The sequence below is a fragment of the Salmo salar genome, chromosome ssa09, assembly GCF_905237065.1.
Source record: "Salmo salar chromosome ssa09, Ssal_v3.1, whole genome shotgun sequence".
In the NCBI taxonomy this organism is placed as follows: domain Eukaryota; kingdom Metazoa; phylum Chordata; class Actinopteri; order Salmoniformes; family Salmonidae; genus Salmo; species Salmo salar.
The window spans coordinates 96545761-96617849 of record NC_059450.1 but is presented as its reverse complement, the minus strand read 5'-3'; positions in this window follow the sequence as shown (position 1 = coordinate 96617849).

Here is a 72089-nt window from a genome sequence, read left to right as displayed (position 1 = left end):
GGTAGAAAGTGGCTTTAGCAGCAGAGACAGAAGAGGAAAATGTAGAGAGGAGGGAGTGAAAGGATGCCAGGTCCGCAGGGGAGGCGAGTTTTCCTCCATTTCCGCTCGGCTGCCCGGAGCCCTGTTCTGTGAGCTCGCAGTGAGTCGTCGAGCCACGGAGCAGGAGGGGAGGACCGAGCCGGCCTGGAGGATAGGGGACAGAGGAAATCAAAGGATGCAGAGAGGGAGGAGAGGAGGGTTGAGGAGGCAGAATCGGGAGATAGGTTGGAGAAGGTTTGAGCAGAGGGAAGAGATGATAGGATGGAAGAGGAGAGAGTAGCGGGAGAGAGAGAGCGAAGGTTGGGACGGCGCAATACCATCCGAGTAGGGGAGAGTGAGAAGTGTTGGATGAGAGCGAGAGGGAAAAGGATACAAGGTAGTGGTCGGAGACTTGGAGGGGAGTTGCAATGAGATTAGTGGAAGAACAGCATCTAGTAAAGATGAGGTCAAGCGTATTGCCTGCCTTGTGAGTAGGGGGGAAGGTGAGAGGGTGAGGTCGAAAGAGGAGAGGAGTGGAAAGAAGGAGGCAGAGAGGAATGAGTCGAAGGTAGACGTGGGGAGGTTAAAGTCACCCAGAACTGTGAGAGGTGAGCCATCCTCAGGAAAGGAACTTATCAAGGCGTCAAGCTCATTGATGAACTCTCCAAGGGAACCTGGAGGGCGATAAATGATAAGGATGTTAAGCTTGAAAGGGCTGGTAACTGTGACAGCATGGAATTCAAATGAGGAGATAGACAGATGGGTCAGGGGAGAAAGAGAGAATGTCCACTTGGGAGAGATGAGGATTCCAGTGCCACCACCCCGCTGGCTCGATGCTCTAGGGGTATGCGAGAACACGTAGTCAGACGAGGAGAGAGCAGTAGGAGTAGCAGTGTTATCTGTGGTGATCCATGTTTCCGTCAGCGCCAGGAAGTCTAGGGACTGGAGGGTAGCATAGGCTGAGATGAACTCAGCCTTGTTGGCCGCAGACCGGCAGTTCCAGAGGCTGCCGGAGACCTGGAACTCCACGTGGGTCGTGCGCGCTGGGACCACCAGGTTAGAGCGGCAGCGGCCACGCGGTGTGGAGCGTTTGTATGGCCTGTGCAGAGGAGAGAGAACAGGGATAGGCGGACACATAGTAGACAAGCTACAGAAGAGGCTACGCCAATGCAAATGAGATTGGAGTGACAAGTGGACTACACGTCTCGAATGTTCAGGAAGTTAAGCTTACGTTGCAAAAATGTTATTGACTAAAATGATACAGTACTGCTGGCTGGTGGAGTAGGCTAGCTAGCAGTGGCTGCGTTGTTGACTTTGAACGTGTAGCTGGCTAGGTAACCTCGGTAGTTTCAGTACTACACCTTGTCATGATACAAAGCAACTTTGTAGCTAGCTAGCTAACATAACACTAATCAAGACGTTCCTTGTAGTGTATTTAGTTTCAACAATGCTGCTCGTCGGTAATAGTTGGCTACGTTAGGAAAAATGGCGTCGCGGGGGACGGAAATAGTTGGCTAGCTAACCTCGATGGCTGGCTAGCTAACAATTATCAATTAACAATTATCAAGCTATGACAAAGACAACTAGGTAGCTCGCTAGGTAACACTGCACTAGTCAAATCGTTCCGTTGTGAAGTATTAGTAACTACAGCGCTGCTAGTCGGTAACGGATGGCTATCTGGCAGTGGGTTAATGATGACTAGGTGTGTTGAGTAAGTCTGGCGCCGCGTCGCGGCTGGCTAGCACACCTCGATAATACTCAAACTCAAGCTACACAATTATCTTAGATACAGAGACAGCACAGACAACTATGTAGCTGGCTAACTAACACTAACACCACACTAATCAAGTCGTTGCGTTGTAATGTAATAGTTTCTGCGGTACTGTTAGTCGGTAGAAGTTGGCTAGCTAACAGTGATGACTAGCTAGCTAGCAGCTAGCAGTGTTGACTACGTTAGGAGGACGAAGATAGCTAGCCTCGATAATTACTCAGTTACTCTAAACTACACAATTATCTTTGATACAAAGACGGCTATGTAGCTAGCTAAGAAGAATTGCTCAGATCAAACAAATCAAGCCGTTGTAATGTAGCGAAGTGGAATATTACCTGTGGAGCGAAGCGTGGTGCGACTGCTCGCTCCAAACCGGAGCGAGCAAACCAATGTCCTCACTACACTAATGTCCTCACCACAATAATGTCCTCACTATACTAATGTCTATACAACACTAATGTCCTCACTACACCAATGTCCTCACTACACCAATGTCTATACAACACCAATGTCCTCACCACACTGCACTAATGTCCTCACTACACTAATGTCTTCACAACACAAATGTCCTCACCACACCAATGTCCTCACCACACCAATGTCCTCACCGCACCAATGTCCTCACAACACAAATGTCCTCACAACACAAATGTCCTCACAACACAAATGTCCTCACAACACAAATGTCCTCACCACACCAATGTCCTCACCACACCAATGTCCTCACCACACTAATGTCCTCACCACACTAATGTCCTCACCACACTAATGTCCTCACCACACCAATGTCCTCACCACACCAATGTCCTCACCACACCAATGTCCTCACTACTCCAATGTTCTCACTAAACAAATGTCCTCACAACACAAATGTCCTCACAACACAAATGTCCTCACAACACAAATGTCCTCACCACACTAATATCCTCACTACAACCCTAATATCCTCACTACAACAATGTCCTCACTACAACAATGTCCTCACTACACCAATGTCTATACAACACCAATGTCCTCACTACACTAATGTCCTCACTACACTAATGTCTTCACTACACCAATGTCTATACAACACTAATGTCCTACTACACTAATGTCCTCACAACACTAATGTCCTCACAACACTAATGTCCTCACAACACCAATGTCCTCACAACACCAATGTCCTCACAACACCAATGTCCTCACAACACCAATGTCCTCACTACACCAATGTCCTCACAACACCAATGTCCTTTACAACACCAATGTCCTCACTACACCAATGTCCTCACTACACCAATGTCTTCACTACACCAATGTCTATACAACACTAACGTCCTCACCACACTAATGTCCTCACCACACCAATGTCCTCACCACACCAATGTCCTCACCACACCAATGTCCTCACCACACCAACGTCCTCACCACACTAACGTCCTCACCACACTAATGTCCTCACCACACTAATGTCCTCACTACTCCAATGTCCTCACTACTCCAATGTCCTCACTACACAAATGTCCTCACTACACAAATGTCCTCACAACACTAATGTCCTCACAACACTAATGTCCTCACTACACTAATGTCCTCACTACACTAATGTCCTCACTACACTAATGTCCTCACTACACTAATGTCGTCAACACTAATGTCCTCACTACACTAATGTCCTCACTACACTAATGTCTATACAACACTAATTTCCTCACCACACCAATGTCCTCACCACACCAATGTCCTCACCACACCAATGTCCTCACCACACCAATGTCCTCACCACAACAATGTCCTCACTACTCCAATGTCCTCACTACACAAATGTCCTCACCACACTAATGTCCTCACCACACTAATGTCATCACTACACTAATGTCCTCACTACACTAATGTCCTCACAACACCAATGTCCTCACTACACCAATGTCCTCACTACACCAATGTCCTCACTACACCAATGTCCTCACTACACCAATGTCCTCACTACACCAATGTCCTCACAACACGAATTTCTATACAACACAAATGTACTCACAACACTAATGTCCTTACAACACTAATGTCCTCACAACACCAATGACCTCACAACACCAATGTCTATACAACACTAATGTCCTCACCACACCAATGTCCTCACCACACCAATGTCCTTACCACACCAATGTCCTCACAACACCAATGTCCTCACAACACTAATGTCCTCACTACACCAATGTCTATAAAACACTAATGTCCTCACCACACCAATGTCCTCACCACACCAATGTCCTCACCACACCAATGTCCTCACCACACCAATGTCCTCACCACAACAATGTCCTCACAACACAAATGTCCTCACAACACAAATGTCCTCACAACACCAATGTCCTCACAACACCAATGTCCTCAGAACACCAACGTCCTCACCACCCTAACGTCCTCACAACACCAATGTCCTTACTACTCCAATGTCCTCACAACACTAATTTCTATACAACACAAATGTCCTCACTACACCAATGTCCTCACTACACTAATGTCTTCTCTACACTAATGTCTATACAACACCAATGTCTATACAACACCAATGTCTATACAACACTAATGTCCTCACAACACCAATGTCCTCACAACGCCAATGTCCTCACAACGCCAATGTCCTCACTACACCAATGTCCTCACTACACCAATGTCCTCACTACACCAATGTCCTCACTACACCAATGTCCTCACTACACTATTGTCTATACAACACCAATGTCCTCACTACACTAATGTCCTCACCACAATAATGTCCTCACTATACTAATGTCTATACAACACTAATGTCCTCACTACACCAATGTCCTCACTACACCAATGTCCTCCCAACACCAATGTCCTCCCAACACAAATGTCCTCACAACACAAATGTCCTCACAACACAAATGTCCTCACAACACAAATGTCCTCACAACACCAATGTCCTCACCACACCAATGTCCTCACCCCACCAATGTCCTCACCACACTAATGTCCTCACCACACTAATGTCCTCACCACACTAATGTCCTCACCACACCAATGTCCTCACTACACCAATGTCCTCACCACACCAATGTCCTCACTACTCCAATGTTCTCACTAAACAAATGTCCTCACAACACAAATGTCCTCACAACAGTAATGTCCTCACAACACAAATGTCCTCACCACACTAATATCCTCACTACAACCCTAATATCCTCACTACAACAATGTCCTCACTACAACAATGTCCTCACTACAACAATGTCCTCACTACACCAATGTCTATACAACACCAATGTCCTCACTACACTAATGTCCTCACTACACTAATGTCTTCACTACACCAATGTCTATACAACACTAATGTCCTACTACACTAATGTCCTCACAACACTAATGTCCTCACAACACTAATGTCCTCACCACACCAATGTCCTCACTACACCAATGTCCTCACCACACCAATGTCCTCACTACTCCAATGTTCTCACTAAACAAATGTCCTCACAACACAAATGTCCTCACAACAGTAATGTCCTCACAACACAAATGTCCTCACCACACTAATATCCTCACTACAACCCTAATATCCTCACTACAACAATGTCCTCACTACAACAATGTCCTCACTACAACAATGTCCTCACTACACCAATGTCTATACAACACCAATGTCCTCACTACACTAATGTCCTCACTACACTAATGTCTTCACTACACCAATGTCTATACAACACTAATGTCCTACTAAACTAATGTCCTCACAACACTAATGTCCTCACAACACTAATGTCCTCACAACACCAATGTCCTCACAACACTAATGTCGTCACAACACTAATGTCCTCACAACACCAATGTCCTCACAACACCAATGTCCTCACAACACCAATGTCCTCACAACACCAACGTCCTCACTACACCAATGTCTATACAACACCAATGTCCTCACCACACCAATGTCCTCACCACACCAATGTCCTCACAACACCAATGTCCTCACCACACCAATGTCCTCACAACACCAATGTCCTCACAACACCAATGTCCTCACAACACCAATGTCCTCACAACACCAATGTCCTCACAACACCAATGACCTCACAACACCAATGACCTCACCACACTAACGTCCTCACTACACCAATGTCCTCACTACTCCAATGTCCTCACGACTCCAATGTCCTCACAACACTAATGTCCTTACTACACCAATGTCCTCACTAAACCAATGTCCTCACAACACAAATGTCCTCACCACACTAATATCCTCACTACAACCCTAATATCCTCACTACAACAATGTCCTCACTACAACAATGTCCTCACTACAACAATGTCCTCACTACACCAATGTCTATACAACACCAATGTCCTCACTACACTAATGTCCTCACTACACTAATGTCTTCACTACACCAATGTCTATACAACACTAATGTCCTACTACACTAATGTCCTCACAACACTAATGTCCTCACAACACTAATGTCCTCACAACACCAATGTCCTCACAACACTAATGTCGTCACAACACTAATGTCCTCACAACACCAATGTCCTCACTACACCAATGTCTATACAACACCAATGTCCTCACCACACCAATGTCCTCACCACACCAATGTCCTCACAACACCAATGTCCTCACAACACCAATGTCCTCACAACACCAATGTCCTCACCACACCAATGTCCTCACAACACCAATGTCCTCACAACACCAACGTCCTCACTACACCAACGTCTATACAACACCAATGTCCTCACCACACCAATGTCCTCACCACACCAATGTCCTCACAACACCAATGTCCTCACCACACCAATGTCCTCACAACACCAATGTCCTCACAACACCAATGTCCTCACAACACCAATGTCCTCACAACACCAATGACCTCACAACACCAATGACCTCACCACACTAACGTCCTCACTACACCAATGTCCTCACTACTCCAATGTCCTCACGACTCCAATGTCCTCACAACACTAATGTCCTTACTACACCAATGTCCTCACTAAACCAATGTCCTCACAACACTAATTTCTACACAACACCAATGTCTATACAACACCAATGTCTACACAACACTAATGTCCTCACAACACCAATGTCCTCACAACGCCAATGTCCTCACAACGCCAATGTCCTCACTACACCAATGTCCTCACTACACCAATGTCCTCACTACACCAATGTCCTCACTAAACCAATGTCCTCACTACACCACTGTCCTCACTACACTATTGTCCTCACAACACTAATGTCCTCACAACACTAATGTCCTCACAACACTAATGTCTATACAACACTGTCTATACAACACTAATGTCCTCACCACACTAATGTCCTCACCACACCAATGTCCTCACCACACCAATGTCCTCACCACACCAATGTGCTCACCACACCAATGTCCTCACCACACCAATGTCCTCACTGCACCAATGACCTCACAGCACCAATGTCCTCACAGCACTAATGTCCTCACTACACCAATGTCTTCACTACACCAATGTCTATACAACACTAATGTCCTCACTACACTAATGTCCTCACTACACTAATGTCCTCACTACACTAATGTCCTCACTACACTAATGTCCTCACAACACTAATGTCCTTGCAACACTAATGTCCTCACAACACCAATGTCCTCATCACTCCAATGTCCTCACCACACCAATGTCCTCACCACTCCAATGTCCTCACTACTCCAATGTCCTCACAACACAAATGTCCTCAACACACTAATGTCCTCACACACTAACGTCCTCACCACACTAATGTCCTCACCACACTAATGTCCTCACTACACTAATATCCTCACTACACTAATGTCCTCACTACACTAATGTCCTCACTACACTAATGTCCTCACTACACTAATGTCCTCACTGCACTAATGTCTATACAACACCAATGTCTATACAACTATGTCCTCACAACACCAATGCCCTCACAACACCAATGTCCTCACAACGCCAATGTCCTCACAACACCAATGTCCTCACTACACCAATGTCCTCACTACACCAATGTCCTCACTACACCAATGTCCTCACTACACCAATGTCCTCACTACACTATTGTCTATAAAACACTATTGTCTATACAACACTAATGTCCTTACAACACTAATGTCCTTAGAACACTGTCTATACAACGCCAATGTCCTCACAACGCCAATGTCCTCACAACGCCAATGTCCTCACTACACCAATGTCCTCACTACACCAATGTCCTCACTACACCAATGTCCTCACTACACCAATGTCCTCACTACACTATTGTCTATACAACACCAATGTCCTCACTACAATAATGTCCTCACCACAATAATGTCCTCACTATACTAATGTCTATACAACACTAATGTCCTCACTACACCAATGTCCTCACTACACCAATGTCTATACAACACCAATGTCCTCACCACACTGCACTAATGTCCTCACTACACTAATGTCTTCACAACACAAATGTCCTCACCACACCAATGTCCTCACCACACCAATGTCCTCACCACACCAATGTCCTCACCACACCAATGTCCTCACAACACCAATGTCCTCACAACACAAATGTCCTCACAACACAAATGTCCTCACAACACAAATGTCCTCACCACACCAATGTCCTCACCACACCAATGTCCTCACCACACCAATGTCCTCACCACACCAATGTCCTCACCACACTAATGTCCTCACCACACTAATGTCCTCACCACACCAATGTCCTCACCACACCAATGTCCTCACTACTCCAATGTTCTCACTAAACAAATGTCCTCACAACACAAATGTCCTCAAAACACAAATGTCCTCACCACACTAATATCCTCACTACAACCCTAATATCCTCACTACAACAATGTCCTCACTACAACAATGTCCTCACTACAACAATGTCCTCACTACACCAATGTCTATACAATAACAATGTCCTCACTACACTAATGTCCTCACTACACTAATGTCTTCACTACACCAATGTCTATACAACACTAATGTCCTACTACACTAATGTCCTCACAACACTAATGTCCTCACAACACTAATGTCCTTGCAACACTAATGTCCTCACAACACCAATGTCCTCATCACTCCAATGTCCTCACCACACCAATGTCCTCACCACTCCAATGTCCTCACTACTCCAATGTCCTCACAACACTAATGTCCTCAACACACTAATGTCCTCACACACTAACGTCCTCACCACACTAATGTCCTCACCACACTAATGTCCTCACTACACTAATATCCTCACTACACTAATGTCCTCACTACACTAATGTCCTCACTACACTAATGTCCTCACTACACTAATGTCCTCACTGCACTAATGTCTATACAACACCAATGTCTATACAACTATGTCCTCACAACACCAATGCCCTCACAACACAAATGTCCTCACCACACCAATGTCCTCACCACACCAATGTCCTCACCACACTAATGTCCTCACCACACTAATGTCCTCACCACACTAATGTCCTCACCACACCAATGTCCTCACCACACCAATGTCCTCACCACACCAATGTCCTCACTACTCCAATGTTCTCACTAAACAAATGTCCTCACAACACAAATGTCCTCACAACACAAATGTCCTCACAACACAAATGTCCTCACCACACTAATATCCTCACTACAACCCTAATATCCTCACTACAACAATGTCCTCACTACAACAATGTCCTCACTACAACAATGTCCTCACTACACCAATGTCTATACAACACCAATGTCCTCACTACACTAATGTCCTCACTACACTAATGTCTTCACTACACCAATGTCTATACAACACTAATGTCCTACTACACTAATGTCCTCACAACACTAATGTCCTCACAACACTAATGTCCTCACAACACCAATGTCCTCACAACACCAATGTCCTCACAACACCAATGTCCTCACTACACCAATGTCCTCACAACACCAATGTCCTCACAACACCAATGTCCTCACTACACCAATGTCTTCACTACACCAATGTCTATACAACACTAACGTCCTCACCACACCAATGTCCTCACCACACCAATGTCCTCACCACACCAATGTCCTCACCACACCAATGTCCTCACCACAACAACGTCCTCACCACACTAACGTCCTCACCACACTAATGTCCTCACCACACTAATGTCCTCACTACTCCAATGTCCTCACTACTCCAATGTCCTCACTACACAAATGTCCTCACTACACAAATATCCTCACAACACTAATGTCCTCACAACACTAATGTCCTCACTACACTAATGTCCTCACTACACTAATGTCCTCACTACACTAATGTCCTCACTACACTAATGTCCTCAACACTAATGTCCTCACTACACTAATGTCCTCACTACACTAATGTCTATACAACACTAATTTCCTCACCACACCAATGTCCTCACCACACCAATGTCCTCACCACACCAATGTCCTCACCACAACAATGTCCTCACTACTCCAATGTCCTCACTACACAAATGTCCTCACCACACTAATGTCCTCACCACACTAATGTCATCACTACACTAATGTCCTCACTACACTAATGTCCTCACAACACCAATGTCCTCACTACACCAATGTCCTCACTACACCAATGTCCTCACTACACCAATGTCCTCACTACACCAATGTCCTCACTACACCAATGTCCTCACAACACGAATTTCTATACAACACAAATGTACTCACAACACTAATGTCCTTACAACACTAATGTCCTCACAACACCAATGACCTCACAACACCAATGTCTATACAACACTAATGTCCTCACCACACCAATGTCCTCACCACACCAATGTCCTTACCACACCAATGTCCTCACAACACCAATGTCCTCACAACACTAACGTCCTCACTACACCAATGTCTATAAAACACTAATGTCCTCACCACACCAATGTCCTCACCACACCAATGTCCTCACCACACCAATGTCCTCACCACACCAATGTCCTCACCACAACAATGTCCTCACAACACAAATGTCCTCACAACACAAATGTCCTCACAACACCAATGTCCTCACAACACCAATGTCCTCGGAACACCAACGTCCTCACCACCCTAACGTCCCTCACAACACCAATGTCTCTTACTACTCCAATGTCCTCACAACACTAATTTCTATACAACACAAATGTCCTCACTACACCAATGTCCTCACTACACTAATGTCTTCTCTACACTAATGTCTATACAACACCAATGTCTATACAACACCAATGTCTATACAACACTAATGTCCTCACAACACCAATGTCCTCACAACGCCAATGTCCTCACAACGCCAATGTCCTCACTACACCAATGTCCTCACTACACCAATGTCCTCACTACACCAATGTCCTCACTACACCAATGTCCTCACTACACCAATGTCCTCACTACACCAATGTCCTCACTACACTATTGTCTATACAACACCAATGTCCTCACTACACTAATGTCCTCACCACAATAATGTCCTCACTATACTAATGTCTATACAACACTAATGTCCTCACTACACCAATGTCCTCACTACACCAATGTCCTCCCAACACCAATGTCCTCCCAACACAAATGTCCTCACAACACAAATGTCCTCACAACACAAATGTCCTCACAAAACAAATGTCCTCACAACACCAATGTCCTCACCACACCAATGTCCTCACCCCACCAATGTCCTCACCACACTAATGTCCTCACCACACTAATGTCCTCACCACACTAATGTCCTCACCACACCAATGTCCTCACTACACCAATGTCCTCACCACACCAATGTCCTCACTACTCCAATGTTCTCACTAAACAAATGTCCTCACAACACAAATGTCCTCACAACAGTAATGTCCTCACAACACAAATGTCCTCACCACACTAATATCCTCACTACAACCCTAATATCCTCACTACAACAATGTCCTCACTACAACAATGTCCTCACTACAACAATGTCCTCACTACACCAATGTCTATACAACACCAATGTCCTCACTACACTAATGTCCTCACTACACTAATGTCTTCACTACACCAATGTCTATACAACACTAATGTCCTACTACACTAATGTCCTCACAACACTAATGTCCTCACAACACTAATGTCCTCACAACACCAATGTCCTCACAACACTAATGTCGTCACAACACTAATGTCCTCACAACACCAATGTCCTCACTACACCAATGTCCTCACTACACCAATGTCTATACAACACCAATGTCCTCACCACACCAATGTCCTCACCACACCAATGTCCTCACAACACCAATGTCCTCACAACACCAATGTCCTCACAACACCAATGTCCTCACAACACCAACGTCCTCACTACACCAATGTCTATACAACACCAATGTCCTCACCACACCAATGTCCTCACCACACCAATGTCCTCACAACACCAATGTCCTCACCACACCAATGTCCTCACAACACCAATGTCCTCACAACACCAATGTCCTCACAACACCAATGTCCTCACAACACCAATGTCCTCACAACACCAATGACCTCACAACACCAATGACCTCACCACACTACCGTCCTCACTACACCAATGTCCTCACTACTCCAATGTCCTCACGACTCCAATGTCCTCACAACACTAATGTCCTTACTACACCAATGTCCTCACTAAACCAATGTCCTCACAACACTAATTTCTACACAACACCAATGTCTATACAACACCAATGTCCTCACCACACCAATGTCCTCACTACTCCAATGTTCTCACTAAACAAATGTCCTCACAACACAAATGTCCTCACAACACAAATGTCCTCACAACACAAATGTCCTCACAACACAAATGTCCTCACCACACTAATATCCTCACTACAACCCTAATATCCTCACTACAACAATGTCCTCACTACAACAATGTCCTCACTACAACAATGTCCTCACTACACCAATGTCTATACAACACCAATGTCCTCACCACACCAATGTCCTCACCACACCAATGTCCTCACCACAACAATGTCCTCACTACTCCAATGTCCTCACTACACAAATGTCCTCACCACACTAATGTCCTCACCACACTAATGTCATCACTACACTAATGTCCTCACTACACTAATGTCCTCACAACACCAATGTCCTCACTACACCAATGTCCTCACTACACCAATGTCCTCACTACACCAATGTCCTCACTACACCAATGTCCACTACACCAATGCCTCACAACACGAATTTCTATACAACACAAATGTACTCACAACACTAATGTCCTTACAACACTAATGTCCTCACAACACCAATGACCTCACAACACCAATGTCTATACAACACTAATGTCCTCACCACACCAATGTCCTCACCACACCAATGTCCTTACCACACCAATGTCCTCACAACACCAATGTCCTCACAACACTAACGTCCCTCACTACACCAATGTCTATAAAACACTAATGTCCTCACCACACCAATGTCCTCACCACACCAATGTCCTCACCACACCAATGTCCTCACCACACCAATGTCCTCACCACAACAATGTCCTCCACAACACAAATGTCCTCACAACACAAATGTCTCTACAACACAAATGTCCTCACAACACCAATGTCCTCACAACACCAATGTCCTCAGAACACCAACGTCCTCACCACCCTAACGTCCTCACAACACCAATGTCCTTACTACTCCAATGTCCTCACAACACTAATTTCTATACAACACAAATGTCCTCACTACACCAATGTCCTCACTACACTAATGTCTTCTCTACACTAATGTCTATACAACACCAATGTCTATACAACACCAATGTCTATACAACACTAATGTCCTCACAACACCAATGTCCTCACAACGCCAATGTCCTCACAACGCCAATGTCCTCACTACACCAATGTCCTCACTACACCAATGTCCTCACTACACCAATGTCCTCACTACACTATTGTCTATACAACACCAATGTCCTCACTACACTAATGTCCTCACCACAATAATGTCCTCACTATACTAATGTCTATACAACACTAATGTCCTCACTACACCAATGTCCTCACTACACCAATGTCCTCCCAACACCAATGTCCTCCCAACACAAATGTCCTCACAACACAAATGTCCTCACAACACAAATGTCCTCACAACACAAATGTCCTCACAACACCAATGTCTCTACCACACCAATGTCCTCACCCCACCAATGTCCTCACCACACTAATGTCCTCACCACACTAATGTCCTCACCACACTAATGTCCTCACCACACCAATGTCCTCCACTACACCAATGTCCTCACCACACCAATGTCCTCACTACTCCAATGTTCTCACTAAACAAATGTCCTCACAACACAAATGTCCTCACAACAGTAATGTCCTCACAACACAAATGTCCTCACCACACTAATATCCTCACTACAACCCTAATATCCTCACTACAACAATGTCCTCACTACAACAATGTCCCACTACAACAATGTCCTCACTACACCAATGTCTATACAACACCAATGTCCTCACTACACTAATGTCCTCACTACACTAATGTCTTCACTACACCAATGTCTATACAACACTAATGTCCTACTACACTAATGTCCTCACAACACTAATGTCCTCACAACACTAATGTCCTCACAACACCAATGTCCTCACAACACTAATGTCGCCACAACACTAATGTCCTCACAACACCAATGTCCTCACTACACCAATGTCCTCACTACACCAATGTCTATACAACACCAATGTCCTCACCACACCAATGTCCTCACCACACCAATGTCCTCACAACACCAATGTCCTCACAACACCAATGTCCTCACAACACCAATGTCCTCACAACACCAACGTCCCTCACTACACCAATGTCTATACAACACCAATGTCCTCACCACACCAATGTCCTCACCACACCAATGTCCTCACAACACCAATGTCCTCACCACACCAATGTCCTCACAACACCAATGTCCTCACAACACCAATGTCTCCACAACACCAATGTCCCCACAACACCAATGTCCTCACAACACCAATGACCTCACAACACCAATGACCTCACCACACTAACGTCCTCACCACACCAATGTCCTCACTACTCCAATGTCCTCACGACTCCAATGTCCTCACAACACTAATGTCCTTACTACACCAATGTCCTCACTAAACCAATGTCCTCACAACACTAATTTCTACACAACACCAATGTCTATACAACACCAATGTCCTCACCACACCAATGTCCTCACTACTCCAATGTTCTCACTAAACAAATGTCCTCACAACACAAATGTCCTCACAACACAAATGTCTCACAACACAAATGTCTCACAACACAAATGTCCTCACCACACTAATATCCTCACTACAACCCTAATATCCCCACTACAACAATGTCCCACTACAACAATGTCCTCACTACAACAATGTCCTCTACTACACCAATGTCTATACAACACCAATGTCCTCACTACACTAATGTCCTCACTACACTAATGTCTTCACTACACCAATGTCTATACAACACTAATGTCCTACTACACTAATGTCCTCACAACACTAATGTCCTCACAACACTAATGTCCTCACAACACCAATGTCTCACAACACTAATGTCGCCACAACACTAATGTCCTCACAACACCAATGTCCCCTACTACACCAATGTCTCATACAACACCAATGTCCTCACCACACCAATGTCACTCACCACACCAATGTCCTCACAACACCAATGTCCCACAACACCAATGTCCCTCACAACACCAATGTCCTCTACCACACCAATGTCCCACAACACCAATGTCACAACACCAACGCCCTTCACTCCACTACACCAACGTCATACAACACCAATGTCCTCACCACACCAATGTCCCACCACACCAATGTCTCTCACAACACCAATGTTCACCACACCAATGTCCACAACACCAATGTCCCACAACACCAATGTCCTCACATCACCAATGTCTCACAACACCAATGTCCTCACAACACCACGACTCACAACACCAATGACCCACCACACTAACGTCCCCACTACACCAATGCCCCCACTACCCAATGTCCTCACGACCCAATGTCCTCACAACACTAATGTCACTACACCAATGCCACTAAACCAATGTCACAAACTACTCAACCAACCACTATGCCAAACTATTCACAACGCAAGTAACGCAATGTCCCTTACTACACCAATGTCTACTACACCAATGTCTTACTACACCAATGTCCACTAAACCAATGTCCCTACTACACACTGTCACTACATTGTCCACAACACTAATGTCCCACAAAACTATGTCTCACAACACTAATCTACATAACTAACAATGTCTCCCCCTAATTCCCACACCAATCCACCCCCTCCTACACCAATACCACACCACCAATGTCCTCACAGCACTAATGTCCCACTACACTAACCCAATGTCCATACACCTAATGTCTCTACACACCAATGTCCTCACTACACTAATGTCCCACTACACTAATGTCCCACCTAATGTCCTACTAACTAATGTCCACACACCAATGTCCTTTCTACAATTCCCACACTAATGTTCACCACCCAATGTCACCCAATGTCTCACCACTAATGTCTAACACAACGTCCCACCAAATGTCCCCCACCACACCAATGTCCTCACCACACTAACGTCTCACTCACCACCAACGCCCCTACCACACTAATGTCCCCACCACACTAACGCCCCACTACACTAATGTCCATGTCTACACTAATGTCACCACACATGTCCAGTCCAACACCTGTCTCACCACCATGCCCCACACGCAATGTCCACAACGCCAATGTCCTCACTACACCAATGTCTCACAACACCAATGTCCTCACTACACCAATGTCCTCACCACACCAATGTCCCTCACTACACCAATGTCTCACACCCATTGCTACCACACTAATGTTTCCACAACACTAATGTCTCTCCAACACCAACGCCCCCCACACCAACGTTCAACACACCAATGTCCCCTACCACACCAATGTCCTCACCACACCAATGTCCCCACCACCCAATGCCCACAACACCAATGTCACAACACCAATGTCTCACAACCCATGTCACAAGTCACCAATTCTCACAACACCAATGACCCCACAACACCAATGACCCACCACACTAACGTCCCTCACTACACCAATGTCCTCACTACTCCAATGTCCTCACGACTCCAATGTCCTCACAACACTAATGTCCTCACTACACCAATGTCCCCACTAAACCAATGTCCCTCACAACACTAATTTCTACACAACACCAATGTCTCATACAACACCAATGTCCACCACACTAATGTCTCCACAACACTAATGTTCTCACAACGCAATGTCCTCACAACGCCAATGTCTCACTACACCAATGTCTCTCACTACACAATGTCTCTTACTACACCAATGTCTCTACTAAACTAATGTCTACTACACCACTGTCTCACTACACTAATGTCCCCTACAACACTAATGTCCACAACACTAATGTCCTTACAACACTAATGTCTATAACACTGTTAACCACACTAATTCCCACCAACGCATGTCACCACAATGTACCACACCAATGTCCCACGCACCAATGACCTCACAGCACCAATGTCCTCACAGCACTAATGTCCTCACTACACCAATGTCTTCACTACACCAATGTCTATACAACACTAATGTCCTCACTACACTAATGTCCTCACTACACTAATGTCCCTCACTACACCATGTTCACACACTAATGTCCTCACAACACTAATGTCCTTGCAACACTAATGTCTCCACAACACCAATGTCTCTTTACTACCCAATGTCTCTACCACACCAATGTCTCTACCACTCCAATGTCTCTACTACCCAATGTCTCACAACACAAATGTCTCAACACACTAATGTCTCGCACACACTAACGCCCCCACCACACTAATGTCCTTACCACACTAATGTCCCCACCACACTAATATCCTCACTACACTAATGTCCTCACTACACTAATGTCCTCACCACACTAATGTCCTCACTACACTAATGTCCTCACTGCACTAATGTCTATACAACACCAATGTCTTATACAACTATGTCCTCACAACACCAATGCCTCACAACACCAATGTCCCCACAACGCCAATGTCCTCACAACACCAATGTCCTCACTACACCAATGTCCTCACTACACCAATGTCCCCACTACACCAATGTCCCACTACACCAATGTCCCCACTACACTATTGTCTATACAACACTATTGTCTATACAACACCAATGTCCTCACAACACCAATGTCCTAAAACCACAACGCCAATGTCCCACAACGCCAATGTCCCACAACGCCAATGTCCACAACACCAATGTCTCTACTACACCAATGTCTCTCACTACACCAATGTCCACAACACTAATGTCTCTCACTACACGAATGACTCACACAACACCAATGTCCACACACTAATTCCACAATGTCCTCACATATAATGTCTAACAACACTAATGTCCCACTACACCAATGTCCTCACCACACCAATGTCTCCACAACACCAATGTTCACCACACTGCACTAATGTCCCCACTACACAAATGTCTACAACACCAATGTCCCCACACCAATGTCTCACCACACCAATGTCCTCACCACACCAATGTCCTCACCACACCAATGTCCCCACAACACCAATGTCTCACAACACCAATGACCCCCCAACACCAATGTTCACAACACAAATGTCCTCACCACACCAATGTCCTCACCACTCCAATGTCCCACCACCCAATGTCTCCCCCAATGTCCCACCACACCAATGTCCACCACACCAATGTCCCACCACACCAATTCCTCACCACACCAATGTCCCCCACTACTCCAATGTTCTCACTAAACAAATGTCCCACAACCAAATGTCTCACACAAATGTCCACAACACAAATGTCCTCACCACATAATATCTCTACTACAACCCTAATATCTCACTTACAACAATGTCTCTCACTACAACAATGTCCTTACTACAACAATGTCCTCACTACACCAATGTCTATACAATACCAATGTTCACTACACCAATGTCCACTACACTAATGTCTTCACTACCCAATGTTCTACAACACTAATGTCTCTACTACACCAATGTCCCCCAACACTAATGTCTCTCACAACACTAATGTCTCTTGCAACACTAATGTCCTCACAACACCAATGTCCTCAACACCTAATGTCCTACCACACCAATGTCCTCACCACACCAATGTCCTCACTACACCAATGTCCCACAACACGCACTGTCTCAACACACTAATGTTCTCCCACACTAACGTCCCTACCCAAACGTCCACAAATGTTCACTACTTCCTCACTACATAATGTCCACTACACTAATGTCCTTCTACACTAATGTTCACACACAATGTCTCACTGCTAATTATACAACCCAATGTTTAACAACTATGTCCTCACAACACCAATGCCCTCACAACACAAATGTCTCACCACACCAATGTCTCACCAACCAATGTCTCACCACACTAATGTCCCCACCACACTAATGTCCTTACCACCAATTCCTACCACACCAATGTCCCACCACACCAATGTCTCACCACACCAATGTCTACTCTCAATGTCACAAACAAATGTCCTCACAACACAAATGTCTCTCACAACACAAATGTCTCACAACACAAATGTCCCACCAATAATATCTCACTACAACCCTAATATCCCACTACAACAATGTCCTCACTACAACAATGTCCCCACTACAACAATGTCCACTACACCAATGTCTATACAACACCAATGTCCTCACTACACTAATGTCCTCACTACACTAATGTCTTCACTACACCAATGTCTAACAACACTAATGTCACTACACTAATGTCTCTACAACACTAATGTCACAACACTAACGTCACTACCCATGTCCACAACACTAATGTCCACAACACCAATGTCCCTTACTACACCAATGTCCCCACAACACCAATGTCCACACACCAATGTCCTCACTACACCAATGTTTCACTTACACCAATGTCATACAACACTAACGTCCCTCACCACACCAATGTCTTTACCACACCAATGTCTCACCACACCAATGTCCCCACCACACCATGTCCTCACCACAACAACGTCCCTCACCACACTAACTCCTACCATGTTCACTACACTAATGTCCTCACTACGCCAATGTCTACCAATGTCTTACTACACAAATGTCTCCACTAACACAAATATCCCTCACAACACTAATGTCTTCACAACACCACTGTTCACTACACTAATGTCTCACTACACTAATGTCTCCACTACACTAATGTCCTCACCACACTAATGTCCTCAACACCAATGTCCTCACTACTAATGTCCCTCCTACACTAATGTTATACAACACTAATTTCTCACCACACCAATGTCACCACACCAATGTCCACCACACCAATGTCTCACCACACTAATGTCCACCACAACAATGTCTCCACTACTTCCAATGTCCCTACTACACAAATGTCTCACCACACTAAGTCCTCACCACCTAATGTTATCACTACACTAATGTCCCTCCTCTAATGTCCTCACTACACCAATGTCCTCACTACACCAATGTCCTCACTACACCAATGTCTCTACTACACCAATGTCTCACTACACCAATGTCACAACACGAATTTCTATACAACACAAATGTACTCACAACACTAATGTCCCTACAACACTAATGTCCTCACAACACCAATGACTCACAACACCAATGTTATACAACCCAATGTCCTCACCACACCAATGTCCTCACCACACCAATGTCCTTACCACACCAATGTCCTCACAACACCAATGTCTCACAACACTAACGCCCCACTACACCAATGTCTATAAAACACTAATTCCTCACCACACCAATGTCTCCTACCACACCAATGTCCTCACCACACCAATGTCCTCACCACACCAATGTCTTACCACAACAATGTTCCACAACACAAATGTCCTCACAACACAAATGTCTCACAACACCAATGTCTCACAACACCAATGTCCCAGAACACCAACGCCCCTCACCACCAACGTCCCCACAACACCAAGTCCTTACTACCCAATGTCCTCACAACACTAATTTCTATACAACACAAATGTCCTCACTACACCAATGTCCCCACCACACTAATGTCTTCTCTACACTAATTTCATACAACACCAATGTCTATACAACACCAATGTCATACAACACTAATGTCCCACAACACTAATGTCCTCACAACGCCAATGTCCACAACGCCAATGTCCCTACTACACCAATGTCACTACACCAATGTCCTCACTACACCAATGTCTCACTACACCAATGTTCACTACCCAATCCACTACACCAATGTCCTCACTACACTATTTCTATACAACACCAATGTCCTCACCACACTAATGTCTCACCACAATAATGTCCCCACTATCTAATTCTATACAACTACTAATGTCCCCACTACACCAATGTCCTCACTACACCAATGTCCTCCCAACACAATGTCCTCCCAACACAAATGTCCTCACAACACAAATGTCCCACAACACAAATGTCCCACAAAACAAATGTTCACAACACCAATGTCCTCACCACACCAATGTCCTACCCCACCAATGTCTCACCACACTAATGTCCTCACCACACTAATGTCCTCACCAACTAATGTCCTCACCACACCAATGTCCTCACTACACCAATGTCCTCACCACACCAATGTCTCACTACTTCCAATGTTCTCACTAAACAAATGTCCACAACACAAATGTCCCACAACAGTAATGTCCTCCAACACAAAGTCCTACCACACTAATATCCTCACTACAACCCTAATATCTCACTACAACAATGTCCCACTACAACAATGTCCTCACTACAACAATGTCTCACTACACCAATGTCTATACAACACCAATGTCACTACACTAATGTCCTCACTACACTAATGTCTTCACTACACCAATGTCTCATACAACACTAATGTCTACTACACTAATGTCCTCACAACACTAATGTCCCCACAACACTAATGTCCTCACAACACTAATGTCTCTCACAACACTAATGTCGCCACAACACTAATGTCCTCACAACACCAATGTCCCCACTACACCAATGTCCTCACTACACCAATGTCTAACAACACCAATGTCCCACCACACCAATGTCCTCACCACACCAATGTCCTCACAACACCAATGTCCCACAACACCAATGTCCCCACAACACCAATGTCCTCACAACACCAACGCCCCCACTACACCAATGTCTATACAACACCAATGTCCTCACCACACCAATGTCCCACCACACCAATGTCCTCACAACACCAATGTCCTCACCACACCAATGTCCTCACAACACCAATGTCCCACAACACCAATGTCCACAACACTAATGTCCCCACAACACCAATGTCCCCACAACACCAATGACCTCACAACACCAATGACTCCACCACACTAACGCCCTCTACTACACCAATGTCTCACTACTCAATGTCCTCACGACTCCAATGTCCTCACAACACTAATGTCCTTACTACACCAATGTCCTCTACCAAACCAATGTCCACAACACTACTTTCACACAACACCAATGTCTATACAACCCAATGTCTTCACCACACCAATGTCCTCACTACTCCAATGTTCTCACTAAACAAATGTCCTCACAACACAAATGTCCTCACAACACAAATGTCTTCACAACACAAATGTCTCACAACACAAATGTCTCTACCACACTAATATCTCTTACTACAACCCTAATATCTCTCACTACAACAATGTCCTCTACTACAACAATGTCTCTTACTACAACAATGTCCCCTACTACACCAATGTCTATACAACACCAATGTCCTCACCACACCAATGTCCTCACCACACCAATGTCCTCACCACAACAATGTCCTCTACCACTCCAATGTCCCTACTACACAAATGTCCTCACCACACTAATGTCTCTCACCACACTAATGTCATCACTACACTAATGTCCTCTACTACACTAATGTCCCCACAACACCAATGTCCTCACTACACCAATGTCCTCACTACACCAATGTCCTCACTACACCAATGTCCCCACTACACCAATGTCCTCACTACACCAATGTCCTCACAACACGAATTTCTATACAACACAAATGTACTCACAACACTAATGTCCTCACAACACTAATGTCCTCACAACACCAATGACCTCACAACACTAATGTCTATACAACACTAATGTCCTCACCACACCAATGTCCTCACCACACCAATGTCCTTACCACACCAATGTCCTCACAACACCAATGTCCTCACAACACTAACGCCCTCACTACACCAATGTCTATAAAACACTAATGTCCTCACCACACCAATGTCCTCACCACACCAATGTCCCTCACCACACCAATGTCCTACCACACCAATGTCCTCACCACAACAATGTCCTCACAACACAAATGTCCTCACAACACAAATGTCCTCACAACACAAATGTCCTCACAACACCAATGTCCTCACAACACCAATGTCAGAACACCAACGCCCCCACCACCCTAACGCCCTCACAACACCAATGTCCTACTACTCCAATGTCCTCACAACACTACTTTCTATACAACACAAATGTCCCCACTACACCAATGTCCTCACTACACTAATGTCTTCTACACTAATGTCCATACAACACCAATGTCTATACAACACCAATGTCTATACAACACTAATGTCCTCACAACACCAATGTCCCTCACACGCAATGTCCTCACAACGCCAATGTCCTACTACACCAATGTCCCACTACACCAATGTCCCTCACTACACCAATGTCCCCACTACACCAATGTCCCCACTACACTATTGTCTATACAACACCAATGTCCTCACTACACTAATGTCCTCACCACAATAATGTCCTCACATACTAATGTCTATACAACACTAATGTCCCCACTACACCAATGTCCCCACTACACCAATGTCCTCCCAACACCAATGTCCTCCCAACACAAATGTCCCACAACACAAATGTCTCTCACAACACAAATGTCCTCACAACACAAATGTCTCTACAACACCAATGTCCTCACCACACCAATGTCCTCACCCCACCAATGTCCTCACCACACTAATGTCCTCACCACACTAATGTCCCCACCACACTAATGTCCCCACCACACCAATGTCCTCACTACACCAATGTCCTCACCACACCAATGTCCCCACTACTCCAATGTTCTCACTAAACAAATGTCTCACAACACAAATGTCCTCACAACAGTAATGTCCTCACAACACAAATGTCTCTACCACACTAATATCCCACTACAACCCTAATATCTCCCACTACAACAATGTCTCTTACTACAACAATGTCCCCACTACAACAATGTCCCCTACTACACCAATGTCTCATACAACACCAATGTCCTCACTACACTAATGTCCCTCACTACACTAATGTCTTCACTACACCAATGTCTATACAACACTAATGTCCTACTACACTAATGTCTCACAACACTAATGTCCTCACAACACTAATGTCCCACAACACCAATGTCCTCACAACACTAATGTCGCCACAACACTAATGTCCCCACAACACCAATGTCCTCACTACACCAATGTCCTCACTACACCAATGTCTATACAACACCAATGTCCCCACCACACCAATGTCCCACCACACCAATGTCCCCACAACACCAATGTCCTCACAACACCAATTCCTCACAACACCAATGTCCCACAACACCAACGTCCCTCACTACACCAATGTCTCATACAACACCAATGTCCCCTACCACACCAATGTCCCCACCACACCAATGTCCCACAACACCAATGTCCTCACCACACCAATGTCCTCACAACACTAATGTCCTCACAACACCAATGTCCTCACAACACCAATGTCCTCACAACACCAATGTCTCCACAACACCAATGACTCACAACACCAAGACCTCTACCACACTAACGTCCCTCACCACACCAATGTCCTCACTACTCCAATGTCCTCACGACTCCAATGTCCTCACAACACTAATGTCCCCACTACACCAATGTCCTCACTAAACCAATGTCCTCACAACACTAATTTCTACACAACACCAATGTCTATACAACACCAATGTCCCTCACCACACCAATGTCCTCACTACTCCAATGTTCTCACTAAACAAATGTCCCACAACACAAATGTCTCACAACACAAATGTCCTCACAACACAATGCTCTACCACACTAATATCTCTCACTACAACCCTAATATCTCTCACTACAACAATGTCCCTCACTACAACAATGTCCTCACTACAACAATGTCCCCTACTACACCAATGTCTATACAACACAATGTCCTCACTACACTAATGTCCCTCACTACACTAATGTCTTCACTACACCAATGTTTCATACAACACTAATGTCCTACTACACTAATGTCCTCACAACACTAATGTCCTCACAACACTAATGTCCTCACAACACTAATGTCCTCACAACACTAATGTCGCCACAACACTAATGTCCTCACAACACTAATGTCCTCACTACACCAATGTCTATACAACACCAATGTCTCTCACCACACCAATGTCCTCACCACACCAATGTCCTCACAACACCAATGTCTCACAACACCAATGTCTCTCACAACACCAATGTCCTCACCACACCAATGTCCTCACAACACTAATGTCCTCACAACACCAACGCCCCTTACTACACTAACGCCTATACAACACCAATGTCTACACAACACTAATGTCTCTACAACACTAATGTCCCACAACGCCAATGTTCACAACGCCAATGTCCCACTACACCAATGTCCACTACACCAATGTCCCTACTACACCAATGTCCTCACTAAACCAATGTCCTCACTACACCACTGTCCTCACTACACTATTGTCCTCACAACACTAATGTCCTCACAACACTAATGTCCTCACAACACTAATGTCTATACAACACTGTCTATAGTACACTAATGTCCTCACCACACTAATGTCCTCACCACACCAATGTCCTCACCACACCAATGTCCTCACTACACCAATGACCTCACAGCACCAATGTCCTCACAGCACTAATGTCCTCACTACACCAATGTCTTCACTACACCAATGTCTATACAACACTAATGTCCTCACTACACTAATGTCCTCACTACACTAATGTCCTCACTACACTAATGTCCTCACTACACTAATGTCCTCACTACACTAATGTCCTCACAACACTAATGTCTTGCAACACTAATGTCCTCACAACACCAATGTCCCATCACTCCAATGTCCTCACCACACCAATGTCTCACCACTCCAATGTCCTCACTACTCCAATGTCCTCACAACACAAATGTCCTCAACACACTAATGTCCTCACACACTAACGTCCTCACCACACTAATGTCCTCACTACACTAATGTCCTCACTGCACTAATGTCTATACAACACCAATGTCTATACAACTATGTCCTCACAACACCAATGCCCTCACAACACCAATGTCCTCACAACGCCAATGTCCCCACAACACCAATTCCCCACTACACCAATGTCCTCACTACACCAATGTCCTCACTACACCAATGTCCCCACTACACTAATGTCCTCACTACACTATTGTCTATACAACACTATTGTCTATACAACACCAATGTCCTCACCACACCAATGTCCTCACCACACCAATGTCCTCACAACACCAATGTCCTCACCACACCAATGTCCTCACAACACCAATGTCCTCACAACACCAATGTCTCACAACACCAATGTCCTCACAACACCAATGTCCTCACAACACCAATGTCTCACAACACCAATGTCCTCACAACACCAATGTCCCCACAACACTAATGACCTCACAACACCAATGACCTCTACCACACTAACGCCCCTTTACTACACTAATGTCCCCACTACTCCAATGTCCTCACGACTCCAATGTCCTCACAACACTAATGTCCTTACTACACCAATGTCCTCACTAAACCAATGTCCTCACAACACTACTTTACACAACACCAATGTCTATACAACACCAATGTCCTCACCACACCAATGTCCTCACTACTCCAATGTTCTCTACTAAACAAATGTCCTCACAACACAAATGTCCTCACAACACAAATGTCTCACAACACAAATGTCTCACAACACAAATGTCCTCACCACACTAATATCCTCACTACAACCCTAATATCCTCACTACAACAATGTCCTCACTACAACAATGTCCTCACTACAACAATGTCCTCACTACACCAATGTCTATACAACACCAATGTCCTCACCACACCAATGTCCTCACCACACCAATGTCCTCACCACAACAATGTCCTCACTACTCCAATGTCCTCACTACACAAATGTCCTCACCAAACTAATGTCCTCACCACACAATGTCATCACTACACTAATGTCCCCACTACACTAATGTCCTCACAACACCAATGTCCTCACTACACCAATGTCCTCACTACACCAATGTCCTCACTACACCAATGTCCTCACTACACCAATGTCCTCACTACACCAATGTCCTCACAACACGAATTTCTATACAACACAAATGTACTCACAACACTAATGTCCTTACAACACTAATGTCCTCACAACACCAATGACCTCACAACACCAATGTCCATACAACACTAATTTCCTCACCACACCAATGTCCTCACCACACCAATGTCCTTACCACACCAATGTCCTCACAACACCAATGTCCTCACAACACTAACGCCCCACTACACCAATGTCTATAAAACACTAATGTCCTCACCACACCAATGTCCTCACCACACTAATGTCCTCACCACACCAATGTCCTCACCACACCAATGTCCTCACCACAACAATGTCCTCACAACACAAATGTCCTCACAACACAAATGTCCTCACAACACCAATGTCCTCACAACCCAATGTCCTCAGAACACCAACGCCCTCACCACCCTAACGTCCTCACAACACTAATGTCCTTACTACTCCAATGTCCTCACAACACTAATTTCTATACAACACAAATGTCCTCACTACACCAATGTCCTCACTACACTAATGTCTTCTCTACACTAATGTCTATACAACACCAATGTCTATACAACACCAATGTCTATACAACACTAATGTCCTCACAACACCAATGTCCTCACTACTCCAATGTCCTCACAACACAAATGTCCTCAACACACTAATGTCCTCACACACTAACGTCCTCACCACACTAATGTCCTCACCACACTAATGTCCTCACTACACTAATATCCTCACTACACTAATGTCCTCACTACACTAATGTCCTCACTACACTAATGTCCTCACTACACTAATGTCCTCACTGCACTAATGTCTATACAACACCAATGTTCAACAACTATGTCCTCACAACACCAATGCCCTCACAACACCAATGTCTCACAACGCCAATGTCCTCACAACACCAATGTCCTCACTACACCAATGTCCTCACTACACCAATGTCCTCACTACACCAATGTCCTCACTACACCAATGTCCTCACTACACTATTGTCTATACAACACTATTGTCTATACAACACCAATGTCCTCACCACACCAATGTCCTCACCACACCAATGTCCTCACAACACCAATGTCCCCACCACACCAATGTCCTCACAACACTAATGTCCTCACAACACCAATGTCTCACAACACCAATGTCCCCACAACACCAATGTCCTCACAACACCAATGTCCTCACAACACCAATGACCTCACAACACCAATGACCTCACCACACTAACGTCCTCACTACACCAATGTCCTCACTACCCAATGTCCTCACGACTCCAATGTCCTCACAACACTAATGTCCTTACTACACCAATGTCCCCACTAAACCAATGTCCTCACAACACTAATTTCTACACAACACCAATGTCTATACAACACCAATGTCCTCACCACACCAATGTCCTCACTACTTCCAATGTTCTCACTAAACAAATGTCCTCACAACACAAATGTCCCCACAACACAAATGTCCTCACAACACAAATGTCCTCACAACACAAATGTCCTCTACCACACTAATATCTCACTACAACCCTAATATCCTCACTACAACAATGTCTCTTACTACAACAATGTCCTCTACTACAACAATGTCCTCTACTACACCAATGTCTATACAACACCAATGTCCTCACCACACCAATGTCACCACCACACCAATGTCTCACCACAACAATGTCCTCACTACTCCAATGTCCTCACTACACAAATGTCCTCACCAAACTAATGTCCTCACCACACTAATGTCATCACTACACTAATGTCCTCACTACACTAATGTCCTCACAACACCAATTCCCCTACTACACCAATGTCTCACTACACCAATGTCCTCACTACACCAATGTCCCCACTACACCAATGTCCCTACTACACCAATGTCCTCACAACACGAATTTCTATACAACACAAATGTACTCACAACACTAATGTCCTTACAACACTAATGTCCTCACAACACCAATGACCCACAACACCAATGTCTATACAACACTAATTTCTCACCACACCAATGTCTCACCACACCAATGTCCCTACCACACCAATGTCCCCACAACACCAATGTCCCCACAACACTAACGCCCTCACTACACCAATGTCTATAAAACACTAATGTCCTCACCACACCAATGTCCCCACCACACCAATGTCCTCACCACACCAATGTCCTCACCACACCAATGTCCTCACCACAACAATGTCCCCACAACACAAATGTCCTCACAACACAAATGTCTCCACAACACTAATGTCCTCACAACACCAATGTCCTCAGAACACCAACGCCTCACCACCCTAACGCCCTCACAACACCAATGTCCTTACTACTCCAATGTCCTCACAACACTAATTTCTATACAACACAAATGTCCTCACTACACCAATGTCCTCACTACACTAATGTCTTCTACACTAATGTCTATACAACACCAATGTCTATACAACACCAATGTCTATACAACACTAATGTCTCACAACACCAATGTCTCACAACGCTAATGTCCTCACAACGCCAATGTCTCTTACTACACCAATGTCCTCTACTACACCAATGTTCTACTACACCAATGTCCTCACTACACTATTGTCCATACAACACCAATGTCCTCACTACACTAATGTCCTCACCACAATAATGTCCTCACTATACTAATGTCCATACAACACTAATGTCCTCACTACACCAATGTCCCCACTACACCAATGTCCTCCCAACACCAATGTCCTCCCCAACACAAATTCCTCACAACACAAATGTCCTCACAACACAAATGTCCTCACAACACAAATGTCTTCACAACACCAATGTCCTCACCACACCAATGTCCCCACCCCTACCAATGTCCTCACCACACTAATGTCTCACCACACTAATGTCCCCACCACACTAATGTCCCCACCACACCAATGTCCCCACTACACCAATGTCCTCACCACACCAATGTCCTCACTACTTCCAATGTTCCCTACTAAACAAATGTCCTCACAACACAAATGTCCTCACAACAGTAATGTCCTCACAACACAAATGTCCTCACCACACTAATATCCTCACTACAACCCTAATATCCTCACTACAACAATGTCCTCACTACAACAATGTCCTCACTACAACAATGTCCACTACACCAATGTCTATACAACACCAATGTCCTCACTACACTAATGTCCTCACTACACTAATGTCTTCACTACACCAATGTCTATACAACACTAATGTCCTACTACACTAATGTCCACACAACACTAATGTCCTCACAACACTAATGTCCTCACAACACCAATGTCCTCACAACACTAATGTCGCCACAACACTAATGTCCTCACAACACCAATGTCCCCACTACACCAATGTCCTCACTACACCAATGTCTATACAACACCAATGTCCCCACCACACCAATGTCCTCACCACACCAATGTCCTCACAACACCAATGTCCTCACAACACCAATGTCCGCACAACACCAATGTCTCACAACACCAATGTCCTCACAACACCAACGTCCCCACTACACCAATGTCTATACAACACCAATGTCCTCACCACACCAATGTCCTCACCACACCAATGTCCTCACAACACCAATGTCCTCACCACACCAATGTCCCCACAACACCAATGTCCTCACAACACCAATGTCCTCACAACACCAATGTCCTCACAACACCAATGTCCTCACAACACCAATGACCTCACAACACCAATGACCTCACCACACTAACGTCCCTCACTACACCAATGTCCCCACTACTCCAATGTCCTCACGACTCCAATGTCCTCACAACACTAATGTCCTTACTACACCAATGTCCTTACTAAACCAATGTCCTCACAACACTAATTTCTACACAACACCAATGTCTATACAACACCAATGTCCTCACCACACCAATGTCCTCTACTACTTCCAATGTTCTCACTAAACAAATGTCCTCACAACACAAATGTCCTCACAACACAAATGTCTCACAACACAAATGTCCTCACAACACAAATGTCCTCACCACACTAATATCCCCACTACAACCCTAATATCTCACTACAACAATGTCCTCACTACAACAATGTCCTCACTACAACAATGTCCCCACTACACCAATGTCCATACAACACCAATGTCCTCACTACACTAATGTCCTCACTACACTAATGTCTTCACTACACCAATGTCTATACAACACTAATGTCCTACTACACTAATGTCTCACAACACTAATGTCCTCACAACACTAATGTCCTCACAACACTAATGTCCTCACAACACTAATGTCGCCACAACACTAATGTCCTCACAACACCAATGTCCCCTACTACACCAATGTCTATACAACACCAATGTCCTCACCACACCAATGTCCTCACCACACCAATGTCCTCACAACACCAATGTCCTCACAACACCAATGTCCCCACAACACCAATGTCTCACCACACCAATGTCCTCACAACACCAATGTCCTCACAACACCAACGCCCTCTACTACACCAACGTTTATACAACACCAATGTCCTCACCACACCAATGTCTTCTACCACACCAATGTCCCCACAACACCAATGTCCTCACCACACCAATGTCCCACAACACCAATGTCCTCACAACACTAATGTCCTCACAACACCAATGTCTCACAACACCAATGTCCTCACAACACCAATGACCTCACAACACCAATGACCTCACCACACTAACGCCCCTCACTACACCAATGTCCTCACTACCCAATGTCCTCACGACTCCAATGTCCTCACAACACTAATGTCCTCACTACACCAATGTCCTCACTAAACCAATGTCTCACAACACTACTTTGCTACACAACACCAATGTTTATACAACACCAATGTTTCACACAACACTAATGTCCTCACAACACCAATGTCCTCACAACGCCAATGTCCTCACAACGCCAATGTCCTCACTACACCAATGTCCTCACTACACCAATGTCCTCACTACACCAATGTCCTCACTACACCAATGTCCTCACTAAACCAATGTCCTCACTACACTATTGTCCTCACAACACTAATGTCCTCACAACACTAATGTCCTCACAACACTAATGTCTATACAACACTGTCTATACTACACTAATGTCCTCACCACACCAATGTCCTCACCACACCAATGTCCTCACCACACCAATGTCCTCACCACACCAATGTCCTCACCACACCAATGTCCTCACCACACCAATGTCCTCACTACACCAATGACCTCACAGCACCAATGTCCTCACAGCACTAATGTCCTCACTACACCAATGTCTTCACTACACCAATGTCTATACAACACTAATGTCCTCACTACACTAATGTCCTCACTACACTAATGTCCTCACTACACTAATGTCCTCACTACACTAATGTCCTCACTACACTAATGTCCTCACAACACTAATGTCCTTGCAACACTAATGTCCTCACAACACCAATGTCCCTATCACCCAATGTCTCACCACACTAATGTCCCCACCACTCCAATGTCCTCACTACTCCAATGTCCCTCACAACACAAATGTCCTCAACACACTAATGTCCTCACACACCAACGCCCTCACCACACTAATGTCCTCACCACACTAATGTCCTCACTACACTAATATCCTCACTACACTAATGTCCCCACTACACTAATGTCCTCACTACACTAATGTCCTCACTACACTAATGTCCTCACTGCACTAATGTCTATACAACACCAATGTCATACAACTATGTCCTCACAACACCAATGCTATCACAACACCAATGTCCCACAACGCCAATGTCCACAACACCAATGTCCCACTACACCAATGTCCTCACTACACCAATGTCCTCACTACACCAATGTCCCACTACACCAATGTCCTCACTACACTATTGTCTATACAACACTATTGTCTATACAACACTAATGTCCTCACAACACTAATGTCTCACAACACTGTCCATACAACGCCAATGTCCTCACAACGCCAATGTCTCACAACGCCAATGTTCACAACGCTAATTCCTCACAACGCCAATGTCTCTACTACACCAATGTCCTCACTACACCAATGTCCTCTACTACACCAATGTCTCTCACTACACCAATGTCTCTACTACACCAATGTCTCTACCACACTATTGTCTATACAACACCAATGTCCTCTACTACAATAATGTCCCCACCACAATAATGTCCTCACTATACTAATGTCTATACAACACTAATGTCCTCACTACACCAATGTCCTCACTACACCAATGTCTATACAACACCAATGTCCTCACCACACTGCACTAATGTCCTCACTACACTAATGTCTTCACAACACAAATGTCCTCACCACACCAATGTCCTCACCACACTAATGTCCCTTACCACACCAATGTCCTCACCACACCAATGTCTCACAACACACATGTCCTCACAACACAAATGTCCTCACAACACAAATGTCCTCACCACACCAATGTCCTCACCACACCAATGTCCCCTACCACACCAATGTCCCTCACCACACCAATGTCCTCACCACACTAATGTCTCTCACCACACTAATGTCCTCACCACACCAATGTCCTCACCACACCAATGTCCCCACCACACCAATGTCCTCTACTACTCCAATGTTCTCACTAAACAAATGTCCTCACAACACAAATGTCCTCACAACACAAATGTCCTCACAACACAAATGTCTCACCACACTAATATCTCACTACAACCCTAATATCCTCACTACAACAATGTCCTCACTACAACAATGTCCTCACTACAACAATGTCCTCACTACACCAATGTCTATACAACACCAATGTCCTCACTACACTAATGTCCTCACTACACTAATGTCTTCACTACACCAATGTCTATACAACACTAATGTCCTCACAACACTAATGTCCTCACAACACTAATGTCCTCACAACACTAATGTCTCTTGCAACACTAATGTCCTCACAACACCAATGTCCCACCACACCAATGTCCTCACCACACCAATGTCTCACCACTCCAATGTCCTCACTACTCCAATGTCCTCACAACACAAATGTCCTCAACACACTAATGTCCTCACACACTAACGTCCTCACCACACTAATGTCCTCACCACACTAATGTCCTCACCACACTAATATCCTCACTACTCTAATGTCCTCACTACACTAATGTCCTCACTACACCAATGTCCTCACTACACTAATGTCCTCACTGCACTAATGTCCATACAACACCAATGTCTATACAACTATGTCCTCACAACACCAATGCCCTCACAACACCAATGTCCTCACAACGCCAATGTCCTCACAACACCAATGTCCTCACTACACCAATGTCCCCACTACACCAATGTCCTCACTACACCAATGTCCTCACTACACCAATGTCCTCACTACACTATTGTCTATACAACACTATTGTCTATACAACACTAATGTCCTCACAACACTAATGTCCTTACAACACTGTCTATACAACGCTAATGTCCTCACAACGCTAATGTCCTACAACGCCAATGTCCTACAACGCCAATGTTCACAACGCCAATGTCCTCACTACACCAATGTCCTCACTACACCAATGTCTTCTACTACACCAATGTCCTCACTACACCAATGTCCCTTACTACACCAATGTCCTCACTACACTATTGTCTATACAACACCAATGTCCTCACTACAATAATGTCCTCACCACAATAATGTCCCCACTATACTAATGTTTATACAACACTAATGTCCTCACTACACCAATGTCCCCACTACACCAATGTCTATACAACACCAATGTCCTCACCACACTCACTAATGTCCCCACTACACTAATGTCTTCACAACACAAATGTCCTCACCACACCAATGTCCTCACCACACCAATGTCCTCACCACACCAATGTCCTCACCACACCAATGTCCTCACCACACCAATGTCCTCACAACACCAATGTCCTCACAACACAAATGTCCTCACAACACAAATGTCCCCACCACACCAATGTCCTCACCACACCAATGTCCCCACCACACCAATGTCCCCACCACACCAATGTCCCCACCACACTAATGTCCTCACCACACTAATGTCCTCACCACACCAATGTCCTCACCACACCAATGTCCCCACCACACCAATGTCCTCACTACTCCAATGTTCTCACTAAACAAATGTCTCACAACACAAATGTCCTCACAACACAAATGTCTCACAACACAAATGTCCCTCACCACACTAATATCTCTCACTACAACCCTAATATCCTCACTACAACAATGTCCTCTACTACAACAATGTCCTCACTACAACAATGTCTCTACTACACCAATGTCTATACAACACCAATGTCCTCTACTACACTAATGTCCTCACTACACTAATGTCTTCACTACACAAATGTCTTTACAACACTAATGTCCTACTACACTAATGTCCTCACAACACTAATGTCCTCACAACACTAATGTCCTCACAACACTAATGTCCTCACAACACTAATGCCGCCACAACACTAATGTCCTCACAACACCAATGTCCTCACTACACCAATGTCCTTACTACACCAATGTCTATACAACACCAATTCCTCACCACACCAATGTCCTCACCACACCAATGTCCTCACAACACCAATGTCCTCACAACACCAATGTCCTCACAACACCAATGTCCTCACAACACCAATGTCCTCACAACACCAATGTCCTCACAACACCAATGTCCTCACAACAACAATGTCCTCACTACAACAATGTCCTCACTACACCAATGTCTATACAACACCAATGTCCTCACTACACTAATGTCCTCACTACACTAATGTCTTCACTACACCAATGTCTATACAACACTAATGTCCTACTACACTAATGTCCTCACAACACTAATGTCCTCACAACACTAATGTCCTCACAACACCAATGTCCTCACAACACTAATGTCGTCACAACACTAATGTCCTCACAACACCAATGTCCTCACTACACCAATGTCCTCACTACACCAATGTCTATACAACACCAATGTCCTCACCACACCAATGTCCTCACCACACCAATGTCCTCACAACACCAATGTCCTCACAACACCAATGTCCTCACAACACCAATGTCCTCACAACACCAAAGTTCTCACTACACCAATGTCTATACAACACCAATGTCCTCACCACACCAATGTCCTCACCACACCAATGTCCTCACAACACCAATGTCCTCACAACACCAATGTCCTCACCACACCAATGTCCTCACAACACCAATGTCCTCACAACACCAATGTCCTCACAACACCAATGTCCTCACAACACCAATGACCTCACCACACTAACGTCCTCACTACACCAATGTCCTCACTACTCCAATGTCCTCACGACTCCAATGTCCTCACAACACTAATGTCCTTACTACACCAATGTCCTCACTAAACCAATGTCCTCACAACAATAATTTCTACACAACACCAATGTCTACACAACACCAATGTCTACACAACGCTAATGTCCTCACAACACCAATGTCCTCACAACGCCAATGTCCTCACTACACCAATGTCCTCACTACACCAATGTCCTCACTACACCAATGTCCTCACTACACCAATGTCCTCACTACACCAATGTCCTCACTACACCAATGTCCTCACTACACCACTGTCCTCACTACACCACTGTCCTCACTACACTATTGTCCTCACAACACTAATGTCCTCACAACACTAATGTCCTCACAACACTAATGTCTATACAACACTGTCTATACTACACTAATGTCCTCACCACACCAATGTCCTCACCACACCAATGTCCTCACCACACCAATGTCCTCACCACACCAATGTCCTCACCACACCAATGTCCTCACCACACCAATGTCCTCACTACACCAATGTCCTCACTACACCAATGTCCTCACAGCACTAATGTCCCCACTACACCAATGTCTTCACTACACCAATGTCTATACAACACTAATGTCCTCACTACACTAATGTCCTCACTACACTAATGTCCTCACTACACTAATGTCCTCACTACACTAATGTCCTCACAACACTAATGTCCTTGCAACACTAATGTCCTCACAACACCAATGTCCTCATCACACCAATGTCCTCACCACACTAATGTCCTCACCACTCCAATGTCCTCACCACTCCAATGTCCTCACAACACAAATGTCCTCACCACACTAATGTCCTCACCACACTAATGTCCTCACTACACTAATATCCTCACTACACTAATGTCCTCACTACACTAATGTCCTCACTGCACTAATGTCTATACAACACCAATGTCTATACAACTATGTCCTCACAACACCAATGCCCTCACAACACCAATGTCCTCACAACGCCAATGTCCTCACAACACCAATGTCCTCACTACACCAATGTCCTCACTACACCAATGTCCTCACTACACCAATGGCCTCACTACACCAATGTCCTCACTACACTATTGTCTATACAACACTATTGTCTATACAACACTAATGTCCTTACAACACTGTCTATACAACACCAATGTCCTCAACGCCAATGTCCTCACAACGCCAATGTCCTCACAACGCCAATGTCCTCACTACACCAATGTCCTCACACACCAATGTCCCCTACTACACCAATGTCCCTTACACACCAATGTCCCCTACTACACTATTGTCCATACAACACCAATGTCCCCCACCACACTAATGTCCCCACCACAATAATGTCCTCACTATACTAATGTCTATACAACACTAATGTCCTCACTACACCAATGTCCTCACTAAACCAATGTCTATACAACACCAATGTCCTCACCACACTGCACTAATGTCCTCACTACACTAATGTCTTCACAACACAAATGTCCTCACCACACCAATGTCTCCACCACACCAATGTCCTCACAACACAAATGTCCTCACAACACAAATGTCCTCACAACACAAATGTCCTCACAACACAAATGTCCTCACAACACCAATGTCCTCACCACACCAATGTACTCACCACACTAATGTCCTCACCACACTAATGTCCTCACCACACTAATGTCCTCACCGCACTAATGTCCTCACCACACCAATGTCCTCACCACACCAATGTCCTCACTACTCCAATGTTCTCACTAAACAAATGTCCTCACAACACAAATGTCCTCACAACACAAATGTCCTCACAACACAAATGTCCTCACTACAACCCTAATATCCTCACTACAACCCTAATATCCTCACTACAACCCTAATATCCTCACTACAACAATGTCCTCACTACAACAATGTCCTCACTACACCAATGTCTATACAACACCAATGTCCTCACTACACTAATGTCCTCACTACACTAATGTCTTCACTACACCAATGTCTATACAACACTAATGTCCTACTACACTAATGTCCTCACAACACTAATGTCCTCACAACACTAATGTCCTCACAACACCAGTGTCCTCACAAAACTAATGTCGTCACAACACTAATGTCCTCACAACACCAATGTCCTCACTACACCAATGTCCCCACTACACCAATGTCTATACAACACCAATGTCCTCACCACACCAATGTCCTCACCACACCAATGTCCTCACAACACCAATGTCCTCACAACACCAATGTCCTCACAACACCAATGTCCTCACAACACCAATGTCCTCACAACACCAATGTCCTAACAACACCAATGTCCTCACAACACCAATGTCCTCACAACACCAACGCCCCTCACTACACCAATGTCTATACAACACCAATGTCCTCACCACACCAATGTCCTCACCACACAAATGTCCTCACAACACCAATGTCCCCACCACACCAATGTCCTCACAACACCAATGTCCTCACAACACCAATGTCCTCACAACACCAATGTCTCACAACACCAATGTCCTCACAACACCAATGTCTCACAACACAAATGTCTCCACAACACAAATGTCTCTCACCACACCAATGTCCCTACCACACCAATGTCCCCTACCACACCAATGTCCCCACAACACCAATGTCCTCACAACACAAATGCCTCACAACACAAATGTCTCTACCACACCAATGTCCCTCACCACACCAATGTCCCTCACCACACCAATGTCCCCACCACACTAATGTCCTCACCACACTAATGTCTCTTACCACACCAATGTCTCTCACCACACCAATGTCTCTACCACACCAATGTCCCCACTACTCCAATGTTCTCACTAAACAAATGTCCTCACAACACAAATGTCCTCACAACACAAATGTCCTCACAACACAAATGTCCTCACCACACTAATATCCTCTACTACAACCCTAATATCTCTACTACAACAATGTCTCCCACTACAACAATGTCCTCACTACAACAATGTCCTCTACTACACCAATGTCTATACAACACCAATGTCCTCACTACACTAATGTCCCTACTACACTAATGTCTTCACTACACCAATGTCTTTACAACACTAATGTCCTACTACACTAATGTCCCACAACACTAATGTCCTCACAACACTAATGTCCTCACAACACCAATGTCCTCACAACACCAATGTCCTCACCACACCAATGTCCCCACAACACCAATGTCCCACAACACCAATGTCCTCACAACACCAATGTCCTCACAACACCAATGACCTCACCACACTAACGTCCTCACTACACCAATGTCCTCACTACTCCAATGTCCTCACGACTCCAATGTCCTCACAACACTAATGTCCTTACTACACCAATGTCCCTCACTAAACCAATGTCCTCACAACAATACTTCACACAACACCAATGTCTACACAACACCAATGTCTACACAACGCTAATGTCTCACAACACCAATGTCCTCACAACGCTAATGTCCTCACAACGCCAATGTCCTCACTACACCAATGTCCTCACTACACCAATGTCCTCACTACACCAATGTCCTCACTACACCAATGTCCTCACTACACCACTGTCCTCACTACACCACTGTCCTCACTACACTATTGTCCTCACAACACTAATGTCCTCACAACACTAATGTCCTCACAACACTAATGTCTATACAACACTGTCTATACTACACTAATGTCCCCACCACACCAATGTCCCCACCACACCAATGTCTCCCACCACACCAATGTCCCCACCACACCAATGTCCCCCACCACACCAATGTCCTCACCACACCAATGTCTTTTACTACACCAATGTCCCTCACTACACCAATGTCCTCACAGCACTAATGTCCTCACTACACCAATGTCTTCACTACACCAATGTCTATACAACACTAATGTCCCCACTACACTAATGTCCCCACTACACTAATGTCCCCACTACACTAATGTCCTCACTACACTAATGTCCCCACTACACTAATGTCCTCACAACACTAATGTCCTTGCAACACTAATGTCCTCACAACACCAATGTCCTCATCACACCAATGTCCTCACCACACTAATGTCCTCACCACTCCAATGTCCTCACCACTCCAATGTCCTCACAACACAAATGTCCTCACCACACTAATGTCCTCACCACACTAATGTCCTCACTACACTAATATCTCACTACACTAATGTCCTCACTACACTAATGTCCTCACTGCACTAATGTTCATACAACACCAATGTCTATACAACTATGTCCTCACAACACCAATGCCCTCACAACACCAATGTCCTCACAACGCCAATGTCCTCACAACACCAATGTCCTCACTACACCAATGTCCTCACTACACCAATGTCCTCACTACACCAATGGCCTCACTACACCAATGTCCTCACTACACTATTGTCTATACAACACTATTGTCTATACAACACTAATGTCCTTACAACACTGTCTATACAACACCAATGTCCTCAACGCCAATGTCCTCACAACGCCAATGTCCTCACAACGCCAATGTCCTCACTACACCAATGTCCTCACTACACCAATGTCCTCACTACACCAATGTCCTCACTACACCAATGTCCTCACTACACTATTGTCTATACAACACCAATGTCCTCACTACACTAATGTCCTCACCACAATAATGTCCTCACTATACTAATGTCTATACAACACTAATGTCCTCACTACACCAATGTCCTCACTACACCAATGTCTATACAACACCAATGTCCTCACCACACTGCACTAATGTCCTCACTACACTAATGTCTTCACAACACAAATGTCCTCACCACACCAATGTCCTCACCACACCAATGTCCTCACAATACAAATGTCCTCACAACACAAATGTCCTCACAACACAAATGTCCTCACAACACAAATGTCCTCACAACACCAATGTCCTCACCACACCAATGTACTCACCACACTAATGTTCACCACACTAATGTCCTCACCACACTAATGTCTCACCACACCAATGTCCTCTACCACACCAATGTCCTCACCACACCAATGTCCTCACTACTCCAATGTTCTCACTAAACAAATGTCCACACAACACAAATGTCCTCACAACACAAATGTCCTCACCACACTAATATCCTCACTACAACCCTAATATCCTCACTACAACAATGTCCTCACTACAACAATGTCCTCACTACAACAATGTCCCCACTACACCAATGTTTATACAACACCAATGTCCTCACTACACTAATGTCCTCACTACACTAATGTTTTCACTACACCAATGTTTATACAACACTAATGTCCTACTACACTAATGTCCTCACAACACTAATGTCCTCACAACACTAATGTCCTCACAACACCAATGTCCTCACAACACCAATGTCTCACAACACCAATGTCTCCACAACACCAATGTCCTCACAACACCAATGTCCCTACTACACCAATGTCCCACAACACCAATGTCCTCACAACACCAATGTCCCCTACTACACCAATGTCTTCACTACACCAATGTCTATACAACACTAACGTCCCTCACCACACCAATGTCCTCACCACACCAATGTCCTCACCACACCAATGTCCTCACCACACCAACGTCCCCTCACCACACTAACGCCCCACCACACTAATGTCCTCTACCACACTAATGTCCCACTACTCCAATGTCCTCACTACTCCAATGTCCCTACTACACAAATGTCCCTACTACACTAATGTCTCACAACACTAATGTCTCTTACTACACTAATGTCCTCACTACACTAATGTCCTCACTACACTAATGTCCTCAACACTAATGTCCTCAACACTAATGTCCTCACTACACTAATGTCCTCACTACACTAATGTCTATACAACACTAATTTCCTCACCACACCAATGTCCTCACCACACCAATGTCCTCACTACACTAATGTCTATACAACACCAATGTCTATACAACTATGTCCTCACAACACCAATGCCCTCACAACACCAATGTCCTCACAACGCCAATGTCCTCACAACACCAATGTCCTCACTACACCAATGTCCTCACTACACCAATGTCCTCACTACACCAATGTCCTCACTACACCAATGTCCTCACTACACTATTGTCTATACAACACTATTGTCTATACAACACTAATGTCCTTACAACACTGTCTATACAACACCAATGTCCTCACAACGCCAATGTCCTCACAACGCCAATGTCCTCACAACGCCAATGTCCTCACTACACCAATGTCCTCACTACACCAATGTCCTCACTACACCAATGTCCTCACTACACTATTGTCTATACAACACCAATGTCCTCACTACACTAATGTCCTCACCACAATAATGTCCCACTATACTAATGTCTATACAACACTAATGTCCTCACTACACCAATGTCCTCACTACACCAATGTCTATACAACACCAATGTCCTCACCACACTGCACTAATGTCCACTACGCTAATGTCCTCACAACACAAATGTCCTCACCACACCAATGTCCTCACCACACCAATGTCTCACCACACCAATGTCCTCACAACACAAATGTCTCACAACACAAATGTCTCACAACACAAATATCCTCACAACACAAATGTCCTCACAACACAAATGTCTCTCACAACACAAATGTCCTCACAACCCAATGTCTCACCACACCAATGTCTCCTACCACACCAATGTCCTCACCACACTAATGTCCTCACCACACTAATGTCCCCACCACACTAATGTCTCTACCACACCAATGTCTCTCACCACACCAATGTCCCTACTACTCCAATGTTCTCTACTAAACAAATGTCCTCACAACACAAATGTCCTCACAACACAAATGTCCTCACAACACAAATGTCCCTCACCACACTAATATCTCACTACAACCCTAATATCTCACTACAACAATGTCCTCTACTACAACAATGTCTCTACTACAACAATGTCTCTCACTACACCAATGTTCATACAACACCAATGTCCTCACTACACTAATGTCCCTACTACACTAATGTCTTCACTACACCAATGTTCATACAACACTAATGTCCTACTACACTAATGTCCTCACAACACTAATGTCCTCACAACACCAATGTCCTCACAACACCAATGTCTCACAACACCAATGTCCTCACAACACCAATGTCCTCACAACACCAATGTCTCTACTACACCAATGTCCTCACAACACCAATGTCCTCACAACACCAATGTCCTCACTACACCAATGTCCCCACTACACCAATGTCTTCACTACACCAATGTCTCATACAACACTAACGCCCCTCACCACACCAATGTCCCACCACACCAATGTCCCACCACACCAATGTCCTCACCACACCAATGTCCTCACCACACCAACGCCCCCACCACACTAACATCCTCACCACACTAATGTCCCACCACACTAATGTCCTCACTACTCCAATGTCCCACTACTCCAATGTCCTCACTACACCAATGTCCTCACTACACAAATGTCCTCACAACACTAATGTCCCACTACACTAATGTCTCACTACAATAATGTCCTCAACACTAATGTCCCCACTACACTAATGTCCTCACTACACTAATGTCTATACAACACTACTTTCTCACCACACCAATGTCTTCACCACACCAATGTCCCCACCACACCAATGTCCTCACCACACCAATGTCCTCACCACAACAATGTCCTCACTACTCCAATGTCCCACTACACAAATGTCCTCACCACACTAATGTCCCCACCACACTAATGTCCTCACTACACTAATGTCCTCACTACACTAATGTCCTCACAACACCAATGTCCTCACTACACCAATGTCCTTACTACACCAATGTCCCCACTACACCAATGTCCTCACAACACGAATTTCTATACAACACAAATGTACTCACAACACTAATGTCCTCACAACACTAATGTCCTCACAACACCAATGACCTCACAACACCAATGTCTCATACAACACTAATGTCCTCACCACACCACTGTCCCCACCACACCAATGTCCTTACCACACCAATGTCCCCACAACACCAATGTCCTCACAACACTAACGCCCTCACTACACCAATGTCTATACAACACTAATGTCTCACCACACCAATGTCTCACAACACCAATGTCCTCACAACACCAATGTCTCTACCACACCAATGTCCTCACAACACCAATGTCCTCACTACACCAATGTCCCACAACACCAATGTCTCACAACACCAATGTCCCTCACTACACCAATGTCCTCACTACACCAATGTCTTCACTACACCAATGTTCATACAACACTAACGCCCTCACCACACCAATGTCCTCACCACACCAATGTCCTCACCACACCAATGTCCTCACCACACCAATGTCCTCACCACACCAACGTCCTCACCACACTAACGCCCCACCACACTAATGTCCTCACCACACTAATGTCCTCACTACTCCAATGTCCTCACTACTCCAATGTCCTCACTACACCAATGTCCTCACTACACAAATGTCCTCACAACACTAATGTCCTCACTACACTAATGTCTCCTACTACAATAATGTCCTCAACACTAATGTCCTCACTACACTAATGTCCTCTACTACACTAATGTCTATACAACACTAATTTCTCACCACACCAATGTCTCTCACCACACCAATGTCCTCACCACACCAATGTCCTCACCACACCAATGTCCCTCACCACAACAATGTCCTCACTACTCCAATGTCCTCTACTACACAAATGTCCTCACCACACTAATGTCCCCACCACACTAATGTCCTCACTACACTAATGTCTTCTACTACACTAATGTCCTCACAACACCAATGTCCTCACTACACCAATGTCCTCACTACACCAATGTCCTCACTACACCAATGTCCTCACTACACCAGTGTCCTCACACCACGAATTTCTATACAACACAAATGTACTCACAACACTAATGTCCTTACAACACTAATGTCCTCACAACACCAATGACCTCACAACACCAATGTCTATACAACACTAATGTCCTCACCACACCAATGTCCTCACCACACCAATGTCCTTACCACACCAATGTCCTCACAACACCAATGTCCTCACAACACTAACGCCCCTCACTACACCAATGTCATACAACACTAATGTCCTCACCACACCAATGTCCCCACCACACCAATGTCCTCACCACACCAATGTCCCTCACCACACCAATGTCCCACCACAACAATGTCCTCACAACACAAATGTCTCACAACACCAATGTCCTCACAACACCAATGTCCTCACAACACCAACGTCCCTCACCACCCTAACGCCCCTCACAACACCAATGTCCTCTACTACACCAATGTCCTCACTACACTAATGTCTTCTACACTAATGTCTCATACAACACCAATGTCTATACAACACCAATGTCTATACAACACGAATGTCCTCACAACGCCAATGTCCTCACAACGCCAATGTCCTCACAACGCCAATGTCCTCACTACACCAATGTCCTCACTACACCAATGTCCTCACTACACCAATGTCCTCACTACACTATTGTCTATACAACACTAATGTCCTCACAACACTAATGTCCTCACAACACTAATGTCTATACAACACTGTCTATACAACACTAATGTCCTCACTACACTAATGTCCTCACTACACCAATGTCTATACAACACAAATGTCCTCACTACACTAATGTCCTCACAACACGAATGTCCTCACCACACCAATGTCCTCACCACACCAATGTCCTCACCACACAAATGTCCTCACCACACAAATGTCCTCACCACACAAATGTCCTCACAAAACAAATGTCCTCACCACACAAATGTCCTCACCACACAAATGTCTCTACCAACCAAATGTCCTCACAACACAAATGTCCTCACAACACAAATGTCTCACAACACAAATGTCCTCACCACACAAATGTCTCTCACCACACAAATGTCTCACCACAGAAATGTCTCGCCACACAAATGTCTCGCCACACAAATGTTTCCCGCCACACAAATGTCCTCACCACACAAATGTCCTCACCACACAAATGTCCTCACCACACAAATGTCCTCACAACACTAATGTCCACAACACTAATGTCCCACAACACTAATGTCTCAAAACACTAATTTCTCACAACACCAATGTCCTCACAACACCAATGTCCTTACTACACCAATGTCCTCAACACTAATGTCCTCAACACTAATGTCTCAACACTAATGTCTCAACACTAATGTCTCAACACTAATGTCCTCACAACTCTAATGTCCTCACTACACTAATGTCCTCACAACACTAATGTCCTCACAACACTTATTTCTATACAACACAAATGTACTCGCAACACTACTGTCCTCACTACACCAATGTCCTCACTACACTAATGTCTTCACTACACTAATGTCTATAAAACACCAATGTCTATACAAGACTAATGTCCTCACAACACCAATGTCCTCACAACACCAATGTCCTCACAACACCAATGTCCTCACAACACCAATGTCCTCACAACACCAATGTCCTCACAACACCAATGTCCCCACTACACCAATGTCCCACTACACCAATGTCCCCACTACACCAATGTCCTCACTACACAAATGTCTAACAACACTAATGTCCTCAAAACACCAATGTCCTCACAACACCAATGTCCTCACTACACCAATGTCCTCACTACACCAATGTCCTCACTACACCAATGTCTATACAACACTAATGTCCTCACAACACCAAGTCCTCACAACACCAATGTCTCTACTACACCAATGTCTCTCACTACACCAATGTCCTCACTACACCAATGTCTATACAACACTAATGTCTCTCACAACACTAATGTCCCGACAACACTAATGTCCCGACAACACTAATGTCCTGACAACACTGTCTATACAACACCAATGTCCTCACTACACTAATGTCCTCACAACACCAATGTCCTCACAACACCAATGTCTATACAACACCAACGTCCTCACCACACCAATGTCTATACAACACCAATGTCCTCACCACACCAATGTCCTCACCACACCAATGTCCTCACAACACCAATGTTCTCACAACGCCAATGTCCTCACTACACCAATGTCCTCACTACACCAATGTCCTCACTACACCAATGTCCTCACTACACCAATGTCCTCACTACACCAATGTCCTCACTACACCAATGTCCTCACTACACAAATGTCCTCACTACACCACTGTCCTCACTACACTATTGTCCTCACAACACTAATGTCCTCACAACACTAATGTCCTCACAACACTAATGTCTATACAACACTGTCTATACTACACTAATGTCCCACCACACTAATGTCCTCACCACACTAATGTCTCACCACACTAATGTCCTCACCACACCAATGTCCTCACCACACCAATGTCCTCACACACCAATGTCCTCACCACACCAATGTCCTCTACCACACCAATGTCCTCACTACACCAATGTCCTCACTACACCAATGTCCTCACAGCACTAATGTCCCCTACTACACCAATGTCTTCACTACACCAATGTCTATACAACACTAATGTCCCACTACACTAATGTCCCTCACTACACTAATGTCCTCACAACACTAATGTCCTTACAACACTAATGTCCTCACAACACCAATGACCTCACAACACCAATGACCTCACAACACCAATGTCTCATACAACACTAACGCCCCTCACTACACCAATGTCTCATACAACACTAACGCCCCCATCACTCCAATGTCCTCACCACACCAATGTCCTCACCACTCCAATGTCCTCACTACTCCAATGTCCTCACAACACAAATGTCCTCACCACACTAATGTCCCCACCACACTAATGTACTCACCACACTAATGTCCTCACTAACTAATGTCCCACTACACTAATGTCCTCACTACACTAAAGTCCTTACTACACTAATGTCCTCACTACACTAATGTCCTCACAACACCACTTTCTATACAACACAAATGTCCTCACAACACAAATGTCTTTACTACACCAATGTCCTCACTACACCAATGTCCTCACAACACTAATTTCTATACAACACAAATGTCTCACAACACAAATGTCCCTTACTACACCAATGTCCTTACTACACTAATGTCTCTTACTACACTAATGTCCTCACTACACTAATGTCTCTACTACACTAATGTCTATAGCAACAATGTCCTCACAACACTAATGTCCACAACGCCAATGTCCGAACGCTAATGTCCACAACGCCAATGTCTCCCACAACGCTAATGTCTCTACTACACCAATGTCCTTACTACACCAATGTCCCTCACTACACTATTGTCTATACAATACTAATGTCCTCACAACACTAATGTCCTTACTACACTAATGTCCTTACAACACTGTTTCATACAACAGCAATGTCCTCACTACACTAATGTCCTCACAACACTAATGTCCTCACTACACTAATGTCCTCACTACACTAATGTCCCCACTACACCAATGTCTATACAACACAAATGTCCTTTTACTACACTACTTTCTCACAACACGAATGTCCTCACTACACGAATGTCTCCTACTACACGAATGTCCTCACCACAACAATGTCCTCACAACACCAATGTCTTCACAACACCAACGTCCCTCACTACACCAATGTCTCTACAACACCAATGTCTTCACAACACCACTTTCTCACAACACCAATGTCCTCACCACATTAACGCCCCCACAACACTAATGTCCTCACCACACTAATGTCCCTCACTACACCAATGTCCCCACCACACAAATGTCCTCACCACACTAATGTCCTCACCACACTAATGTCCTCACCACACCAATGTCTCATTACACCAATGTCCCCTACTACTTCAATGTCCTCACAACACTAATTTCTATACAACACAAATTTACTTCCACAACACTAATGTCCTCACTACACCAATGTCCTCACTACACTAATGTCTTCACTACACTAATGTCTATACAACACTAATGTCCTCACAACACCAATGTCTCACAACGCCAATGTCCTCACAACGCCAATGTCACAACGCTAATGTCTCAGAACGCCAATGTCCTAAACGCCAATGTCTCTTACTACACCAATGTCTCTTACTACACCAATGTCTCTTACTACACTAATGTCCTCACTACACTAACGTCCCTCACAACACTAATGTCCCACTACACTAATGTCTCTTACAACACTTATGTCCTCACAACACCAATGACCTCACAACACAAATGTTCATACAACACTAACGCCCTCACTACACCAACGTCTATACAACACTAACGCCCCTCACCACACTAACGCCCCCTACCACACTAATGTCCCTACAACACTAATGTCCGCACAACACGAATGTCCCAACAACACTAATGTCCTGACAACACTGTCTATACAACACCAATGTCCTCACTACACTAATGTCCTCACCACAATAATGTCCCTCACTATACTAATGTTTATACAACACTAATGTCCTCACTACACCAATGTCCATACAACACCAATGTCCTCACTACACTAATGTCCCTCACTACACTAATGTCCCTCACTACACTAATGTCCTCACTACACTAATGTCCCACTACACTAATGTCCTCACAACACCAATGTCCTCACAACACCAATGTCCTCACAACACCAATGTCCTCACAACACTAACGCCCTCTACTACACTAATGTCCTTACAACACTAATGTCCTCACAACACCAATGACCTCACAACACAAATGTCCATACAACACTAACGCCCTCACTACACCAATGTTCTATACAACACTAACGCCCTCACCACACTAACGCCCCTTTCACTACACCAAGTCTCACTACCCAATGTCCACACCCAATGTCTCACTACTCCAATGTCTCACACACAAATGTCCCACTACACTAATGTCCTACTACACTAATGTCCTCAACACTAATGTCCTCAACACTAATGTCTCAACACTAATGGTTTTACTACACCAATGTCTCCCACTACACCAATGTCTCACAACACTACTTTATATACAACACAAATGTCTCACAACACTAATGTCCACTACACCAAGGTCCTCACTACACTAATGTCCTCACTACACTAATGTCCTCACTACACTAATGTCCTCACTACACTAATGTCCTCACTACACTAATGTCTATACAACACCAATGTCCTCACAACACTAATGTCCTCACAACACTAATGTCTCTCAACGCCAATGTCAACACAACGCTAATGTCTCACAACGCAAATGTCCTTACTACACTATTGTCTATACAACACTAATGTCCTCACAACAATAATGTCTTATACAATACTGTCTATACAACACCAATGTCCTCACCACACTAATGTCCTCACAACACTAATGTCCTCACAACACTAATGTCCTCACTACACTAATGTCCCCACTACACTAATGTCCTCACTACACTAATGTCCTCTACTAGACCAATGTCTATACAACACAAATGTCCTCACTACACTAATGTCTCACAACACAAATGTCCTCACTACACTAATGTCCCCACTACACCAATGTCCTCACTACACCAATGTCCTCACTACACCAATGTCCCACTACACCAATGTCCTCACTACACCAATGTCCTCACTCCACTAATATCCTCACTACACTAATGTCCTCACAACACTAATGTTTATACAACACTAACGCCCTCACTACACTAATGTCTTCACTACACTAATGTCTTCTTACACCAATATTCATACAACACTAATGTCCCCACTACACCAATGTCCCCACAACACTAATTTATATACAACACAAAGGTCCTCACAACACCAATGTCCCACTACACCAATGTCCTCACTACACTAATGTCTTCACTACACTAATGTCTATACAACACCAATGTCTATACAACACCAATGTCTATACAACACCAATGTCCTCACAACACCAATGTCTCACAACACCAATGTCTCACAACGCTAATGTCTCACAACGCCAATGTCCTCACAACGCTAATGTCTCACTACACTATTGTCTCATACAACACTAATGTCCTCACAACACTAATGTCTATACAACACTGTCCATACAACACCAATGTCTCTCACCACACTAATGTCCCTCACCACACTAATGTCCACTACACAAATGTCCTCACTACACCAATGTCTATACAACACAAATGTCCTCTACTACACTAATGTCTCTCACAACACGAATGTCCCTCACTACACTAATGTCCATACAACACCAATGTCCTCACTACACCAATGTCCTCTACTCCACTAATGTCCTCTACCCACTAATGTCTTCACTACACCAATGTCCTCACTACACTATTGTCTATACAACACTAATGTCTCACAACACTAATGTCCTCACAACACTAATGTCCTCACAACACTAATGTCCTCACAACACTAATGTCCATACAACACTGTCTATACAACACTAATATCCTCACTACACCAATGCCTATACAACACAAATGTCTCACTACACTAATGTCCTCACAACACGAATGTCCTCACCACACCAATGTCCTCACCACACCAATGTCCTCACCACACAAATGTCCTCACCACACAAATGTCCTCACCACACAAATGTCCTCACAACACAAATGTCTCACAAAACAAATGTCCACCACACAAATGTCTCCTACCACACAAATGTCTCTACCAACCAAATGTCTCACAACACAAATGTCCTCACAACACAAATGTCTCCACAACACAAATGTCTCTACCACACAAATGTCTCACCACAGAAATGTCCCACCACACAAATGTCTCTACCACACAAATGTCTCTCACCACACAAATGTCTCACCACACAAATGTCCTACCACACAAATGTCTCACAACACTAATGTCTCACAACACTAATGTCTCACAACACTAATGTCCTCACAACACCAATGTCCTCACAACACCAATGTCTCTTACTACACCAATGTCCTCAACACTAATGTCTCAACACTAATGTCTCAACACTAATGTCCTCAACACTAATGTCTCTCACAACTTAATGTCCTCACTACACTAATGTCCTCACAACACTAATGTCCTCACAACACTTATTTCTATACAACACAAATGTACTCACAACACTACTGTCCTCACTACACCAATGTCCTCACTACACTAATGTCCTCACTACACTAATGTCTATAAAACACCAATTCTAATACAACACTAATGTCCTCACAACACCAATGTCCTCCCAACACCAATGTCCACAACACCAATGTCCTCACAACACCAATGTCCTCACAACACCAATGTCTCACAACACCAATGTCCTCACTACACCAATGTCCTCTACTACACCAATGTCCTCACTACACCAATGTCTATACAACACTAATGTCCTCACAACACCAATGTCCCTCACAACACCAATGTCTCACTACACCAATGTCCTCACTACACCAATGTCCCTCACTACACCAATGTCTATACAACACTAATGTCCTCACAACACCAATGTCCTACAACACCAATGTCCCTCACTACACCAATGTCCTCACTACACCAATGTCCTCACTACACCAATGTCTATACAACACTAATGTCCTCACAACACTAATGTCCCGACAACACTAATGTCCCGACAACACTAATGTCCTGACAACACTGTCCATACAACACCAATGTCCTCACTACACTAATGTCCTCACCACAATAATGTCCTCACCACAATACTTTCCTCACTATACTAATGTCTATACAACACCAATGTCTCACAACACCAATGTCTATACAACACCAACGCCCCTCACCACACCAATGTCTATACAACACCAATGTCCTCACCACACTAATGTCCTCACCACACCAATGTCCTCACAACACTAATGTCCTCACAACGCAATGTTCTCACAACGCCAATGTCTCACTACACCAATGTCCTCACTACACAAATGTCTCACTACACAACTTCCTCACTACACTATTGTCCTCACTACACTATTGTCCTACAACACTAATGTCCTCACAACACTAATGTCTCACAACACTAATGTCTATACAACACTGTCTATACTACACTAATGTCCTCACCACACTAATGTCCTCACCACACTAATGTCCTCACCACACCAATGTCCTCACCACACCAATGTCCTCACCACACCAATGTCCCACCACACCAATGTCCCCACCACACCAATGTCCCACTACACCAATGTCCCACTACACCAATGTCCTCACAGCACTAATGTCCCCACTACACCAATGTCTTCACTACACCAATGTTATACAACACTAATGTCCCACTACACTAATGTCCCACTACACTAATGTCCTCACAACACTAATGTCCTTACAACACTAATGTCCTCACAACACCAATGACCTCACAACACCAATGTCCATACAACACTAACGTCCCCACTACACCAATGTCTATACAACACTAATGTCCTCACCACACTAATGTCCCACCACACTAATGTCTCACCACACTAATGTCCCACCACACTAATGTACCACCACACTAATGTCCTCACACACTAATGTCCCACTACACTAATGTCCCCACTACACTAATGTCTATACAACACTGTCTATACTACACTAATGTCCTCACCACACTAATGTCCTCACCACACTAATGTCCTCACCACACTAATGTCCTGACCACACCAATGTCCTCACCACACCAATGTCCTCAGCACACCAATGTCCTCACCACACCAATGTCCTCACCACACCAATGTCCCCACTACTCCAATGTTCTCACTAAACAAATGTCCCCACAACACAAATGTCCTCACAACACAAATTCCCACAACACAAATGTCTCCACTACAACCCTAATATCTTCACTACAACCCTAATATCCTCACTACAACCCTAATATCTCACTACAACAATGTCCTCACTACAACAATGTCCTCACTACACCAATGTCCATACAACACCAATGTCCTCACCACACTAATGTCCTCACTACACTAATGTCTTCACTACACAATGTCTATACAACACTAATGTCCTACTACACTAATGTCCTCACAACACTAACGTCCTCACAATACTAATGTCTCACAACACCAGTGTCCTCACAAAACTAATGTCGCCACAACACTAATGTCTCACAACACCAATGTCTCACTACACCAATGTCCTCACTACACCAATGTCTATACAACACCAATGTCCCACCACACCAATGTCCTACCACACCAATGTCTCCACAACACTAATGTCCTCACAACACCAATGTCCTCACAACACCAATGTCCTCACAACACCAATGTCTCACAACACCAATGTCTAACAACACCAATGTCCACAACACCAATGTCCTCACAACACCAACGTCCCTCACTACACCAATGTCTATACAACACCAATGTCCTCACCACACCAATGTCCTCTACCACACAAATGTCTCACAACACCAATGTCTCACCACACCAATGTCTCTACAACACCAATGTCCCACAACACCAATGTCTCCACAACACCAATGTCTCACAACACCAATGTCCACAACACCAATTCTCACAACACAAATGTCCTCACAACACAAATGTCTCTACCACACCAATGTCTCCACCACACCAATGTCCTACCACACCAATGTCCCACAACCCAATGTTCACAACACAAATGTCCACAACACAAATGTCCTCACCACACCAATGTCTCACCACACCAATGTCTCACCACACCAATGTCTCACCACACTAATGTCCTCACCACACTAATGTCCTCACCACACCAATGTCCTCACCACACCAATGTCTCACCACACCAATGTCCCCACTACTCCAATGTTCTCACTAAACAAATGTCCACAACACAAATGTCCTCACAACACAAATGTCCTCACAACACAAAGTCCTCACCACACTAATATCTCACTACAACCTAATATCCTCACTACAACAATGTCCCCACTACAACAATGTCCCACTACAACAATGTCTCACTACACCAATGTCTATACAACACCAATGTCCTCACTACACTAATGTCCTCACACACTAATGTCTTCACTACACCAATGTCTTTACAACACTAATGTCCTACTACACTAATGTCCCACAACACTAATGTCCTCACAACACTAATGTCCTCACAACACCAATGTCCCACAACACCAATGCCTCTACCACACCAATGTCCCCACAACACCAATGTCCTCACAACACCAATGTCTCTACAACACCAATGACCCCACCACACTAACGTCCTACTACACCAATGTCCTACTACTCCAATGTCCTCACGTACTCTAATGTCCCACAACACTAATGTCTCTACACACCAATGTCCTCACTAAAACTAATGTCTCACAACAATACTTCTACACAACACCAATGCCTCACACAACACTAATGTCCACACAACGCTAATGTCCTCACAACACTAATGTCTCACAACGCCAATGTCTCACAACGCCAATGTCTCACTACACCAATGTCCCACTACACCAATCCCACTACACCAATTCCTCATACACCAATGTCCCACTACACCACTGTCCTCACTACACCACTGTCCTCACTACACTATTGTCTCACAACACTAATGTCCTCACAACACTAATGTCCTCACAACACTAATGTCTATACAACACTGTCCATACTACACTAATGTCTCACCACACCAATGTCCCACCACACCAATGTCCACCACACCAATGTCCCCCCACACCAATGTCCTCACCACACCAATGTCTCACCACACCAATGTCCCCACTACACCAATGTCCCACTACACCAATGTCTCACAGCACTAATGTCCTCACTACACCAATGTTTTCACTACACCAATGTCTATACAACACTAATGTCCTCACTACACTAATGTCCCCACTACACTAATGTCCTCACTACACTAATGTCCTCACTACACTAATGTCCTCACTACACTAATGTCCTCACAACACTAATGTCCTTGCAACACTAATGTCCTCACAACACCAATGTCCTCACACACAATGTCCCACCACACTAATGTCCCCACCACTCAATGTCCCACCACTCCAATGTCCTCACAACACAAATGTCTCACCACACTAATGTCCTCACCACACTAATGTCACTACACTAATATCCCACTACACTAATGTCCTCACTACACTAATGTCCTCACTGCACTAATGTCTATACAACACCAATGTTATACAACTATGTCCTCACAACACCAATGCCCTCACAACACCAATGTCCTCACAACGCCAATGTCCTCACAACACCAATGTCCTCACTACACCAATGTCCCACTACACCAATGTCCTCACTACACCAATGGCCTCACTACACCAATGTCCTCACTACACTATTGTCTATACAACACTATTGTCATACAACACTAATGTCCTCACAACACTGTTATACAACACCAATGTCCTCAACGCCAATGTCTCACAACGCAATGTCTCACACGCCAATTCCTCACTACACCAATGTCCTCACTACACCAATGTCTCCACAACACTAATGTCCTCACTACACTAATGTCCTCACTACACTATTTCCATACAACACCAATGTCCTTACTACACTAATGTCCTCACCACAATAATGTCCCCACTATACTAATGTCTATACAACACTAATGTCCACTACACCAATGTCCTCACTACACCAATGTCTATACAACACCAATGTCCTCACCACACTGCACTAATGTCCTCACTACACTAATGTCTTCACAACACAAATGTCCTCACCACACCAATGTCCTCACCACCCAATGTCCTCACAACACAAATGTCCTCACAACACAAATGTCCTCACAACACAAATGTCCTCACAACACAAATGTCCTCACAACACCAATGTCCCCACCACACCAATGTACTCACCACACTAATGTCTCACCACACTAATGTCCTCACCACACTAATGTCTCACCACACCAATGTCCTCTACCACACCAATGTCCTCACCACACCAATGTCCTCACTACTTCCAATGTTTCTCACTAAACAAATGTCCACACAACACAAATGTCTCACAACACAAATGTCCTCACCACACTAATATCCTCACACAACCCTAATATCTCACTACAACAATGTCCTCACTACAACAATGTCCTCACTACAACAATGTCCTCACTACACCAATGTCTATACAACACCAATGTCCTCACTACACTAATGTCCTCACTACACTAATGTCTCACTACACCAATGTCTATACAACACTAATGTCCTACTACACTAATGTCCTCACAACACTAATGTCCTCACAACACTAATGTCCTCACAACACCAATGTCCTCACAACACCAATGTCCTCACAACACCAATGTCCTCACAACACCAATGTCCTCACAACACCAATGTCCTCACTACACCAATGTCCTCACAACACCAATGTCCTCACAACACCAATGTCCTCACTACACCAATGTCTTCACTACACCAATGTCTATACAACACTAACGTCCTCACCACACCAATGTCCTCACCACACCAATGTCCTCACCACACCAATGTCCTCACCACACCAACGTCCTCACCACACTAACGTCCTCACCACACTAATGTCCTCACCACACTAATGTCCTCACTACTCCAATGTCCTCACTACTCCAATGTCCTCACTACACAAATGTCCTCACTACACTAATGTCCTCACAACACTAATGTCCTCACTACACTAATGTCCTCACTACACTAATGTCCTCACTACACTAATGTCCTCAACACTAATGTCCTCAACACTAATGTCCTCACTACACTAATGTCCTCACTACACTAATGTCTATACAACACTACTTTCCTCACCACACCAATGTCCTCACCACACCAATGTCTCACTACACTAATGTCTATACAACACCAATGTCTATACAACTATGTCCTCACAACACCAATGCCTCCACAACACCAATGTCCTCACAACGCCAATGTCCTCACAACACCAATGTCCTCACTACACAATGTCCTCACTACACCAATGTCCCACTACACCAATGTCCTCTACTACACCAATGTCCTCACTACACTATTGTCTATACAACACTATTGTCTATACAACACTAATGTCCTTACAACACTGTCCATACAACACCAATGTCCTCACAACGCCAATGTCCTCACAACGCCGAATGTCTCACAACGCTAATGTCCTCACTACACCAATGTCCTCACTACACCAATGTCCTCACTACACCAATGTCCTCACTACACTATTGTTTATACAACACAATGTCCTCACTACACTAATGTCCTCACCACAATAATGTCCTCACTATACTAATGTCTATACAACACTAATGTCCTCACTACACCAATGTCCTCACTACACCAATGTCTATACAACACCAATGTCCTCACCACACTGCACTAATGTCTCACTACGCTAATGTCTTCACAACACAAATGTCCTCACCACACCAATGTCCCCACCACACCAATGTCTCACCACACCAATGTCCTCACAACACAAATGTCCTCACAACACAAATGTCCTCCCAACACAAATATCTCACAACACAAATGTCCTCACCACACAAATGTCCTCACAACACAAATGTCTCTCACAACACCAATGTCTCTACCACACCAATGTCCCCACCACACCAATGTCCACCACACTAATGTCTCTCACCACACTAATGTCCTCACCACACTAATGTCTCTCACCACACCAATGTCCTCTACCACACCAATGTCTCACTACTTCTAATGTTCTCACTAAACAAATGTCCTCACAACACAAATGTCCCTCACAACACAAATGTCCACAACACAAATGTCCTCACCACACTAATATCCTCACTACAACCCTAATATCTCACTACAACAATGTCCTCACTACAACAATGTCCTCACTACAACAATGTCCTCACTACACCAATGTCTATACAACACCAATGTCCTCACTACACTAATGTCCTCACTACACTAATGTCTTCACTACACCAATGTCTATACAACACTAATGTCCTACTACACTAATGTCCTCACAACACTAATGTCCTCACAACACTAATGTCCTCACAACACCAATGTCCTCACAACACCAATGTCCTCACAACACCAATGTCCTCACAACACCAATGTCCTCACTACACCAATGTCCTCACAACACCAATGTCCTCACAACACCAATGTCCTCACTACACCAATGTCCTCACTACACCAATGTCTTCACTACACCAATGTCTATACAACACTAACGTCCTCACCACACCAATGTCCTCACCACACCAATGTCCTCACCACACCAATGTCCTCACCACACCAATGTCCTCACCACACCAACGTCCTCACCACACTAACATCCTCACCACACTAATGTCCTCACCACACTAATGTCCTCACTACTCCAATGTCCTCACTACTCCAATGTCCTCACTACACCAATGTCCTCACTACACAAATGTCCTCACAACACTAATGTCCTCACTACACTAATGTCCTCACTACAATAATGTCCTCAACACTAATGTCCTCACTACACTAATGTCCTCACTACACTAATGTCTATACAACACTAATTTCCTCACCACACCAATGTCCTCACCACACCAATGTCCTCACCACACCAATGTCCTCACCACACCAATGTCCTCACCACAACAATGTCCTCACTACTCCAATGTCCTCACTACACAAATGTCCTCACCACACTAATGTCCTCACCACACTAATGTCCTCACTACACTAATGTCCTCACTACACTAATGTCCTCACAACACCAATGTCCTCACTACACCAATGTCCTCACTACACCAATGTCCTCACTACACCAATGTCCTCACAACACGAATTTCTATACAACACAATGTACTCACAACACTAATGTCCGTACAACACTAATGTCTTCACAACACCAATGACCTCACAACACCAATGTCCATACAACACTAATGTCCTCACCACACCACTGTCCTCACCACACCAATGTCTTACCACACCAATGTCCTCACAACACCAATGTCCTCACAACACTAACGGTCCTCACTACACCAATGTCTATACAACACTAATGTCCTCACCACACCAATGTCCTCACAACACCAATGTCCTCACAACACCAATGTCCTCACCACACCAATGTCCTCACAACACCAATGTCCTCTACTACACCAATGTCTCACAACACTAATGTCCTCACAACACCAATGTCCCTACTACACCAATGTCCTCACTACACCAAATGTCTTCACTGCACCAATGTCTATACAACACTAACGTCCTCACCACACCAATGTCCTCACCACACCAATGTCCTCACCACACCAATGTCCTCACCACACCAATGTCCTCACCACACCAACGTCCTCACCACACTAACGTCCTCACCACACTAATGTCCTCACCACACTAATGTCCTCACTACTCCAATGTCCTCACTACTCCAATGTCCTCACTACACCAATGTCCTCACTACACAAATGTCCTCACAACACTAATGTCCTCACTACACTAATGTCCTCACTACAATAATGTCCTCAACACTAATGTCCTCACTACACTAATGTCCTCACTACACTAATGTCTATACAACACTAATTTCCTCACCACACCAATGTCCTCACCACACCAATGTCCTCACCACACCAATGTCCTCACCACACCAATGTCCTCACCACAACAATGTCCTCACTACTCCAATGTCCTCACTACACAAATGTCCTCACCACACTAATGTCCTCACCACACTAATGTCCTCACTACACTAATGTCCTCACTACACTAATGTCCTCACAACACCAATGTCCTCACTACACCAATGTCCTCACTACACCAATGTCCTCACTACACCAATGTCCTCACTACACCAATGTCTCCTCACAACACGAATTTCTATACAACACAAATGTACTCACAACACTAGTGTCCTCACAACACTAATGTCCTCACAACACCAATGACCTCACAACACCAATGTCTATACAACACTAATGTCCTCACCACACCAATGTCCTCACCACACCAATGTCCTTACCACACCAATGTCCTCACAACACCAATGTCCTCACAACACTAACGTCCTCACTACACCAATGTCTATACAACACTAATGTCCTCACCACACCAATGTCCTCACCACACCAATGTCCTCACCACACCAATGTCCTCACCACACCAATGTCCTCACCACAACAATGTCCTCACAACACAAATGTCCTCACAACACCAATGTCCTCACAACACCAATGTCCTCACAACACCAACGTCCTCACCACCCTAACGTCCTCACAACACCAATGTCCTCACTACACCAATGTCCTCACTACACTAATGTCTTCTCTACACTAATGTCTATACAACACCAATGTCTATACAACACCAATGTCTATACAACACGAATGTCCTCCCGCCAATGTCCTCACAACGCCAATGTCCTCACAACGCCAATGTCCTCACTACACCAATGTCCTCACCACACCAATGTCCTCACTACACCAATGTCCTCACTACACTATTGTCTATACAACACTAATGTCCTCACAACACTAATGTCCTCACAACACTAATGTCTATACAACACTGTCTGTACAACACTAATGTCCTCACTACACTAATGTCCTCACTACACCAATGTCTAACAACACAAATGTCCTCACTACACTAATGTCCTCACAACACGAATGTCCTCACCACACCAATGTCTCTCACCACACCAATGTCCTCACCACACAAATGTCTCTCACCACACAAATGTCTCACCACACAAATGTCTCACAAAACAAATGTCCTCACCACACAAATGTCTTCACCACACAAATGTCTCACTACCAACCAAATGTCCTCACAACACAAATGTCCTCACAACACAAATGTCCTCACAACACAAATGTCTCACCACACAAATGTCCTCACCACACAAATGTCCTCACCACAGAAATGTCTCGCCACACAAATGTCCTCGCCACACAAATGTTCTCGCCACACAAATGTCTCACCACACAAATGTCCTCGCCACACAAATGTCCTCTACCACACAAATGTCTTCACAACACTAATGTCTCACAACACTAATGTCCTCACAACACTAATGTCCTCAAAACACTAATTTCCTCACAACACCAATGTCCTCACAACACCAATGTCTCTTACTCACCAATGTCTTCAACACTAATGTCCTCAACACTAATGTCTCAACACTAATGTCCTCAACACTTAATGTCCTCAACACTAATGTCTCACAACTAATGTCTCACTACACTAATGTCCTCACAACACTAATGTCCCACAACACTTATTTCTATACAACACAAATGTACTCGCAACACTACTGTCCCCACTACACCAATGTCCTCACTACACTAATGTCTCACTACACCAATGTCTATAAAACACCAATGTCTATACAACACCAATGTCCTCACAACACCAATGTCCTCACAACACCAATGTCCTCACAACACCAATGTCCCCACAACACCAATGTCCTCACAACACCAATGTCCTCACTACACCAATGTCCCCACTACACCAATTCCTCACTAACCAATCTCACTACACAAATGTCCATACAACACTAATGTCCTCAAAACACCAATGTCCTCACAACACCAATGTCCTCACTACACCAATGTCCTCACTACACCAATGTCCCACTACACCAATGTCTATACAACACTAATGTCCCACAACACCAATGTCCTCACAACACCAATGTCCTCACTACACCAATGTCCTCCACTACACCAATGTCCATACAACACTAATGTCCTCACAACACTAATGTCCCGACAACACTAATGTCCCGACAACACTAATGTCCTGACAACACTGTCTATACAACACCAATGTCCTCACTACACTAATGTCCTCACAACACCAATGTCCTCACAACACCAATGTTAACAACACCAACGCCCACTACACCAATGTCTAACAACACCAATGTCCTCACCACACCAATGTCCTCACCACACCAATGTCCTCACAACACCAATGTTCTCACAACGCCAATGTCCTCACTACACCAATGTCCTCACTACACCAATGTCCTCACTACACCAATGTCCTCACTACACCAATGTCCTCACTACACCAATGTCCTCACTACACCAATGTCCTCACTACACAAATGTCCTCACTACACCACTGTCTCACTACACTATTGTCCTCACAACACTAATGTCCTCACAACACAATGTCCTCACAACACTAATGTTATACAACACTGTCTATACTACACTAATGTCCTCACCACACTAATGTCCTCACCACACTAATGTCCTCACCACACTAATGTCCTCACCACACCAATGTCCTCACCACACCAATGTCCTCAGCACACCAATGTCCTCACCACACCAATGTCCTCACCACACCAATGTCCTCACTACACCAATGTCCTCACTACACCAATGTCCTCACAGCACTAATGTCCTCACTACACCAATGTCTTCACTACACCAATGTCTATACAACACTAATGTCCTCACTACACTAATGTCCTCACAACACTAATGTCCTTACAACACTAATGTCCTCACAACACCAATGACCTCACAACACCAATGACCTCACAACACCAATGTCTATACAACACTAACGTCCTCACTACACCAATGTCTATACAACACTAACGTCCTCATCACTCCAATGTCCTCACCACACCAATGTCCTCACCACTCCAATGTCCTCACTACTCCAATGTCCTCACAACACAAATGTCCTCACCACACTAATGTCCTCACCACACTAATGTACTCACCACACTAATGTCCTCACTACACTAATGTCCTCACTACACTAATGTCCTCACTACACTAAAGTCCTCACTACACTAATGTCCTCACTACACTAATGTCCTCACAACACTAATTTCTATACAACACAAATGTCCTCACAACACAAATGTCTTTACTACACCAATGTCCTCACTACACCAATGTCCTCACAACACTAATTTCTATACAACACAAATGTCCTCACAACACAAATGTCCTCACTACACCAATGTCCTCACTACACTAATGTCCTCACTACACTAATGTCTCACTACACTAATGTCCTCACTACACTAATGTCTATACAACAATGTCCTCTACAACACTAATGTCTCACAACGCTAATGTCTCACAACGCTAGTGTCCTCACAACGCCAATGTCTCACAACGCCAATGTCTCACTACACCAATGTCTCGCTACACCCCAATGTCCTCCTACACTATTGTCTATGCTACTAATGTCCTACAACACTAATGTCCTCACTACACTAATGTCCTTACAACACTGTCTATACAACAGCAATGTCCTCACTACACTAGTGTCCTCACAACACTAATGTCCTCACTACACTAATGTCTCACTACACTAATGTCTCACTACACCAATGTCTATACAACACAAATGTCCTCACTACACTCGTTTCCTCACAACACGAATGTCCTCACTACACGAATGTCCTCACTACACGAATGTCCTCACCACAACAATGTCCTCACAACACCAATGTCTTCACAACACCAACGTCCCTCACTACACCAATGTCCTTACAACACCAATGTCCTCCACAACACCAATTTCTCACAACACCAATGTCCTCACCACATTAACGTCCTCACAACACTAATGTCCTCACCACACTAATGTCCTCACTACACCAATGTCTCTACCACACAAATGTCCTCACCACACTAATGTCTCACCACACTAATGTCCTCACCACACCAATGTCCTTACTACACCAATGTCCTCACTACTTCAATGTCCTCACAACACTAATTTCTATACAACACAAGTTTCCTCACAACACTAATGTCCTCACTACACCAATGTCCTCACTACACTAATGTCTTCACTACACTAATGTCTATACAACACTAATGTCCTCACAACACCAATGTCCTCACAACGCCAATGTCCTCACAACGCCAATGTCCTCACAACGCCAATGTCCTCAGAACGCCAATGTCGAACGCCAATGTCTCACTACACCAATGTCCTCACTACACTAATGTCCTCCACTACACCAATGTCCTCACTACACTAACGTCCTCACAACACTAATGTCCTCACTACACTAATGTCCTTACAACACTTATGTCCTCACAACACCAATGACCTCACAACACAAATGTCTATACAACACTAACGTCCTCACTACACCAATGTCTATACAACACTAACGCCCTCACCACACTAACGCTCCTCACTACACTAATGTCCTACAACACTAATGTCCGCACAACACTAATGTCTCAACAACACTAATGTCCTGACAACACTGTCTATACAACACCAATGTCCTCCACTACATAATGTCCTCACCACAATAATGTCCTCGCTATACTAATGTCTATGCAACACTAATGTCCTCACTACACCAATGTCTATACAACACCAATGTCCTCACTACACTAATGTCCTCACTACACTAATGTCCTCACATACAATGTCCCACTACACAATGTCTCACACACTAATGTCCTCACAACACCAATGTCCTCACAACACCAATGTCTCACAACACCAGTGTCCTCACAACACTAACGGTCCTCACTACACTAATGTCGCTCACAACACTAATGTCCTCACAACACCAATGACCTCACAACACAAATGTCCATACAACACTAACGTCCTCACTACACTAATGTCTATACAACACTAACGTCCTACCACACTAACGCTCCCCACACCAATGTCCTCACCACTCCAATGTCCTCACTACTCCAATGTCTCACTACTCTAATGTCCTCACACACAAATGTCCTCGCTACACTAATGTCTTCACTACACTAATGTCCTCGACACTAATGTCTCAACACTTTGTCTCAACCTAATGGCTTACTACCACCAATGTCCCACTACACCAATGTCCTCACAACACTAATTTATATACAACACAAATGTCCTCACAACACTAATGTCCCTCACTACACAAGGTCTCACTACACTAATGTCCTCACTACACTAATGTCCTCACTACACTAATGTCCTCGCTACACTAATGTCCTCACTACACTAGTGTCTATACAACACCAGTGTCCTCACAACACCAATGTCCTCACAACACCAATGTCCTCACAACGCCAATGTCATCACAACGTAATGTCCTCACACGCAAATGTCCTCACTACACTATTGTCTATACAACACTAATGTCCTCACAACAATAATGTCTATACAACACTGTCTATACAACACTAATGTCCTCACCACACTAATGTCCTCACAACACTAATGTCCTCATAACACTAATGTCCTCACTACACTAATGTCCTCACTACACTAATGTCCTCACTACACTAATGTCCTCACTAGACCAATGTCTATACAACACAAATGTCCTCACTACACTAATGTCTCACAACACAAATGTCTCTACTACACTAATGTCTTCACTACACCAATGTCCTCACTACACCAATGTCTCACTACACCAATGTCCTCACTACACCAATGTCCTCACTACACCAATGTCCTCACCCACTAATATCCTCACTACACTAATGTCTCACAACACTAATGTCTATACAACACTAACGTCCTCACTACACTAATGTCTTCACTACACTAATGTCTTCTCTACACCAATATCTATACAACACTAATGTCCTCACTACACCAATGTCCTCACAACACTAATTTATAACAACACAAAGGTCCTCGCAACACCAATGTCCTCACTACACCAATGTCCTCACTACACTAATGTCTTCACTACACTAATGTCTATACAACACCAATGTCCATACAACACCAATGTCTATACAACACCAATGTCCTCACAACACCAATGTCCACAACACCAATGTCCCACAACGCAAGCCACAACGCCAATGTCCTCACAACGCCAATGTCCTCACTACACTATTGTTAACAACACTAATTCTCACAATACTAATGTCTATACAACACTGTCTATACAACACCAATCCTCACCAACTAATGTCCACCACACAATGTCCACTACACATGTCCACACCATGTTATACAACACAAATGTCCTCACCACACTAATGTCACAACACTAATGTCCCACTACACTAATGTCCACACAACACCAATGTCCTCACTACACCAATGTTCACTCCACTAATGTCCCCACTCACTAATGTACTACACCAATGTCCTACACTATTGTCAACAACACTAATGTCTCACAACCTTGTCACAACACTAATGTCCACAACACTAATGTCTCACAACACTAATGTCCATACAACACTGTCTATACAACACTAATATCCTCACTACACCAATGTCTATACAACACAAATGTCTTTACTACACTAATGTCCTTACAAACGTAATGTCTCACCACACCAATGTCTCTCACCACACAATGTCTTCACCACACAAATGTCTTACAAATGTCTCACCACACAAATGTTCTCACAACACAAATGTCTCTACAAAACAAATGTCCCCACCACACAAATGTCTCCACACAAATGTTCACAAATGTCCTCCCAACCAATGTCTCCCACAACACAAATGTCTTACAACACAAATGTCTCCTACCACACAAATGTCCCTACCCAGAAATGTTCCCCCACACAAATGTCCTCACCACACAAATGTCTTCACCACACAAATGTTCTACCACACAAATGTCCTCTACCACACAAATGTCCCCACAACACTAATGTCCTCACAACACTAATGTCCCACAACACTAATGTCTCACAACACCAATGTCCTACAACACTAATGTCTCACTTACACTAATGTCCTCAATACTAATGTCTTAACACTAATGTTCAACACTAATGTCTCAACACTAATTCTTCACAACTCTAATGTCTCACTACACTAATGTCCTCACAACACAATGTCCTCACAACACTTATTTCATACAACACAAATGTACTTCACAACACTACTGTCCTCACACACCAATGTCTCACTACACTAATGTCTTCACTACACTAATGTCTCATAAAATACCAATGTCTAACAACACTAATGTCCTCACACACCAATGTCCCCAACACCAATGTCCTCACAACACCAATGTCCTCTCAACACCAATGTCAACACAATGTCACACCCAATGTCCCACTCACAATCCTCCTACACCAATGTCCCACTACACCAATGTCTATACAACACTAATTCCTCACAACACCAATGTCCCCACAACACCAATGTCCTCACTACACCAATGTCCTCTACTACACCAATGTCCTCACTACACCAATGTCTATACAACCTAATGTCCCACAACACCAATGTCCTCACAACACCAATGTCTCACTACACCAATGTTCACACACCAATTCTCACTCACCAATGTCTAACAACTAATTCAACCAGCCAAACACTAATGTCCCAACTAATGTTGACAACACTGTTCATACAACACCAATGTTCCACCACACTAATGTCCACCACAATATGTCACCACAATAATTTCTCACTATACTAATGTCTATACAACACCAATGTCCTCACAACACCAATGTCTATACAACACCAACATCCTCACCACACCAATGTCTATACAACACCAATGACCCCACCACACCAATGTCCTCACCACACCAATGTCTCCCACAACACCAATGTCCTCACAACGCCAATGTTCCACAACGCCAATGTCCTACTACACCAATGTCTTCACTACACAATGTCTCCACACAACTGTCTTACTACACCATTGTCCTCCACTACACTATTGTCCTCACAACACTAATGTCCACAACACTAATGTCACAACACTAATGTCTATACAACACTGTTATACTACACTAATGTCCTCACCACACTAATGTCCTCACCACACTAATGTCCCTCTACCACACCAATGTCCTCACCACACCAATGTCCTCACCACACCAATGTCCCACCACACCAATGTCCTCACCACACAATGTCCCACCACACCAATGTCCATACCCAATGTCCTCACAGCACTAATGTCCTCACTACACCAATGTCCTCACTACACCAATGTTTCTACAACACTAATGTCCACACACTAATGTCCCTCACTACACTAATGTCCACAACACTAATGTCCTTACAACACTAATGTCCTCACAACACCAATGACCTCACAACACCAATGACCTCACAACACCAATGTCTATACAACACTAACGTCCCTCACTACACCAATGTCTCATACAACACTAATGTCCTACCACACAATGTCTCCCCACACCAATGTCCTCACCACACCAATGTCCTCACCACACCAATGTCCTCACCACACTAATGTCCTCACTACACCAATGTCCTTACACACTAATGTCCTCACACACAATGTCTTTACAACACGTCTATACACACTAATGTCCTCACCACACTAATGTCCTCACCACACCAATGTCCTCACTACACCAATGTCCTGACCACACCAATGTCCTCTACCACACCAATGTCCTCACCACACCAATGTCCTCACCACACCAACGTCCTCACCACACCAATGTCCTCACTACACCAATGTCCTCACTACACCAATGTCTCACGCACTAATGTCCTCACTACACCAATGTCTTTACTACACCAATGTCTATACAACACTAATGTCCTCACTACACTAATGTCCTCACTACACTAATGTCCTCACAACACTAATGTCCTACAACACTATGTCTCCACACCAATGACTCCACAACACTGACCTACAACACTATTGTCTATACAACACTAACGTCCCTTACTACACCAATGTCTACAACACTAAGTCTCATACTCCAATGTCTCCTTACCACACCAATGTCCTCACCACACTAATGTCTCCTACTACACCAATGTCCTCACCACACTAATGTCCTCACTACACTAATGTCCTCACTACACCAATGTCCTCACTACACTAATGTCCTCACCACACTAATGTCCTCACTACACTAATGTCCTCACAACACTAATGTCTTCACTACACCAATGTCCTCACTACACCAATGTCCTCTCAACACTAACTATACAACACAAATGTCCTCACAACCAAATGTCCTACTACACTAATGTCTCACTACACTAATGTCTCACTACACTAATGTCCTCTACTATACTAATGTCCTACCTAATGTCTATACAACAATGTTCACAACACCAATGTCCTCACAACGCAATCCGCAATGTCCCCCATGTCCCTACACCAATGTCACTACACCAATGTCTCACCACATATTGTCTCATAACACTATGTCCACAACACTAATGTCCCTACAACACTAATGTCTCTACAACACTAATGTCCTTACAACACTGTCTCTACAACACCAATGTCTCTCACCACACAATGTCCTCACAACACCAATGTCCTCACTACACTAATGTCTTACTACACTAATGTCCCACTACACCAATGTCCAAACACAATGTCCTTACACACTAATTTCCTTCACAACACAATGTCTCACACACGAATGTCTCACTACACTAATGTCCCTCACAACCATGCTCACAACACAACGTCCTTACTACATAAGTCACAACACTAATGTCTCTACAACACCAATGTCCACAACCATGTTCCACATTAACGACAACCTAATGTCCTCACCACTAATGTACCACCAATCCCTCACCACACAAATGTCCTCACCACACAATGTCCTCACCACACAATGTCCTCACCACACCAATGTCCTCACTACACCAATGTCTACTACTTCAATGTCCTCACTACACTAATGTCCTCCAACACATTCTACACTAATGTCTTACACACTAATGTCCTACTACACAATGTCCTCACTACACTAATGTCTATACAACACCAATGTCCTACAATACTAATGTCCTCACCAATGTCTTACTGAATGTCTCTCAACACCAATGTCCTCACGCCATGTCTCACTACACTTGTTCCTACACACCAATTGTCCACACCAATGTCTCACATACTAATGCCCTCACCACACTAATGTCCTCCTACAACACTAATGTCTCACAACCCATGACTCTCACAACACAAATGTCTCACAACACCAATGTCCTCACACACAATGTCCCACAACACCAATGCCCCTACCACACTAACGCCCCACTACTAATGTCCTTACAACACTAATGTCCGCACAACACTAATGTCTCCACCTAATGTCCCAACACACAACACCAATGTCCCCACTACACTAATGTTCACCACTATGTCTCACAACAAGCTACACCCAATGTTCTACAACACCAAGTCCCTCACTACACCAATGTCCTCACTACACTAATGTCTCACTACACTAATGTCTCTCTCACTACACCAATGTCTATCAACACTAATGTCTCTGCACTACACCAATGTCTCACACACTAATTCCTACAACTAACGCCACCACTAATGTCCTACAACTAATGTCTCCTCACCCAATGACTCACAACACAATGTCTATACAACACTTGTCTCACTACACTGTCTACAACACTAATGTCTCCTACACACTAATGATCCTCACTACACTAATGTCTCACTACACTGTCTCACTACTCCAATGTCCTCACCACAATGTCCACACACAAGTCTCTCACTACACCAATGTCCTACCTACACTAATGTCCCATCTCACTAATGCTCAAACCTATCCTCACTACACCAATGTCCTC